Genomic DNA, 72089 nt, shown 5'->3' on the forward strand with positions numbered 1-72089 from the left:
TTTCCTTCATTTTAAAAGTTCTTTTAAAATATGTTTAGGTTCTGTAGGTAAAAATAAATCTACTATATGACCCAGCTATACCACTACAAAGCTTTCTAGCAACACATGTACACATACACCACACACACACACACACACACACACACACACACACACACACGAAGTCACTACATCATGTCGGGGCTAACAATGACCCTAATTGAATGACCGTTGCTCAATATCAAAAGTAGGTCACTTATTTTGCAGTTGTTGATCAGTTAAGTCACAAAGACCCTAAGACATAACAGGCTAATGCCATTGAACTGTATTACCACCCAGAACTTCATGGTAAGACCCTATTACTGAAGACACTATATACTTGATTACTAGAACATGGTGATATATAAAGCTGGTGTTGATAGGCAAGCTTCATCCCTACTAGCTTGTTGCTATAGTGATAGAATGTACTTCATAAGCTACCAAAATAAAAAAGAAATCATTAATCATATTAGTTGTTAATCCTGTAATCTACAATAATGACTAGTCTGCCAAGTCACACCGTCTTGTGCAGTAGTGACTTAAACCCGATGGTAATATCCAACTACCTTCTGATTAGATTTATGTCCCACTCTAAAAATGAAACATATTTCTGGAACCATTATTGGGCCAAGAACCTATGACAAGGCAGGCCATAGTCCTTAGGAAGAACTTACAACTATTACTCTGTTAATAATATTAAATCAACTCCGCATAACTTATCTTTACATTCATAGAGCAGCATGGAAGAGGGCACAAAAGAAGTTAGGAAGAGACATCATGAAATTTGTGTTCTCTCTAGCCAACCCCTAAGGAATAAATTAGAAACTAGAAGTTACACCCCTGTATGAATGTCCCAGGGTGCTACTTATTACCTGTATTTAACCCATGAAATTTTTCATACTGTTAATCTCCATGTGTAGGCTTAGCTTTCCTCCATTATTCCTTTTGTTGTTTTGTAAAGATATTTTATATAGTAACATACAAACTTACGGATTTGACGAACGTATGCAATAATAAAAGCTCCAATGCCATATAAGAAAATTGCTCTGATATAGACATAGACATGCACTTAGATCAAGACTGGCTAGGATCTTATCTCACATATAGCATACCTTTTATTGTTGGATCTATACACCTAATTGGCAATTAAAATTATGACTAGACCTACTGACTATCATAAAAGGCCTTAATCCTGTGGTTGGAGCCAAGAAATAATTTTATTTAGAAGTATAGTTATCAGACATGACTCAGGTTTGATTTAAATATGCTATCATCAGATTTACAATTTAGAATTTTCATTTAATTTACATCAAGAATTAACTAGTAAGCAAAGTACTAAGATTAATACGCATAGGTTTCCTAGTCAATATTTCCTGAGCATTGAAATCTCTATCCAAATAAGAATATGTCAGATACTCACCTAATTAGCAATTACCAGTTGTGGACACAGTGGATACTAGACATACCAGCAACATTTGCACTTTCACCAACAATATAAATATTCCATCCCCAAGGACTTCCTTTTTCCATGAAATCAATCACTTTTTTATAGCAAATACATTTTTAAAAGTTGAATAGGAATTATCTTGGCCTAGTATGACTAATTTATAATTGTGAAATCATTTTAACAAACAAACCAACATAGATATTTGCCTAAAAGACAGAAATTATAACTCTATGACAGAATATACTGTCGCAACGGAAAATAAGGACACGACCTGAGCGTTCCTCTCCAGGCGGTTTATTCAGGAATTTTTTCAGCAAGCTCTTTTTTTCTGTACCCCAGCGTCCCTCTTATAGCCTATGCCTCACCCAATCAGCAGCTCTTACATCGGTAGCTCCAATTGGTTCCCGACAAGGCGGGATGCATACGTCAGAGCAAAGCGCGGCCCACAACCCAAATAAGGACTTGTTTACCAGGAGCAGAATTGCAAGTCATTTTGCCTGGCAGGTTGCCAGGTGCCATCTTAGCGAAGGCGATAGCTTCAGCTTCCCACAATATATTTAGCATTCTGAAAAAGTTCTACCATCTACTCTCAAGATATACAAAAGTAAAATCAATTTCAAAGGAGGCCATCAGAAGGACATGTGTTTATCTGTTGACTGATATGACTGCTGATGTCAAATCAAACATAAACTTAACATTTTTACAGAAACTGTACAGAATATTGTTTCCATATTACGATCTATTTTATGTCTTGATTGATTTTTTCAGAATTATTTTATGCTGAGAATGTAATTCTGTCTGCTTGTAGAACAATATTCCCAAAATCATAAATAAAACAGGAAAGCAATTAGCAGGAAATTAGAAATAGACATTTAAACCTCACTGTAAATTTTCACTGTGTTTTATGTCAGTCTAGTTTTGCCTTGTAGCAAAATATAATATATAATTAAACTTTACAGCTGTGTAAATGTTAGCAAAATAGACTGTCCAAGTCAATCATTGGTCAAAGAAGAAGTAATCATCCAATTCCTCCCTCTAATGGACTACATGTATTAGTAGCTCAGGCACTCAGGCTGGGCAGGTAGTTTGGAGAAATCCATAGGTAACTAAGGAGTCTTCTCTGTTTGCTTTGGAAACCCTCAGAGTTTGAAAGCATGTATAAGATTAGCTGAAGGAGAAAGTGCAGCACATCACAAGATGCAGCTATGCCAGTAAAAACAGATGGAACAACGTGCTGTAGGACAGTTTGAAAGACTCACATAAGAATGTTGGCGGCCAGGCATGGGGGCACACACCTGTAATCCCAGCACTCAGGAGGCAGAGGCAGGCAGATCTCTGTGAGTCCGAGGTCAGCCTGGTCTACAAAGTGAGTCCAGGACAGCCAGGGTAATACAGAGAAACCCTGTCTCGGAAAAAAAAAAGGTTGGTGCAAACCAAGTTTGATCATCTCTCTAGGGCCCTCATCTGCCTAAATGCAAATTTGTTTTAAAAGAAACTTTTCATTCTAAGTTTAACATGTTGTTTGCTACATAAGCAGCCTTCGGTCAGCATTTGAAATCTCTTTGTCCCTCAATGTTCTTACCCCTGAAACTGAAGTAACAGTTCATACAATAATACAATATACGTTTTTATAAACTCAAAAAAGTGGCACCCAAATAAACAAATAGACATACATAATAACACATTCACAAACAAATTTCATTATAAAGCCCGTGTTTGATGATTTCTGGCAATAGAGAATCAGGGAATTTATGTTAAGTTGTTATGTCAGGTCCGTGAAGCCTTCTTTCTATTCACTTTTCAGGGTAGAGTTCCCAGTGTTCCTTTCCTATTGCGGATTCTACAGCTTTATCTAGCTTTCCAGAAAGGATTTCATCTTTGAATTGGCCAGCACCATGTCCTCTCCATTTTAGATTCTTCACCATCCGCCTTTGCTCCCTTAATACTGACTCCGCTTCTGTCCCTTTAGATGCCACCACTAAGGCTGTGGGTAAGTGAGAAGAGCCCTAGCTTTATTCCTTTTTTAAATTTATAGAGTTGACTTTAATTTTAAAAAACAAAGATATGTTTTTTTATAATATCAGATAAAAAATAATAATCAGGAACAGTGCATTCCATAGATGAGCCCTCTTATAGGCTATCCAATACAAAGTGGTCAGCCTTTAAACAATATACACACAAACAACAAACATGGACTGAACAGATTGTATTTATATATTTTTGTGGTTATACACACACACACATAATACACACATGTATTAATGTATATATGGGACAATAATAATCAAGAGGCTCTCGGTCTGTGAGTGTGTGGAAGATATATGAAGAGAATGAGGGAAGGTTTGCTGGGGGTATGGAGAAAGAGAAGGGAAGGATGAAAATAAGGTAATTCCATTTCTTCTAAAAAGGTTGTTAAACTGATATTTGAAGTGTTTAGATCTATACAGATAAAGATACATGTGTTTTCTCTGGTAGGTATAGTTTGATCTTAGAAGCTTCATTGCTCTTTAAGAAATAGACTGATGGGACAAAAGAGAAGATGAAATGGAAGAAATTTAAATTGTAAGGCCCTCAAAATCCATTTGAGATGGGTAAATAAAGCGCTCGCGCGCGCGCTCTCTCTCTCTCGCGCTCGCTCGCTTCTCTCTCTCTCTCTCTCTCTGTCTCCCTCTCTCTAGCTTAACAGTCCTTTAATTACCAAAGTAGCGACAGCAGCATGTGTCTTTGACATTTTATGGCTCTTTAAATATCTTTTAATGGTCATTGCTCCTTAGAAGCCAAGAAAGCTATGAGACTCACGGTCAATTTTACTATTTAATATTTTCATATAATCATGAATATTACATAGTAGAGGTTTTCTTGGTGTAGATATTCTCATAAAATTGGCTTATTTTATAATTCTGTAGGTTTTAACTCATAAATATAACACATTATCCTTTAATGTAAATCATTTTTCCTTTAAAACAGCATGGTACTGGCACAGCAATATGCTAGTGGATCAATGGAATTGAACTGAAGACCCAGAGATGAATCCACATACATTTGGTCACTTGGTTTTTGACAAAGAAGCCAAATCCATTCAATGGAAAAAGGACAGCATCTTCAACAAATGGTGCTGGTCTAACTGGATGTCTACATGTAGAAAAATGCAACTAGACCCCTATTTGTCACCATGCACAAAACTCAAGTCCAAGTGGATTAAAGACCTCAACCTAAAACCAGAAGCATTAATCCAGTTAGAGGAAAAAGTGGGGAAGAGTCTGGAACACATAGGCACAGGAGACAACTTCCTGAACAGAACACCAACAGCCCAGGCCTTAACGTCAACAATTAATAAATGGGACCTCATGAGGCTGAGAAGCTTCTGTAAGGCAGGTGACACTGTCAAGAGAACAAAGTGACAGCCTACAGACTTGGAAAAGATCTTCACAAACCCTTCATCTGACAGAGGTCTAATATCCAAAATATATAAAGGACTCAAGAAATTAAACACCACCAAACCAAATAACCCAATGGAGAAATGGGGCTCAGAACTAAACAGAGAATTCTCAACAGAGGATTATCAAATGGCTGAGAAACTCTTAAAGAAATGCTCAACCTCCTTAGTCATCAGAGAAATGCAAATCAAAACGACACTGAGATTCCATCTTACACCCATCAGAATGGCAAAGATCAGTAACTCAACTGACACCACATGCTGGCGAGGATGTGGAGAAAGAGGAACACTCCTTCATTGCTGGTGGGAATGCAAACTAGTACAACCACTTTGGAAATCTATCTGGCGCTTTCTCAGAAAAATGGGAATAGAGCTTCCTCAAGACCCAGCTATTCCACTCCTTGGAATATACCCAGAAGATGCACTACCACACAACAGGGACATATGCTCAACCATGTTCATAGCTGCCTTATTTATAATAGCCAGAACATGGTAACAGCCTACGTGTCCCTCAGTAGAAGAATGGATAAAGAAACTGTGTTACATTTACACTACGGAATACTACTCAGCTATTAAAAACAAGGAATTCCCAAAATTTGTGTACAAATGGATTGAACTAGAAATTATCATAATGAATGAGTTCCAGAAGCAAAAAGAGTTAAATGGTATATACTCACTTATATCAAGACACTAGTTCAAGGAGTACGTCCCCATGAAAAACGTTACCTACCAGGAAAGTGGGTCAGAGGGGAGGGCATCCTACTGAGACTTTAGGTGTGAGAAGCCTGGGAGAATGAGGAAATAGAAGGATCCAGAGGGTGCTGGAAAACTACAGGCGGGTCTGGGCCCTGGGGTCCTCTTCAAATGATGGCACCAGCCAAAGAAAATATAGGTAGTAAACTTCGAACCCCTACCCAGACTAGCCGATGAACAGGACATTCTCCACCGTTAAGTGGAGAAGAAGATCTGACTTTCACACAAACTCTGGTGCCCCATATTTGACCATGTCCCTTGGATGGGGACGCCTGGTGGCACTCAGAGGAAGGATAATAGGTCACCAAGAAGAGACTTGATACCCTATGAGCATATACAGGGGGAGAAGGTCCCCCTCAGTCACAGACATGGGGGAGGGGAATAGGGGGGAGTGGGAGGGAGGGAGGATACAAGGGATGGGCTAACAACTGAGGTATAATATGAATAAATTAATAATAAAAAAGGGAAAAAAAAAAAAAACCAAAAAACAAAACAAACAAACAAAAAAAAAAAAAAAAAAGAAAATCATTTTTCTTCTTAGAACACTGAGTTTTCCTCCAACTGGATAATGCATGTGTGGTGATAGAGTCTGAGGACAATGTTTCTGTCCAGGAATGGAGTTCCTCTTGTTAGCTGAGCATGGTGACATGCAAATGTAATCACAACAGCTGAGAAGCAGAGGCAGGGGGCAGGGTAGCCACCAAAACCAGCCAGTGCTACACAGTGAGATCCAGGATAGCCTGAGCCATAATACGTACTGAAACTCTGTCTCCAAAACAAGACAAATTAGTGATGGTCAAAGATAACAATGAAGCAAATAAATAGCAAAAAAAAAAATAAATAAATAAATAACTTCTTTAAGGCCTCAGTACTTAGTCTTAGGAAAATATTCTTTCAATGAAAGGGACTCTATGAACTAATGAACTGGTTTCTAAAGAAGCCAGGTACATAACACAAGACATGAACAAAAAGCCACAATTCACCCAAGTTAGAATTTGCTAATTGTACTTTTGTCTCTGGAGGCTATGTTCCTGAGAAATGATGCCCTGAGACATCACACTGTCTACTGCCAGGACTTGTCAGCCTGTGCTAAGGTACTGATTCCAGTCTTGAAGAAATTATTTCCTTTGTTTGATGCATATAATAATAGCCGCATACTACTACCATGGCTTTTAGAACAAATCTCTAAGAAGATTCAAAACAGACCATCCCCAAATGCTACAAAATTGCCTTAAATTATAATAATGTTTCTATGTCTAAACAGCAACAATTAGATATATTTATAAAGAATTAAGTAAACAGTTTTTAAAGCAAAATGCAAACTTGTTGTTTCTCTCTTTAGAGCGTGCTAATACGAGGTGGGTGCTATAAGCCAATCTGAACAAGAATGGTTACCCACCAGGAATATTATATCTATAGAAAGTAAAGTTCTATTCCAAATATTAATGTGACCAACATCAAGCCTGGCCCAGATTTGGGTGTTCTGGTAATAAAAAAAAAAACTAATAATCACTATTGCCCAGAACTCTTACCAGTTGAAAAACTTTAGGGAAAAATAATTTTCATAGGTGGAATAGAAATTGCCTTCCATGATGACCGGTGTCTCCTGATGCCAGGATACTCTAGCGTCAGCCCAGAAATGTTTTGCATAATTTAAGATAGATAATGTGATTGTGTTGTGGAGAGTCAGTATTTCCCAGCCAGAATCCCATCCATTATTCTCCTGATCTGGTGAGTGATTTTTAGGGCCTTAGAAATTCCTGATTGACAGGAATGTCTGCTTCAGGCCTTTGACAAAGTCTCTGATATACACTGTACCAGTTTTTAATCTCCAGGACCAAGGTAAAGGCATCCATCTGGCTTCCAGGAAGGGCTAAAAATAAGCTTAGGCATGCAGAGAGTACATGACTGAATCTCTGCAAAGTTCAGGCACAAAGGTCTCCGTGAGCTTCCCTTTGTTTGATCACGGTCCCACATCATGACTAGAAGCATGGAGATGCACATGACTCCCACCAGAAGAGGAGAGCACACCCAGAAACTGAATGTTGCTACCTCCCTCCGACTTGCACATGTCACTTCTCAGGGCTGAGTTTAATCTGTAGTAGAGAATAGGCATCTTGTTTGGGTAGGTTGCTTCTTCACTGCACAACTCCAAAATGTTATTCATCTTAGACATACCAAACCTTTCCAAGCTGGTTTCACACTCTCATGGGACTGAAAGGTACTACCCATCTTGGAAGGTAATCACTATTCCAGCCTGTGTTTATTTCTCTTAGACATTGTCGGTGAAGACAATAGGTTTTGGTGATTTCTGTGAGTTCTTTCATCAAATTACTAAACCTATAAGCGGCCATGGAAAACCCAATGTCTTGGTTGGTTCATGTGAATGGAGAGTGATCCTGGAGAGCCCAAAGTGATGCCAAGCTTGCAGCTGGGGCTTTGGAACTTTTACTTCTAGATTTCAGCATTGTTTAGTTCCAAGAAGAAGTTAGAGAATAAAAGATGAAATGTGGGTCTCCTCTTTCTTGGGGGGCTGTTGGCCACCAGCCTATGAGGGCAGGAGGAGCAGAGGATGGGGCACAGGGCTCAGAATGCCATGAGCACAATAGATATGATGTCCAGGAACCACTTCAGGGAGATAGTTCAACTTTATGCAAGAATGACAAATACTATATAGTCTTTGGGGAGTGGGAGAGGGGCTGCCAGGATGGGTTGGAGCTAGGCACTTCAAGGATGCCTGATTTGCATTTAGCTGCACATTCCTATTATATGAAAAGGAACACAGTATCTAATTATCCTATAGGTTCAGGGAGGGGAGAGCTAGCATGGAACTGTGCCAAGGGCCATTTATCAGATGTGGTCAGAGGCATCTATGTCTAAAGACACTCTCTAGATGAGGTCAGTCAGAGAGTAGGAGGGCCTGGTGGAGAGAGGGAGGGAGTCCTCCATCTATTGTCAAGCTCAGATAGGCTATCTGGACTGGGAGGACTACAACCTCAAACAGCAGGATCCTTCCAACATTGGAGTTAGGGGATTTGAACATAAGATAAAAAAATGCATCAAGAAATAAAATCATGGCTTTATAATTGATATTCATTAATAAGCCAAGGAAAATATGAACTGGGCTGACTGCAAGAAGGAACCCCGGAAATGCCAGCACACCTATATAACAAAGAGGTAGACAACAAGAAAATAATGGTGGCTGTAAGGTCATCTAAGCAGAGTGGAGAGATAAAACAGCTATCAGAGTATTAATCTTAACAAAGCTCTTGTTAAGATTTGGGGATGTACTCATTTAGTCTGAGCAATGTATGGGGTTCCTTCCTGTTTACAATGCTGCAAGGCAGAAGTACAGATAACTGTCATGGAAAAGACGGTGTCTGAATTGTGTATAGCAGTTTTCAGTATAAGCTCAGTTTTTGATACATACTACTTGACCTGTTTTTAACCCCAACTCTTTAAAAATTGACTCCACAGTAAGCCTATCTGAGAGTTTCTGATTAGCTGGAATATGCATTAACAATGCTCATCAATGACTCAAACTTAATCCTTACAGCCAAGAAAGAAGTAGGGGGCAGTAACATGTTAGGTTAGAGCATGCTCAGATTCCATCAATCTTCCGTTTGTCTCTGGTAGCTTCTGGTCAATATCATGCATCAGTAACCATCAGAAGTTGAATAATTGTTTTCATTAAACCATCAAATCTTTTTAGACATATTTTCAGCTGAGTAATTTTATAAGTGGGATTATCTGTAAGATGGTATAGAGTCCAGATTCTTCCTGGAGCTTTACTGAGCCAAACAGCTATTTTCTTTTAATATGAAACCTTGAAGTGAACACACAGTCTCCTGAATTATGATTAAGCACTGGAAAAAATTGAACACTAGTTCCCCTGACAGGCTCAGTGAGTGCACAGAGAACACAGAGCATTTTAGTGTGAAGGACGCTCACCTTTAGTATGCTTACAGATTTGAATAACTATGTTTCCCTTCCATTTCAAAAACCAAAGTGAAATATAAATAAATAAATGTATGTCACTGACAGAGTGTATTTACAGGCAAAAATTCCTGGAAGTAATTGGGAAAACATGGAGAAGTTAGTGTTTAAGACTATTCGCTTGTACACACACACACACACACACACACACACACACACACATGCACACACACACAGGGAGACTGAGGGAGACAGAGACAGAGACATATCAGGCAGAGGCTGTTCCTGCAGAAATGGTAGCAGTCCATTTCAGAGGTCATCAAAGAACAATATCTTTCCAAAGACAAGTTCTCAAGGTAAGTGAACATAACATGGCAGAAATGCCAAGTGAAGCAAAACAAAACACTCGTTCTACTCGAAGTTCCTCTCCATTTCTCTTCTATCTTTTTGAGTTGCAAAGATGTTGTTTAATTGTCTTCACACTGTGACATCTTACAGTTCCTGTTCTATGGGATTTTCACATATTTTCCTTTCTTTCTATTTAGGTAATTGTGCTTATACAATATGCATTTTCCCAGCCACAATACACACAAAGTGTTCCTGAGACTATAATCCCTACATTTATTTACAGTCCCTCTGCTTTTAATCCCTTTTACCATATATTCTCTTACATTATTGAATTTAACCAGTTATCCTAGATCACTATTGTCATTCTACGCTACTCTGTAAGGTTTTCGTTTTTTACTTATTCTACCATTACTACTAGTATTTACTGATAGCCATATAAAATGGGTTCACATTTGCCTTCTCAATAATATTTTCTACTCTTTGGTATTTCCATTAATTGACACATTGGCTAAATTTTTCAAGATACCTTTAAGCATACATTCTTTATCTTATATGACTTATGAAAAAATAAACTATTGATTTCCCCATATAACAGGAGCAGAGAAAGCCTTTGTGGCCTGCACGATTAGTGCTGGAAATCTCTGGCTCACCATGACTGGGTCCTAGGAAGATTTCCACCTCACTCATCATGTTGTACCTTAAGAAAAAGACTTTTGAAGGATTTCACACAATTGTAAGAAAAAATAACTTTTAGGGATCCACTTTAAGTAATTACCATTTGTTTGTTTGTTTGCTTATTTATTTATATGTGAGTATGCGTGTAGGCAGGCACATGCCATGGCACACCTGTAACATTCAACAGTAACCTATATTACTCAGTTCTCTTCTTCTCAACTGTTGGCTCTGGGAATTACATGTAGGTTGTTGTGCTTGGTAGTATATTGCTCTACTGGAAGAGCCATCTGGTCAACCCAACACTTTAAACAGTAAATCAACATCAACAATACAGAAAAGGCTTAAGCTACACATTTTCAAAATGACAGTTGAAAAAGTTAATTTCTCTGAGGTCAAATATCTTTAATGATTTAAACTTTCCAGACCAACCTCTGTAATTCTACTACCCTGATCGAAGTGTGAAACCTAATTTATTTGTCTTGGCTAATTAAATTCTACCTGTAATGGCAAGTGTCACTGCTGCTTGTCTCTAAATTAGAAATGTTAATTATAAGAGAATATTCAGTGTTACCATGCATGCGAAGTCGATTGCTGTAGCTGTGTTTTTTGAAGGCTTAGGCCAAAGTCACTTTGAACTGACAAGTTGTAATCATTGCTAGAATACCAACGATGACTTTCTAAACCCAGGCCATTTACCTAGCTTTTCTCTACCCCTTACTGAACATCTGTACATTTCATGCAACACACCATCACACAATGTACACTGTAAGATACATACAATGTAAGATATGAGGACATTAAAATACATGTCGATGGTGTATAGCTGATACCAGCACTAAAAGGGAAAATAAATAGCATATTTAATTCTGTCTTGTAGTTAGAGTAACAAAATATATGACATAAATAAATTAGGCTCATGGCTTCAGAGTCTCGGGTCCTGGTTCTTGGCACTGTCAAGTCTAGCTCCACTGTGACTCAGATATCTTGGTCCTAGAGGCATGTAGCAAAAACTGCTCACCTCCTGCCAGAGGGAAGGAACTGAGAACCATTGATAGCCTTCAAAGCTGAGTCTCAACTGACCTACTTCCTCAGGCTGGGCTCCACTCCTAACATTTCCAGAGGCTCCCCAGATAGCACCGCCAGCTAAGGACCACATGTTTCATTTGTGAACCTATTGGGGGGGGGGGGAGGGGATTCCTTCTTAATCCATAACAGTATGCTTTCTGTGCAAAATGATAATGAAATTCATTCATGTTTTTAATAGACACCTTTGCTTCCTGTTCAAGAGCTGTCTTACCTTATTTGATGATGCAAATCAAGAATAAGTTCTAAGAAATTGAAGCTAGTCACAGTTTGTAAAGTGAACATTTAAAAATGCATATGCTGAAGTTTAATCATAAATGTACAGGTATTTGAAGACGAGACCTTGAAGGATGTCATATGACCAGAGGAACATGAAGAAGTCTTTCTTCCTCACAAATACAACCGAAGACATTTAAAAAGAGATGCAAAAATTGTCCCTCTGTGTCTCTGTACCCTGCTAGGACAGGATTCAAGGAGCTAGGAAAGGATTCAAGGAAAAGATGGCCACCTCTAAGTCAGGTCACATGCCCTCACCAGAGACAGGCTCTGTCAGTGCCTTGATCCTGGACATTCCAGCTCTGAGCCTGTGGTAGTGCTAAAGTCTCCTGAAATGTTTGAGCCACACACCAACCCCATCCCCTATGCAGCAGTTATTATACTAGAAGTTACTCTAGTTGGGCACTGGATGGCATCCTGGCAGTAAAATCTTATAGTAAAAGATGCTGTCTTTTTCAAAGAAATAACAAGTGGTTTCTGGGCTTCTCTGGAAGAAGTTTCTTTAAAACTAACAAAAATGTGCTAACAGAGATTGGCACATTTTTATTCTTTCTTAAGCTACCGAAAGAAGATTTAGTGTGCAGCTCACTCTATATGCACAGTTCATGACATGTACTTTCTTAACTTTATAATGGTACAAAAGAGAACTTAGTGCATAGCTGTCACACAACATGTGTGAAGTCAGCCTGAGATTGGCTTGATGCTATATTTTTCAGAACTGAAACACTGAGAAGCCTATGCTAATATTGTACAGAATTCATCAAGCTCTAACCCAAACTCTCTCTTAACATTGTTTTAACTGAGATTACTGGAAATGGGGGAGAGAGAGAGAGAGACAGAGAGAGAGAGAGAGAGAGAGAGAGAGAGAGAGAGAGAGAACATCTCAGTTCTTAAGAGAAACAAATTTTCTCTAATAATTAGTGGTAAATTTTCTTGCAAAAAAAATTCAGGAGAATATTCAAAGAGGATGCAGTCAGTAAACATGGAGATGAAAAATATTCTCCAAAAAAAGCATTTTTGTGGAAACATATATTTTGCAACAACTGTATGACATATGCCACGAAGTAACTCAGTGAGTTCAAATCGCCAATGATATGCAATCTATGCAAACAGTTACATCTTCTTGCTCACCTTACTTTATTTCCATGTTAATTCTAATAGATACTGAGGAGTTTACACAGAGGAGATGCCAAAAGATAAAATATTTTGTTACTGGTGGATAATCTGTCAAGCAAAGAGAAAGAAGATGGGTAGAGAAAGAAGGAAAGGGGACAGAGAATCCAGAAGCTTGGGAAATGCTGAGGCAGACATGTCAAATAACTAACTTCTCCAGGATTCTTGATGCTGATGCATAACAGAAACTTTTTAAAAAGCAAGTAGCACAGAATTTCTTACACTCACCTCACTTGTAGACCTTCATACTGGCAGGAGTTATAGAAAAAAATGTATACTCTTACTGTATCAAAACTAAATGGAAGAATATCACACATAATTTTCTCTGTAGAGTTCACATGACAAAATTTAAACTGACTGGTATAATGAGTAGCTTCCCCAGATCTGCCCTCAAGTGCTGTCTGTCATTTTATTCACATTGGGAATGCCATGAGGTGGAAAGGTGGGAGAATGTAGAAACAGTGCTTTAGGTGAATACTCCATCCACATACCCCCATGAACCCAGAAGGCTGGTAGAAAAATCTAATCAATGTTTATTACCACAGCTTAACCCAGAGCCATCACTTCATCAATAAATGTTTGCTCCGCTTTGGTCATGGTAGCTTGGGGTTAGTAATGCACATTCCGTAGTGAGGAGCCTGCAAGGCTCCTTCTTCCTTCACTTTATTAGATTCTGGTAAGGACTCTTTACACTAGAAAATAGACACCAAGGAAATTTCTTTACAAGCTGTTATCAAGCCATTGAATGTGGAAAGTCTCTGTTATGTGCCATATATGAGGAAAAATTATAAATTTATGTTTCAATACTTCATTCAGCTCTAAAAATGAGTAAATGTTAAGCAGGCACCTCCTAGAGTGTTTGCATGAGTCTTTGTATTCTCATGAGCCCCATAGCTACCTAGTGTGATCTGATTATGAAGATGAAATTGAATCTAATTAGATAGTTGCTGTGAGGATTTTATACTTAGTATGTTTCCCTAAAGTCTTTAACCCTTGTGTAACTTTTCTTGAAATCTCTTCTCTTTTGAATACATCTAGGAACATATTAATCTCTTCATTACTCTGCCATTTCTTAGTGAACTCTAACCCTGTCCTAAGACTAGGACTGTTCTAGACATGAGTATCAACGAAGCATACACTAAGTACCAGTGACACACAAGATTCTGTTCTTTAACTTCAAGAAGCTTTGAGTCATGGAACCTTTTACCTATCTGTGCCAGAGATTGACAGATGTTTGATTTTTGTGATTGTAAGTACAGAAAGCAGAAAATTCTTGTCATCAATTATTATCTAATAGAAATTATAACAAAGACAGTTACTCTTTTCTCACTTTCTGATTATTATTTTATGTGTTTTGGGTAGACACACACATAGGCATGCCCATAAAGATCAGGAGATGGTAGTGAATTCTCTAGAATTGAAGTTATAAACACTTGTAAGCCTCCATATGGGTTCTAGGGATCTAACCCAAGTCCTTTGCAAGAAAAAGAAGGGCTTTTAATCTCTGAACCACCTCCCCAGCTCCAAGATAGGTCTCCTTACATCTGCAAGGGTCATTTATTTTAAGTCAAGGGAACAAAACCCTGAGACCATATCCATGGGAACTCTATCAAGGGTAGCATAATTAATCATTGGTACAAAGGAACTATTCCATGTAGTATTTCTAAGGCTCTGTTATGTGTATTCATTATTATAAAATTTAAAAGGCATTAAACTTGGCAAACAGACATTGACTGTAGAGTGCTTTTAGACTACATGTCCTGGAGAATGGGATAGAAGATGGTGAGAGATAATAAAGGAAGAATAAATGTGAAAATTAAGGAATAGCATCTGAGAACTAGGGAAACTTACAAAGCCACTGGAAGGAAATATCATGGTAGCAGGTTATTGTAGTTGATGATCAAGTAAAAAAGAACTAAGAAGGTAGAGGTACTAAAGAAGAATGGGGGCCAAGATTTTGTAGATGGCCTTCAACTCACAAGAGGCTACATCCTGCTAACCCCTTAGGGTGTGTTTAAGATACTCAACCTAGAAAGGACCAGAACTGAGTTGAGCCTACCTAAAATTTGCCCAGAACATTAGCCTATAGGTGAAGAAAGCCATCTAACACAATGCCTTTCTTATTATAAAATATTGAATATCATACGTGAATTAGGAACACTCTTCTGAAGCATAGACTTCTGTGTTGGGGGATGGCGGGTGTATTTTTATGCTAATTACTATTTGTTGTCTGACCCACCTTTTGCTTAATAAAAAGCCATCCCACCTGAGCAGGGCAAAGGAGATAGGTGGGGCTATGAAAGAGAGGAATTCTGGGAAGAAGAAGGACTACCAGGAGGAGAAAGTGGAGAGAACTGAAAGGAAGAGAGGAAGGCTGTCATGGGTTAGATGAAGCACATGGCCAGCATAGATGGAGAATCTGGCCCAGATAAAGAATATGAGCAAGTATATGGGTTTATAGATGAGAGGTAGCTTGATAGAAGTTATTAGAAACAGTTGGCATGGGATTGAGACAGGGATCCCATGCCTGAGGCCCTACTATGGAAAGTAGTTTAAAGGACTGATATCTGCCCTGCCCCAGGTTAACTAATGCTATTTTAAAATATAACAAGTGTCTGTGTCTTGAGTGACTGCTAGCCAGGCCTACAGATAATACATGTAATTTTTAAAAACAATACTTCTGCATCATTATAAGTCAATAAAGCCCAAGTCATGGACCATGGAGATAACATAAACAGAATTTTAGCTAAGTATTGAGACAAAGAGGCTGATTCTATTACAGGTTAAAGAAGAAAAAGATCCTATCTTCCACCTTTAAATTTTAGTCTGACACTCTTCTAAAGCCTAGCCTTGCCATTCGTTTTGGCAGACAGCATCCTTATACCGCTGACTGGGTCATGGATTTATGGTCCTTAGTACTTAGAAGGTTATCAGGAAATGAGCTACTTTCAAGAGCAATCTTTCTAGCCTATAATGGGATTTGGGGAAAATCTACCTGTCGTGAAGGTTATTTGACTCTAAATTTATGTGCATTTATAGATGCTTAGATGACAAACTCATTCTACATGGGTTAGTAAATACAATCCATATATCAAATGTTATAGCTGGAAAAGCATGCAAACCATTATATAGGCCAAATGTCTTGCATTAGAAATGAGAATTAGAAAGAGAGCAGCACAATTACTGAAAGTCACGCTGGGGTTATTGTAGAATGGGTAACAGAAAATCAGGACTGTTCTTGAGCAAATGTTCTCTTTCCATCATTCCTGCTATCCTGGATCTCCTTGGATTTGCTACTGGGGAAGAATTCTCAGTCACTATGCCACCTGGCTCCATAGGAGGAGCTTTGTTTGGGTGTCTAACTGACCCCCTATTTGTGGGAATTCTTCTTAATGTATAAAGAAAGGGCTCACATCATTCACTGGAAATTTTCCCCATAAATCCAAAATCGGTTTCCCACAGCACCCTCGTTGGCTTTTTTTTTCAACTATTTTACTGTCAAAATGAATATGCTTTATGCACAAATTAGCATCTGTCTTGTTCATGCTGAATCTGTGTAATCAGTAAACTAATGGGAGAAATGACTCATAATTTTTGCCTTGTGTTTTTTTCAATTTGATAAATTAAAAAGAAACGCCAAATTGCAGTAATGAGGATGCAGCTGAGAAGGATGTTTAATTGCTGTAGCCTCACAGTCTTTATGAAAGAGAAGCCACATCTTCATCAGCTGTAAGCTTTTTCAGAAATGATAATACTCATGGGAAAAACACCCATCCAGGAATTCTGTGTTTTATGAACCAAACCAAACAGAAAAACTAATCAACATATCCTCTCAAAGAAATGCTAGTTTCTGCAGTCTATGTTGTATTTATGGATAGGACAAATTAGCCCAATTTCAAGCTATTTAATCCATTTTCTGTTTTATTAATGTGCTTAAATATTAACAGTTCCCAAAGTTTCTACAAAGAAGTTTTGATACTATATCATCTAATTTCTATGTTTAGGGTGTATAATTATTTCTGTTATTTAATTTTGGAGAGTGGTAAAAATATTTATGGCCTAACATGTTAACATGCAGTATTAATATGTAATAGTTTGATGGCAGATGACTTGGCCTATGGTTAGTACTACAATTATTTATATAAAATTACATTGTAACTTTTATTGCTAAGCATATGTCCCAAGGCCAGTGACATCATCTTCTGCTAAGAAGTATAGAGACCAGAAATAAACATGAAGCCTGCAAAAACATTTGAAAATAAAAAATTTAACTCAGAATGCTAAAGCACTAGTATGTTTCTCTATAAATTATGCAGATATTTGTAATTTATTATTGCACAATGACCTAAAATGCCACATAAGATTTCAAGTTCTATATGCCAAATATACAGTGTGTTCTTGAATGAAAAAAAAATGTGTAAAGTAATTGTGAAAAGTATTTTACTTCAGTCATAGGCCACATTACTGAGAGTATAGTGTCCAGAGATAAAGGGGCTTTGAGTTCTACTCTCCTCATAACAAATGAGGAAAGGAAAAGTTTTGTATAGAATAGCAACCAAGGAATTTTAAGGGGAGGGATAAAAGCTGGAATGCTGCAATTGCCAGTTTCATAACAGATGTGTGGCCACTATGGATATCAGTTTGGCAGTTCTTCAGGATAATAGAAATAAAATTACCTCAATAACCAGATATATCACTCTTAGACATATGGCAAAAGGGTGTAGAGTTACTTACTCAGTAACAGAGATACTTGTTTAACCATGTTCACTGCTGCTCTATTATTAATAGCCAGAAATTTAAAACAACATGAATGTCTATCAATAGATAGATAGATAGAGATAAATAAATAAGTAAATAAATAAATAAATAAATAAATAAATGTGGTACATTCACACATGGAAAAATCCTGAGCTGCTTAGAAAAAGAAGAAACCATGAATTTGTCTAATAAGTTTACAGAGCTAAAATATGTCATTCTGAATGAGGTAACACAAATCCAGAAAAGCAAATACAGAATGTGTTTGTTTATATGTAGGTGGTACCTGTGATAAGCAGACCACAATATGTATAACAACACAGGCTAGATACAGTGTAAAGGACTAGAGGGGAGAGAATGGTCTCTCTGGGAAGAAGAAATTGAACAGAGAGTTATGAATGGATGGGAGCTAGGGCACTAACATGAGTGGTTGAAGGCTAGGGGACTATAATGAGAAGATATATATATATATATGTCCTGTATATATGACATCTAAGTTGCAATCACTAACTAACAAAACAGCATGAGAAACAAAGCCAATGTTACATATTTCTTGCCAACAAATGAAAATTCCAAAGTCAGGAATGGCTTATATGTAAATAAAATTTTGCCCCATAGAAATACTCAAACAACCACAAACTGATGGTAAAGCCCTAGTGCTGAAAACAACTCCTACACAGCTCACTGAGCACAGGGAAATTAAACTTATGCCTTATTAGAGCCTTCACCCCTACTGACTGGTATCTATGCTATAGGAAGGTACTCTTCACACTACTAGAGGTAAAAGGTAAATACCAACCCAACTTCCAAGCGTGTGATCTACAACAGAGATTTTAAAATATCTTGGTGTAATAGTGGCACAAAATGGGAGCAACCAACCACTTTTTGATTATATTTAAGGCTCGCTTCATGAGATGTAACCCATGCCCAATACTGTCCAAGTGGCTAAGAACCTCAACCTAATTAGGCTATAGACCTTGGGGGAAAACCAAATACTACTGTTCTGCTAAGGGAACATAGTTATAAAAATCACTCTTAATAATGTTCTTCTATACCATAGATCCGTGTCTTGCTTAGATATCATCAGAGAAGCTTCCTTTTGTAGTAAATGGGAAAAAATACAGAGTTCCACAACAGGACAATGTGCAGAGGGTGAGAGACACTGGAACACTCAGTCATCACTGGGATATCTCCCAGTCAGATTCTTGCTCAGGAAACTTTGTGAAAGTGGGGGAGGAAAGATTATAAAAGCCACTGAGTATGGGAGACAACAAGGAAACAGTGTCTTCCTGACACATCAGAACTGATACACATATGAACTTGCAGAGACTGTGGCAGCCTGCACAGGGCCTGTACAAGTCTAAGCCAGACAGGGTCCTAGTGCTTAGAAAGGAAGTAAGTATAAGCCTTAATTCCTATTCAGAAGCTGTCTTCAGTGATAACTGCTTGTAAAGGGAAAATTAGTTTTCCCCAATGGAATCTCACTCGGTAATAAAACTACATTTAAAGGCAGGCCCCACCCACACCCAGCAGTAAATGGTCAACACAAAGTAAACTCAGTCAATTTTGTCTTGGCATTTCTCATTAAATATTAGTCAACTTTTATTATTTTATTGTTTAATAAAAGCTGAAATGATTTTAATATGGTCTGACTTAACAATTTTAATAGCATGACTTATGGAAAATTTACAACTCTTAAGGTAATGAGATAGAGCAGTGTAGAAGAAAACACCTGACATTCTTCCATAGTCTCTGCACATGTCTACATAGGGACATGCATACATGCATATTGAGGTTTATATCACACACACACACACACACACACACACACACACACACACACACACACACACTCCCTCTCTCTCACACACACACACAGTGCCTACACGACTGGTAAAATGACTAAGCGCCTGCCACCAAGAATAACAATTTGATTTTGAACTATGGCTCTCACACAGAAAGAGAAAACTGACTCTGGTAAATTGTCTTCTGTTTCCACATGAATACCATGGGATGCATGTGCACGCACTCATAAATAAATAAATAAATAAATAAATAAATAATCCTAAAATTAAAAACAATATGTTTAAATGACTGTTAAATCCATAGTTAGTAGGACTGTACTTTTAAAGGGGCACAGAGAAAAGCAATATGAATGTAGTTCTATGAGATACTTGGAGTCATCAACTTTGCGTGGCTTCTCTAAGCACCCCATAGAGTAGCACTCCCACCATTTCACTCCTCCATACTCCTTATATAACCCCCAAATGTTGCTATGCTCCCATTTGCTAAGAGCAAACCATATTTTAAATATCCAAATGATTCTCTGTACCCAGAACTGTACCATGGAGCCAGACAAATCAGGAACAAATCTGGATCACCTGTGGTATTTTATGTTCCATCACCGAGTCATAAGAAAAGAGAAGCAGAACAAGATGTGCACTGTACAGGACCCTTATCCTATACTTGGACACAGATAGTAGAAAAACATTGATTTTTCTGTTAATTTTTTTTTTTTTTTTTTAATTTATTCTTGTTACATCTCAATGTTTATCCCATCCCTTGTATCCTCCCATTCCTCCCCCCCCCCCCCATTTTCCCATTATTCCCCTCCCCTATGACTGTTCCTGAGGGGGATTACGTCCCCCTATATATTCTCATAGGGTATCAAGTCTCTTCTTGGCTACTTGCTGTCCTTCCTCTGAGTGCCAACAGGTCTCCCCCTCCAGGGGACATGGTCAAATGTGAGGCACCAGAGTATGTGAGAATATTCTCCACAGTTGAGTGGAGAGTGTGATACGACTTTTTCTGTTAATTTTTATGAGGTAGATCCAGACCCCGGTGAGAACATTCAGTAAACCCACCAACATCGAACCAGTGAGAACTTCATTGTAAGGATTCGGACCGAAATTTTTAAAGAGAGCTGCCCAGGACATATAAAACACACAAGAAGGCATTATTCTGCTCTGACCATCACCCAAGATAGACCTGAGAAAAAGAAATGATAAAGAGAAAGAATCAGCCCAAATGGCTTTTTTAATATATATATTAATATATATTGTACATAATTGAAACAAAAATCAGTGGAATTTAATCATACATTTATATACATATATGTAAACATATATGTTGTAGTAGTCCATATATAAGGAATTATATGGACCAGGATTAACTGGTAGGAAATGCATAAAATTGAACTGTACTCTCTATACACTACGTACTGTGAAGACAATAATTACCTTTAGCATAATTGCATACAATGAAACTTCAAGCACTATAATGGACACTTTGTAATGATTTCCTAAATCCTTAGTGGTAAGTGGTTTAATTGGGCCCTGTCAATACAAACGTGGCTTCTTGCCTTCTATTTCTCAGCTTCCCACTCACCAGCAATCCAAGAGAATTATGTTGGTCACTCCTTTCTTCTCATTACCTGAAATTGCATTTGCTTTAAAATCACTCTGCACAGGTATTTTCCCACACTGTAATAAGCACTCTATCACAAGCCCACAATGATACACAGCAACACTCCTCTCTTGATACGTGTGGTGCTGACACTCTCTTTTTCTATTAGAATTTTACTGTCATCCACAAAGCTACATGGTAAGAGACTAAGCATAGACTTTACATTATTAGAATTCTGTGTATGAACTTTAAGATACAGCACACCTACTAGGGAGCATTGTGTTGTGTCACTTTTGTTCATGCTGAAATCAGGATGAGGTTAGATTCCCTCTATGCAGGCAGCAAAACACCAGATGTTGATGCGCTGGTCACTATGGAAACCAGCCTGCTTTCAAGGACTCTTCTATCTTTTAAGAGGTAAAGCCTTATTTTTTAAAAAATGAGGAATTGTAGTTCCCCCTCTGTCTGTCTGTCTGTCTGTCTCTCTCCTTCTCTCTTTCCTCTCCCTCTCTAAATCCCTCCTTTTCTCTGTCCCTCTCTCTCAACTTCTTTCTCTCCTCTCTCTTTCTACCTCCCTCTCTCACTCCTTTTCTTTTAATGTTTTAATGACTCCTATGAGGTGAATAAGCTTCCTTTATAATGTATGCCTACTAGGATATGCAGTGTTGCAGAAGCCAAAAGCAATGGGCCCAACTGCTCAGGGGATGAAACTGTGAATCAAAATGTCTTTCTTCTTTTTAACTTGACTGTCATGGGTATTTTATCAGAGTAACACAATGCTGACATAATGTGCATAAGCAGTTTCTTTACGTTATGTGCATGTGATGGTGCTAGGAAAAATATGTAATATTTTAGACCAGGATAACTACAGTTTCAGGCTGAAGATGTAGCCATTCCTGAAGAATAAACTCCACCACAGCCCACACACATTTACCAGATGTTTTCCCTGGGATGTTAGATGAAGACACAGACAGAGTTCTGTGTTCTGTTACGTGTTTGTTTGTTCTGAAAACAAGGTGAACGTCCTACCAGGAAGACTACAAAACAGCAGATGCTCTACTCTCTGTGGACACCTGAGAGGAACGACTCACCCCAGCACAGCTGAATGCAGACTCCAACTGCCCTCTCTCCCTTACAGTACTCTAATTTTTCAATGTATAGTGAGGAAATTTTCTACATGAATACTGTGTATTATATTTACATTTCCACCTCTGGCTCCTCCAGCTCCTCCTGGGTCACCTCTACTCCCTTTCAAATTCATATGACCTCTTCTACTATAATTATCATTGTTACACACACACACACACACACACACACACACACACACACACACACACGAAGGTTTTATGAAATCGCCCTCATCCACATTGCTATGTCCACTGGAACGGCCATTAGGCACATTTGGTTCAGATAACCATATTACTGAGATTTCAGGGGTTTGGCACCCGTGTCATATCTACAAGACACTATTTCACAGCCACCTCTGGCTCTTACGATCTTCCTGGCACCTCTTCTTGACATTCCCTGATGTTTAGGTATAGAAGAATCTATTAGTGTTGAGCACCCTATGGTCTGTTGTTCTCTGCATTTTAACCAATGTGGATCTCAGTAACACTCTCCATCTGCTGCAGTAAGGAGTGTCTTTCGTAAAGAATGAGAGTTACAGTTATCTGCAGATATAAGGATCAGTACTTAGCATAAAGTATGAAACTGTAATTTTAGGAAAATAATTGAAGCAAGTTCTCTTCTAGGGACTAGGACTTCTCCATCCATATGTGTTTGGCTAGGTTTATGGTGCTAGACATGGAGTGGGCCTTAAGTCAAATTAGGCAGCTATTGGTTACTGCCATGATACAGTTATTATCATCATCACGCCACTGGGGACATCTTGCCAAGCTAATGATTGCTGTGGTTTCCAGGCGTTACTGGGCAGGAGTATCGATAGCTCTCCTTCTTTGACAGCTTGTGTAGCACGTGGTGTAGTCACAGTGAGATCCAGTACTCAAGGAAGAAGCTTCCTGGTCATTTCCAGGTTGATTAGTCCAAGTCTTGAGACGAAAGGGTATGGTATCTTCAGTAATAGACTTTCCTTCAAGGATCTTTTGTACTTACATATAAATCATAGGATTTTTTTTCCCTAACTCTTTGAAGAGTGTTATGGAAATTTTAAGTGGTATATGTAAATTGCTTTGGTGGGATGATCTTTTAATAAGACTATTTAAGTCAATCCATAAGCATGGGAATTCTTTCCATCTTCTAGAGTCTTCCTCAATCTCTTTATTCATAACTGTGAAGTTTCATTGTAGGTGTACTTTCATGTACATTCACGTCTTTCTCTTGGTTTATTTCTAGATATGTGTTTTTAAAACTGTTGGGACTAGAAGTGTTTCTATGAGTCCTACCTGCTCGGTGCTTGTTGCTGGTCTATAGAAAATTCATTGGTTTTGTATCCTTTTCCAAAAGTGTTGATTATTTTTAGTTTTCTGGTTGAATCTGGAGATATCTTATGTTTAACATCATATCATCTGCAAGTGGAAATAATTTAAACTTTTCCCCCATTTGTACCCCTTTATTTTTCTTTTCTTGTCTTCTGGCTATATCTAGTTCTTCAGGCACCATATTGAAAAGGAGTGGGAATAGTAGGCAGACCTGTCCCATTCCTAACTTCAATGGCTTTCTTGTAGATGTTGTCCATTTAAGATGATGTTAACTGTCATATATAGCCTTTATTATGTTGAGATATTTTCCCTCCAGTCCTGGTCTCTCCAAGATTTTAATCAATCAGCAAATTAAGGCTTGCTGAATTTTATCAAAAGCTTTTCCACAACTACTGAGGAGATTATATATATGCTTTTTATCTTTACTTTTTGTATGATTATTATATTTATCAAATTACTACTGACCAACCTGTATATCCCCAGGAGTAACCCAAATTGATCATGGCATATTATCCAACTGACATATGCATATGTTCCCTTTACAAGTATTTTATTGAGAATTTTTTAATCTATGTTCATCAGTGATATTGGGCTATATTTCTTTTTGTTGTTGTTGTTTCTTTACTTAGGTTTGATATTAGAGTGTTTCAGGCTTCATAAAAGGTATATAAAAATGTTCCTTCTGTTTCTATTTTCTTAAATAATTTGGAAAGTATTAATTGTAGTTATCCTTTGAAACTCTGGTAGGATTCCCCCTGTGAGTCCATGTTGACCTAGGTCCACTTTTATTTGAAAAAGTTTTTCACTCTTTCAATCTCACATTTTATGATCTGTTTACATGATTGATCTCCTCTGGGTTTAACTTTTGTGGTCCAGATGAGTCTAGACACTCATTCATCTCTTTTAGGTTTTCGGATGTAATGAAGAATAGATTTTAAAGTATTTCCTGATAATATCCTGAATTTCTTTGATGTTTTCTATAATGTTTCCGTATGTGTTTAAGTTTTGTCAATTTTAGTAATCTCTTATGTTCTTTTGGTTGATATGGCTAAGAGTCTGTGGCCTTGGTTATATTTTCAAAGAACCAGCTCTTAGAATCATTTAGTCTTTATATTGCTTTTGGTGTTTGTTTGTTTGTACAAGTATTTCTATTTTACTTATTTCTGCCTTAGCATTTATTATTTCTTCCCAAATACTGGATTTTGGTTTGGTTGGTTCTTGTTTTTCCCAATGTGTATTTTATCATTGAGTTATTTATTTAGTTATAACTTATTTTGTTACAAAAATATTTTTTCTGTTCTTATTTTTAATGTAAAACTGCTTCTTATGTGTCTCAGAGGGTTTTGTGAATGGAATTTTCACTTTGATTATTTGTAATAAAGTTTTGATTTCCACTTTGACTGATTGAGCATTCAGGAGTCTGTTGTTTAGTGACCATAAATTTACATAATTTATAGAGGTTCTTTTCTGTTGCTTTCAAACCTTATTGCATTGTTTTTTCTATAATATGCCATGTAAAATTTCTTCTTTGGTCCTATTTGATTTTGTGTGTGTGTGTGTATGTGTGTGTGTATGTGTGTGTGTGTGTGTGTGTGCGTGCGTGCGCGCGCACGTGCGCGCGCCCGCTTCCTATAGCTGTATGGATATACCTCTTTTTTTTTTTTTTCAAGACAGAGTTTCTCTGTGTAGCTTTTGCTGTCCTAAACTCATTTTGTAAACAGGATGGCCTCAAAATCACAGATCCACTGGCCTCTGCCTCCCCAGTGTCTGAGATTACAGGCATGCACCACCATACCCACCATTTTCTTGGAATTTAATCGAGAATTTTTATCCTTAGTCTCTTTAAGGTCATTGGGGTGTTTGTGTCTTCTTTGAACTTCTTCAATTCTTTGATTACATTTACAATTGTTCTTTGAAATTCTTTGTCCTGGGACATAGCTAGGTGATTCTCACTGAAGAGCATTTCCATAGTAGTGTTGGTTTTGGAGGACGTAGCCTTCCCTCTTGTTGTGATTTTGCAATGTGGTTTGTGTTTGTGGACATATTTCCTTGGTTGTGTGTCCAATATCAGACTCTAACCTGCTTCTGTTGAGTTTTTGCCATTGCCCCAAATTGTTTGATTTCAGATCATGCATAAAGAACCTATAGGTCAGGTGTTTTATACTCAGTGTTGAGTTTTGTTCTGAGGAATGGCATTAATTTGAATTCTGTGGTAACCATAAAGATCATGAATGCATTTCCCAGCTGGAAGTGAACATAGCAAAGCAAAATAGGACAAGGAATCTATCAATGACAGGGTGAACGTGTTGCTCCCAGCTAAGCCTTGGCTTAGAGTGGGAACATGGGAGAGAATCAGAGCAACTCACCTGGCTGGTGTGTACGAGGGTGTGACTCATCCTTGGTCTGGATTTGTGGGGTGGTAAAGGCTACATATTGGAGGACATATTAGCTGGCTCATTCACTTCAGCATCAATTGTCCCGCCAGCCTTCAGCACAGACCCTCCATTTGAAAGTTTAGCAAGTCACTTATTCGGCTTCTCCCTTTCATATTTACTAGTTGTGATGTCTATCTGCTCAGTGTTTTCTTGAGTATATTTTTCAACTTGAGTTTCGTCACCTTTCCCTTTCAAAGACATGACACCGTCTTTGGTGACAATGACCTCTTCAACTTTTCCTAAGTTATGAGCTTGAACATCTTCAGACTTAAGATTCCACCCTTTTCTCCAAACACTGCACCACCAGTAGCAATAGCCATATCTTTAAGCTGGTTCTTCCTATTGTTTCCAAACTCTGGAGTTTTGATGGCAAAAACCTGAGGACAAATTTTTATTCTGTTCAAAACCAGTGTGCTTATACTATTTCCATCAAAGTCTCAGCAATTATGACCGCAGACTTCCAATGAGTATTGACAATTCCAAGAGGAGGTAGAGAGGACTGGATACTAGAAATTGGAGTTAACACCTTTGACCTTTTGATATGTTAATAAAGTACAGGGAAAATATAGCCATTATCAAACTTCATGTCTTCAATAATTTCTAATTCATCATTCAGGATTTTTCTCCCATTCACTATGATGGTGCCCATTCTTCCAATCATTTTCATTGCATCAGAAATTATATTGCTACTGTCTTTGTCTCCAGTCTCAAAAACTGTAGCAAGCTGAGCAATTTCTTAAGGGGTTGTCATGGGTTTACATTGTTTTTTAAGTTCATCAATCAACACCCAACATCCCACCTATCCAGATTTCCACTGGATTAGCTTTTTTGTTGATCTTTTCAAAACTCTCCTTTTCAATATAATGTTGGCATAATATTATTGTGTACTATGTAAAGATTATCCTTGTATTATTCAAATGATGATTTCTTTTCCCCTACATCTGGTTGCAATTCAGACATGGCATGATAATGCTTACTCAAAGAATTTCCTGTCTCATGTTTGTGTAAACATTGCTCTCTATTTATTCTCTGATTTTTCAATGACGCTGATCAGCCAATAGCTAGGCAGAAGAGAGACTAGGGCTGGACTTTCATTTCCAGCAAGGGGAAAGGTAAAGAGATAGTCAGTCAGAAGGAGAGGGCCAGGAGACATCCTGAAAAACAGCTGGAGCTGAGAAAGACTTAAAATGCAAGTTTCTTGGGAAATTTGGTGTGAGAGGTGAGCTTAGGGGACTAAAATACATCAATACTGCTCAGTTCTTATATTATCAAAAATGTTAAATAAAACTAAAGTCTCTGTCTTGATTAATTGGGGCTAACTGGCTTAGATTAAAAATTGCCAAAGTTAATATACATTTTTCAATAGAACATGTCAGAACAATAACAGTGATAGTACCATCCCCAGACTCTTCATTTGTGCTTTTGGCAACATCTTAATGAAGTTTAGTTCCAATTCTTTTTATCCTTATATTTAACATCAATTGAATTTGAAACAGTGACCCCATCTGTTGCTACTTTGGGATGTCCCCAACTCTGTTTAATAATCACGGTTCTTCCTTTTAGCTTCATTGTAACAGCTACATCATCAGACTATATACCTTGAAGCATTAAGGCTCTAGCATCCACACCAATTTTTTCACCCTTGGCATAGGCCCTAGTGAAGTGAGGAGTCACATGGTAAGGCAGGCCATTGGTGGTAAGTAAGGGCCTTAAAGATCATTATATTGGTTACTTTCCTCATTGTTGTTAAAATAACTGCAGAGTGATTCAAGGAAGGATGAATTTATTTTGGATCACGGTTGGGCACTATATGAAGCCATGACAGCAAGAGAGTGACATTGTGTTTTCCATCAAGAGGTAGAGGAATTTGGGCTCACTTTCTCCAACCTGTTCAGTCCTCATCCCATCAATAATAGAGCCATTCACATTCAGGTTGCATCTTCTTTATTTACTTATTTTATTTATTTATTTATTTATTTATTTTGAGATAGGGTTTCTCTGTGTAGTCCTGGCTATCCTGGACTTGCTTTGTAGACCAGGCTGGCCTTGAACTCACAGTGCTCTGCCTGCCTCTGCCTCCCGAGTGCTGCAATTAAAGGTGTGTGCCACCATGCCCAGTGTATCCTCTTTCTTAATTAAATCTTTCTGGAAGCATTCTCAAAGACACACCCAGAGGTATGCTTTATGAATATTTCTAAATCATCGAATCAAGTTGACAATGAATACGAAATGTCAGTTATAAACTCTTTTATTAATTTTCTTGACATTATATAAATACTGCATAAAACTGTGTATACTTACATTAATCATAAATTATTAAAAGAATTTTTGCATGAGTCTCTTTCTTTTTCCACATATTTCTTATATTCCTTTCTAGTGCCAGCAAAACACCTATCTAGGTTCTAAGAATTGAATTAGAAACCTAGTTGACTAAATGACAAATATGTAAAGAAAATTTTGAAGTGAGAAATTATTTCCAAATTTAATTCTGTACTCTAGGTTAGTACTATTTTCAACAATTTCCATTTTATAGCCTTGTTTTAACAAAACAGTAATAGAACTGGAAGAAAAGTAAAGGGGCCTCTGAGTCAACCCAAAGCACGCCAAGACACCAAGTTCTCAACACAAAAGAGATTTATTGTGCTGGAGAAGCAATCAGGGTGTGGGGAAGGGAGGGCTGCCTTTTGATCAGGGAAAGACAGCAGCGTGTTTATCTGCAGGAGTGATTTTCAGGAAGAAAAAAAGAGAAGTCTGTGCTAGACTGAGATAATAAATACTGATTGGACATGTTAGTCAGTACAGCCGAATAAGGAATTTTTTTTTTTAAAACGAAGACAGTAACATTTATTCACGTTAGCTCTAGAGGGGTGGTTTTCAATCTGTAGGTCATGACTCCTTTGGGGGCGGTGTCAAACAATCCTTTCACAGGGGTCACCTAAGACTATCAAAACCCCCAGATCTTTATATTATATACACTACATACAATGACATACATACATTACATACGATTCATAACAATAGCAAAATTACAGTTATAAAGTACCAATGAAAGTAAGTTGATGGTGCGGGTCACCACAACATGAGGAACTGTATTAAAGGGCCACAGTATTGGGAAGACTGAGACCCACTGGTCTAGATGATAAGATTGTAGGTAAATTTGATGCTGACCAAGAAGCAATGTTTTCCCACCTCACCAATTAGTAAGTTTGGTTTGTATAATAATTAAGTAGGAATACAATTCAAAAGTTCCTGACAGGCAGCGATTGTTTTCTCAGTACACTGAGTATCTGATTAAGAAGTAATCAGAATTATCCAAGGGGTCCTCCAGGTTTTATGAACCCCAAATATAATATTTAGACCCAGTAAGGGCTGTTTTCTCACATGCCCATCACTATTTCCCAAGCACATGCAGATCATGGGATTTACCACACATCTGTTAGTATATTGATATCTGTCCACACAACTATAACAACACATGAAATCTGGGTGGGTTTTTTTTTTTTTTTTTTTCTTTCTTCTTTTCATCCCAGAAGTTAAAAATATGTTCTGAAAAAAAGTTAAAAAAAAAAAAAAAAGCAAAGACAGAGATTCCACTATTATGAAACATTCCTATATACCACAAATAATTTATAGATTTACTTTTCTGTTGTTGTTATTTTGTTTTGTTTTTCTTTTGTTTTTCTTTTTTTTTTTTAATTTTTTTATTAATTTATTCTTGTTACATCTCAATGGTTATCCCATCCCTTGTATCCTCCCATTCTTCCCTCCCTCCCATTTTCCCATTATTCCCCTCCCCTACCACTGTTCCTGAGGAGGATTACCTCCCCCTGTATATGCTCATAGGGGTATCAAGTCTCTTCTTGGTAACCTGCTGTCCTTCCTCTGAGTGCCACCAGGTCTCCCCCTCCAGGGGACATGGTCAAATGTGAGGCACCAGAGTACGTGAGAAAGTCATATCCCACTCTCCACTCAACTGTGGAGAATGTTCTGACCATTGGCTAGATCTGGGTAGGGGTTTAAAGTTTACCGCCTGTATTATCCTTGGCTGGTGCCTTAGTTTGAGCAGGACCCCTGGGCCCAAATCTGCCTACCATATTGTTCTACTTGTAGGTTTCTAGGACCCTCTGGATCCTTCTACTTTGCTATTCTCCCTCACTTCTCTCATTTAAAGTCCCAATAGGATGTCCTCCCCTCTGTCCCAGTTTCCTGGTAAGTGAAGGCTTTTGTGGGACATGCCCCTTGGGCTAGTATGCAGATATAAGTGAGTATATACCATTTGATTCTTTCCGCTTCTGGGTTAACTCACTCATTATGATCATTTCTAGCTCAGTCCATTTATCCACAAATTTTGGGAATTCCTTGTTTTTAATAGCTGAGTAGTATTCCATAGTGTATATATACCATAGTTTCTTTATCCATTCTTCTACTGATGGACACTTAGGCTGTTTCCGTGTTCTGGCTATTATGAATAAGGCTGCTATGAACATGGTTGAGCAAATTTTCTTGTTGTGTGCTGGAGCATCTTCTGGGTATATTCCAAGGAGTGGAATAGCTGGGTCTTGAGGAAGCCCTATTCCCATTGTTCTGAGATAGCACCAGATAGATTTCCAAAGTGGCTGTACTAGTTTGCATTCCCACCAGCAATGAAAGAGTGTTCCTCTCTCCCCACATCCTCGCCAGCATGTGGTGTCGCTTGAATTTTTGATGCCTGGACCTTGGTAGTTAGTTTTAGGAATGTGGAAGTGCCTAATCAGGAAACCTAACGGTTTAACAAGAGGAAAGGGGGAGGGCGAGACCTGCTGGCCTGTCAGAGAGAACCTCCAAAAAGAACAGTCAGTTATGATCAAGAGATCGTCTGAGAATTTTCAGAGTAATGTAGTTCTTTAGCCTGAATGTCTGAGGTGGTGTTTGAAATTGGCCTGAAGATATATCATATATATATCCTTTCTCAGAATGAGTAGAAACCTGAGTCTTTCTCTGTCCTTAACCTAGAATTTGTACAGGAAGCTGTGAGCTTCACTCTGATCTTCTAGTTTTCCATGAAATGATAATAAGCAGATGGTAAACACTACCGCTGGATAAGGATGGGAATAGGTAAATATTTGTAGGGAGGACTTCATCTGGGTGAAATTTTCTGGCACATGTTTTTATTTGACCCATAATCTCATTTTGTAAGTGAAAATTTCAGGTTCATAATGCTTTAGAGATTTGGCAATGTTTTTATTGGCAATTATAAAATCCTACCAGGCAGACTCCATGTCCATCTTTAAAATTGTTCTCCAAACTCCTCATTATTAAGCAATGGATAAAATAGGGAAAAATTTGCAACCATCTGGAGTACTTTAGGCTACTAGGCAAAAATATGAATTAAAATTTTGATTCTAGCACCTGTCATGACAACATATTTCTGAATCATAATCACAGCACTTGGGACATAGAGGCAAGAGGATGGAGACTTTGAAACCTGTCTTGGCTACACTGGAAGTTTGCCACTGGCCTAAGATAATTGGTTTCTACTCATTACTCTTTGTATAACATTGGACTTAGTCACTGCTTTTTCAAGATGAATGAAATATCACTGGTATTTTCAGCCTTATGAGTTTATTAGAGGTGTCCATTTTGACATGCTCAGCCAGGCACTTATAGCACAGGAGCCTTCAATAACCAGTACCAAATGGTTCAAAGTCATAAATTCTTTTTCACTATGTCTCAAATCTACATGAAATATTCATATGAAGGTCTATTTTTTTCTTTTCCAAGAAGGAAACAGAGGCACAGAAAGGTTAATATCCTTCCTCAGGTCCTGAAGTGACAGATGAGTGACTCAAGTGCAGGCATCTGCCTGTAGAGTTGATTGTTTAGTCACTACCCAGAAATCTTTTCATTCTGAGAACTCTAAGTAAGGAATCGTTTTCAGCAGGATGCTGCCTGTGTCAGCCCCCAGGGATGAACTCCCCAGCCATCATTACATGCATATATTCAAAAGACCACATTCAGCCTCACAGAGGAGTTTTGCAACCCACATCAGCTGACAGGGGTTTCTACCAGGGACATAGAACATTATGAAACATGTCTAACTCTTGGCTGCAGGGGAAGACTCATTCAGTTATATATAGTAGAAGTAATCCTCAAGATTACTGGTTCTCACAGTCTACAAAGGTGCATAGCCTAATAAAAGCAAGAATGGATCACATCCTTAACAACTCAAATAGTTCCTCACAGCTTACACAAGAACAAAAGACCATTGTTCCAAAGGCTGTATGTAGCTCAGAGGAATGACTACTTTGTTCACTTCTTTAGTTCTTTAAACTTTAAATTTTGTTTATTTTTTCTCATTTTTTAAAGATCTTACAAAATTAATACAAATGTTAAAAGGTTAGAATGACAATTCCTTAAGATGACTTAAGAAATTATTTTGTGTTGGGCCTCAAGACCTTGAGCAAGCAGAGTTCAGTGATTTTAAATAGAAAAACAAACAAGGAAACCTTGATAACATGCTTATCCCTAGAGACCAGAACGAAACTAAGTCGGGGCCGCCATTTGTGCTACAGGAGCACTGGCCTCAGCTCTAGCTGCATAGTAAACAAACTGAGGGACTTAGGGAACCTCATGCAAGTCAAGATCTAGTGAGTTGGTGAGAACACAATATTCTTAACCTTCTTGTGACCCCCAACATCTGTCCCATAATGCACCAGTCAGGTCCTTGAGGCAGTTCCTACAGTGCTCATATGTCAATTATCAGAAAGTTTTTGTAAGACAGCACGAGAATAAAAAAATGGAAAAAGGATGAGAAAATCATAAAAAGGAATGAATATAATCATGGTAATTAATGTACACATAGGAAAATCCCAAATAACCAGATAAGAGTGACATTCTCTGAGTTTTTATTTTACCAGAACAAAACATACATGATATTTAGAGAAAACAATACATATAACATTTGGAGAGATATTGCTCAAAAAAGCATTTAAAGATAAATGAAATTTTGTTTCCATGGCAGTCTTTCTGCAAAATTAGGATAAATTCTTTGTTGTTACTATGTGTCCTTAAGTTTGAGCCAACAGAAAGGGACTGAATGCTTCATAAGAGAAACTGGGGACTATAAAAATGTGTTATCTTATTACTTAATTATTTTAGAAACTCATCTTCAAGAACCTAAACTTCTCCAGATTCAAGCCTACTTCCTTAAGAGTGCTCTCTTGGTAAAATGATCCATAAGGCATCAACACGCCATTTTCTAAATGATAATTTTTGGTTCTACCATTTCAATGACTCCAAAGGTTAATGACAGGCTTGTCATTTCTGTCCAAATCTCATTAGTCACATATTGTCAGAAACGTATTTACCATCAGTGAATGTTTTCTAAATCAATAGTGGTAATGAGGAGCTAATTTCCCTCATAAGTAAAGTAAAATACGATTTTAATTTTGTCACATACCTTGAATCAGTAAGCTAGGTCTTCCTGAACTAACCAGTTATGTCACTGGTCACCGTCAGGCAGGCAGAGAATTTGGTAAATAAGAACAAACTACACAGATTACTTTAATAGACAAAAATGTAAGACTTTCAGCCCATTTCTAGAAAACAGACAATGACAATGATACCTAGACAAAGTAGATAAAGCCAATGACAAAGGAACCCTGGAGTTCTTCATGGTCTCTGCTCTGGGTTTTTGGCTTCAGTTCCTACCATTACTTCCCTCAGTGATAGACTGTTACCTGGAAGTGTAAGAGGAAATAAGACCTTTACTTCCTAAATTGAATTTGCTCACAATGTTTATGACAGTACTATAAAAGCAAATTACACACACACACACACACACACACACACACACACACACACACACACACACACACACACACACCTTGGGATTCACTAAGAACTTTAGTATTACATCAAGAGCAAGCGCACATCCACAATCCTATTACATGTTTTTCGCTTCATAGTAAAATGTCCAATAGGTATTAAAAATGAAGAGCCTGTAATAAAATATTTATCAATTAGTTCCAAAGGAGCAGATTTATTCCATGTCCAGGAGCTGCTGTGTAAAATTCACTAAGCTGCTTTTAGTGACCTCTATATCATTCTTAGAAGGACCCTGAAGCACTAAGAGAAAAAGTGGTCTTTTCAAGACTGTATTAGGTAGAAACAGTTCTTTCCAGTGCAGGACCTACTACCAAGTTCAAGTTGGCTTCAGGCTCTCAATCTTTCTGCCTTATATTCCTCAGTGTTTAGATAACAGATGTGTGCCACTATGCTGGGCTTTGCACTTAACTTTTGCACTAATCCATTTTTTCTTTGTTGTTTTACTTACTCCTTGATGGATTCACTTCTGAATTCAGTTGTTCAAGATCTATTGTTATGGAATAAACGAAATTGTTCTGTTCCTGGCTTTAATTCAAGTATGGATCTGCAATTCACAATGTGTTCATCTTTGGAGATGGGACCTTCGGGTCAAAAAATGATATTTAGATAAGGTCATAAAGGTAGAGAGCTGTTTGTGTGTGTGTTTGTTTGTTTTTTTGTTTTCTGAGACAGGGTCTCTCTGTGTTGCCTTGGCTGTCCTAGACTCACTTTGTAGACCAGGCTGGCCTTGAACTCACAGTGGTCTGCCTTGCCTCCACCTCACGAGTGCTGGGACTAAAGGCATGCACCACCACGCCTGGCAAGTAGAGAGCTCCTGATGAGACTAATGCCATACAGAGAAGAGATACCAAGACACCAGAGCTTGCTTGCATGACCCTCTCTCTTCCCTTCTCCACCTCTTTCCTTTCTCTGTCTCTCTGCCATACAAGGACACTGGAAGAACTTGACCAAACTCACACCCTGATCTCAGACCTGCAGGCTTCAGAGCTATCAGAAACTACAATAAATATTTGTTGTTTAAGCACTTAGCTTACTGTGTTTAGTTATAACATCCCTAGATAAGGCATTATTTTCTATGACACTTTGAATTTTGCCATATTCGACCATAGTATTGCAGAAACCATCTTTACTTGTTTAAAACAAAGAGAAAAGAGAAAACTCGATCCTGTTTCAAACATCCTGGTACCTGGGATTGTTCTGTGCAAGGATCTTGCTCTGATCATGAACTGGTAGGAGATATCTTTCAAATTTTACTCTACTTACATGTTTTTTCATGAATAGGGAAAATAGTTTATTTTCAATGGTATAATTTTATAGTAGTTTTATATACAGGCCAATTCAATCTAGTAATGTATTAGAAATATTAATTACTGCATTTAAAACATGGTTATGAAAAATTAACCAATGATTCTGTTTTAAGGCATATGTAAATACCGTGACTTATTTTCAAGGCTATGTCAGCAAATGCATGCTGTAACTTGAGCCTTGGCTTTGATGGAAACAATTCTATCTGTGCTTTCAATTAGACTGAAGGAATGACAGAGTTTATCTGGCTCATGACGAGCACAAAAGGGTTAAGAAGAATGTGTTTATTGCTGTTGCTGTTTTCAGTCCTTAGATTCCTGACACCGTGTTCAAGCCCTTTATAGTACTAGACCTAAAAGAAAGGTATTTTTTATGCTTCTCTGATATATTTCATCCTGGCTACAGTTTCCTCTCCCTCCCTTCCCCCAGCCTCTATTCCCCTGCCTCCCCTCTCCCAAATATCTCTCCCCCACCTCCCCTCAGAAAAGAGAAGCCTTCCTAGAAACATCAATCAAACACAGCATAATAAGCTACAATAAGACCAGGCACGGACATCATATCAGGGCTGGACAAGGCAAACAAGTAGGGAGGGAAGGGTCCCACAAGTAAGTAAAAGAGTCAAGGGAAGGCCCCAAGTCTTCTGTTAAGATCTCCACAAGAACACTACGCTACTTAGCCATATGTAGAGGGTCTAGGTCAGACCCTAACATAAGTGACAGTTCGTGCTGGATACTGTATAGAACAAAGGGAACACTCCTCCATTGCTGGTGGGAGTGCGAACTTGTACAGCCACTTTGGAAGTCAATAGGGCAGTTTCTCAGAAAACTGGAAATTGATCTATTTCTAGACCCATCTATACTACTCCTGGCCATATGCCCAAAGGACGCTCGATCCTAGCATAAGAAATCATGCTCAACTATGTTCATAGCAGCCTTATTCATAATAGCCCAAAACTGGAAACAACCTACATGCCCCTTAACTGAAAATGTGGTAATTTACTCAGTAAAGTATTATTCCAAAGCAAACTCAAAGTTATTTTGTAGACTTTTTAATCTAATATTGCTTTAAACAATATCTAGCTTTAAACAATGTTTAGCTTTAAACATTTGTAAAAAGTTACTGGTTTGTTGCTTGTGTATTATAGTTTCTGATTTTACAATTTTATGGATTTTGTTTCTGTGTGTTTGTGTGTTTCTTGTAAATTTTTTTCTTTTTTTAAAATTTTATTAATTTATTCATATTACATCTCAATGGTTATCCCCTCCCTTGTATCATTCCATTCCTCCCTCCCTCCCATTTTCCCCTTACTCCCCTCCCCTATGACTGTGACTGAGGGGGATTTCCTCCCCCTGTATATGTTCATAGGGTATCAAGTCTCTTCTTGGTAACCTGCTATCCTTCCTCTGAGTGCCACCAGGCCTCCAAGGACAATACAGGCGGTAAACTTCAAACCCCTACCCAGATCTAGCCAATGGACAGGACATTCTCCACAGTTGAGTGGAGAGTGGGGTCTGACTTTCACACGTACTCTGGTGCCTCAAAATTGACCAATTTTTTTCCTTTTATTATTCTGGTTTGTTGAGTTTCTGTTGTTACTATTGTTGCTTTACTGTTTTCTAAAGAGAGGAAGGAAGGATGTGGACTTGGGTGGATGGGGAGGTAGGGAGGAGCTGGAAGAGGAAAAACGCTACCTATTGGTAATAGGCAAATGTTAATTATTGATATAGTTATTCATTTATTTTAGACTTTTCAATTTGGTGAAGTACAGGTTTTTTAAAATATGTCCTTGTGATTTTCTCAGTGTCTGTTGTTCTCCCCCTCCCCCCACCGTTTTCTTTCCTGATTTTTTTTTTATTCTGAATATTCTCTCTCCCTCCTGCTTTTAGTTAGTTTGGATAACGGTTTAGTCTATCTTGTTGATTTTCTTAAGGAACCAATTCTCTGTTTCACTGATTCTTTACATCATTCTCTTTGTTTCTATTTAATTTATTTCACCTCTTGGTTTGATTATTTTTTTGTCATTTACTCCTCTTGGGTGTGCTTGGTTCTTGTTCTATAGCTTTCAGCTGTGCTGTTAAGTTGCTAATATGAGATCTCTCCCATTGTGTGTTTGTTTGTGTGTGTGTGTGTGTGTGTGTGTGTGTGTGTGTGTGTGTGTGTGTGTTTCTATTCTTTTGGTTTTTCTGCTGTGAGATTATTAATGTCTTGTGTTTTTATTGGTGCACGTAACTTCCTTAGGTTGAAGTTTTTCTTCTGGCACTTGGATAGGAATGGATTTGTAGACATATATGGTTTAAATTTGATTTTATCATGAAATGTCTAATTTTTTTTCATCAATAGTGATTGAAGTTTTTCCTGGGTCTATTAGTCTGAGCTGGTGTCTGTGGTGTGGAGAAATTCTACGTGCACCTTATCTGGTGTTTTGGCAAGTATGGCCTGTGGTTGAGCAGAGAATTAGGGGCTGAAACAAGCCATGGGTGGGGAAGATAGGCCAGGAGGGCCTGGTCTATGAGCACAGAGAGTCTGGATGGGAGGCCACAGTTGTTCTGTTGCGCACTAGGGATGAGCCTAGAGGACTGGTCTGATAAGGGGATAGAAAGAGTAGAGAATCTCTGATGGCAGCCTCATATTTAGATTTTTTTAAATGGGGATAAATGAAACCAACTTTTAAATTTATGAGTTACAGGTTCTTCAACCTATAGAAACTCCCCCGAGCAACCGATGCATTAGTCACGCCCAAGAGTAATGATAGAGAATATGAACGCAAGCTAATGATGGCATACGATTATAGCCTCTTCCAATTTACAACACATTTTCATAAGTTTTATCACATTAGAGGGTGAGTCATGACTCTATAAAGTGCTCTGAGCTTTCTAGTAGGAGGCAGTAAAACTTAAAGCAATTTATTTCCTACTTGATACCCATGGAAGCTCTTTCTATCGTGCATGTTTTGCGTTACTTATTTATCCCAACTCCCTTCACATATAAGACCTCGTGAAACAGCAAAGCCAAAACAAATTAAAAACCTCAGATAACAAAATCATAAATTCTTTTCTAATAAACTTTTATAAAAAAATAGTTTTAGATTCTTGGAAAAATTCTAAATATGAGTTCCTTACACCTCACACCAAGTCACCCCAGTTGTCTTATATTAGTGTTGTACTTTTGTCACAACTAGTAAGGCAATGTTGATACTTCATTTTTCCACCCATATTATTATGTTTCTTCTTGTTACGGGACTCAGTCAGGGTATATATATACTATGTAGGCATCGTGGCTACTTTTCCTCTGTTCTTTGAAATCTTCTTAGGCTCCTCCTTCTTGGCTTCTGTCATGCTTTCTTTCTTAAGCTGGAGTTACTGGTCAGGAGGAGGAATCCCATAGAGCTGAAGCGATGTGTTTCTCATTTCACAGCAAGATGTATAAGTCTTCATGGTCTATCTCTGGTGCAGCTACAAGTGGTTCCCTGAATGAGGCTGTGTTTGTCAGAGAGCTTTGTTATAAGGCTACACTCCAACCCTTCCCAGGGCCTCACATGGAGACAGCTTGCTAACTGGTGCATACACCTTAGGGTAGGGACCTGAGATGGACCTTCTCAAAGGGAGAGCAACCCCATAAATTATTTGGACTTCTCTGTACAGATTTGACACTGCTTCATTTCTTAAATACTTAATCATTGTATTTGTAGAAATACAGATTGTGAATATTATTTTAAACATTGTGTAATAAACTCAATAAATAATACATTTTATATTTTGTTATTCAAATTTTTGGAATTTTTGCTTTTGCTACCAGAACCTTGGAGTTTGGTTGCTGCATCTTTGACAATACCTTGTAGTTTCAGGTTTTTTGGTTTTGGTGTTTGTTTTTACCCTGTGTGTTTGTTTGTTTTCTTTCCAGGACTGTTAAATAATAGCAAGAGTGTCTAACCTGTCACCCACAGAGCACGGGAAATATAGAATAGCTATGAATATGCCCCAAACATGTTTGCAAACCACAATATCATACCACAATTCCGAAAGGCTAGACACCCTTGTGATGAGACTTTTGTTTTTACATGTTCCTTATTTCAACCCTTGAAGTAGAAATTTCTCCAAAGAATGCTTCCTCTTTCTTATGTTATAAAAGCCCTTAAGTTTTCTGAACCAAATATTACACATATATTACTATGGCATTTGGATATTTGCACTGGGATAAGTAAGACAGCTATCTTACCAAGGCCTTGGCCTTTAACAAAAACTGAGACGAGTAGTGGATTCAGAAACATAAGCATTAATTTCATCGTATTTTCTACTATGTAATCCAATAATTATCTTGATTTTTTAAAAGCCTTTGAGTAATTTACAATCAAATCAAAGTTGAATAACACATACACTTTCAGTAACTCAGTTAATATGCTCTAATTTTCAGTTTAGGCTTCTCAGCTTAACTTTTCATCCTATACTTTATAGCATGGGGCAATGTCTCTTCATTTTACTGCTTGCATTTCTGACTCTGATAGCTGAAATTTGCTTCAGTAACAGAATTAAAAGATAAAAATAGAGAGATTTTAGAAGTCTGATGCAATCTTTTGTTTGTTTGTTTCTTTGTTTGTTTGTTTGTTTGTTTGTTTTATGATATGGAGAAGTTTATTTGTAGAAGCATGGTAGAACAGGAAATGGGGTGGGGCACCCTAAGGTGCAGTATATTTGATCTCAGTGTGATCCATGAGAATGTGAACTGTAAAAACCCATCGTTGAAACCATTGTGATCCCAGAGATTGAATTGTAAATCCCTGTTTCTTGTGGCTGACCCTAACACATCTTTAATCCAAGAACTTTCTCTTTATTGTAAACAGGTGATTAAGGCGTGGTTCAGCCGGCCTTACACGTTTTAATCCAAGAGCTATCTATACACAGGATTTAATAGAATTAATAGAGTCAAGAACCAGAGCAAAAAAACAGCTGATGGGTATTAAAGAGTAGGAGGGACTTGAGTTGAGGGGTGTTTAAGACTGTGTAGAAGTAGAGAGATCTTTGACACTTTTAGCTCTTGGCCTTTACTCTTGGGATTTTTAGCTTTAACTCTTTAACTTTTAGTTCTCTAGCTCCTCAACTCCTTGGCCTTTGGCTTTTTTGCCTTGAGCTAGCATGCCTTTGGCTTTGGGTTTTTTATGTTTGTTTGTTTGTTTGTTTGTTTGTTTTGGCCTTTTCCATCTGGACTGTCAGTTGAGCTAGTGAGACTTTGGGGCCTTTTTCCTTCTGGGACATCAGCTACATAAGAAGGTCAACTGGGCGCTTTCTCTGCCTCTCTGAGATGACAGGTTTTTCACCACAATATCTGGCTCCTGAGTCTTTGTTGGTAAAATAGAACAATCTAGGATTTGCTTTCTTCTTCTCCTCCTTTTTCTTCTTCCTCTTTTTAAAGATGTATTTATTTATTATGCATACAATGTTCTGCCTGCATCTGTACCTGTCACCAGGAGAGGGCACCAGATTTCATTATAGAAATCTGATGGTTATGAGCCACCATGTGGTTGCTGGGAGTTGAATAAGGACCTCCAAAAGAACAGCCAGTGCTCTTAACCTCTGACCTATCTCTATAGTCCCTGGGATTTTCAATTAAAACAGCAGGAGAGAGACAGACAGACAGACAGAATAAGAGAGGGAGAGAAAGGGAGAGAAAGCAATAGATCAGAAGAGGAAGAGCCCAATACAGTCTTGGTATGACTTAGCTTCAACTGCTTTAAATATGTATGTCACTCAAAATTGTAGACATATCTTCATACAATCTCAAATACCTCCCTAGCAAATAACAAAGGAACAATAAAAATTTATGAACATATACAGTGAGAATGATATTGTGAAATATCTAGGTATAGTTTATTATTATAAATTTTTATTAGGGACCTGAAGAAATGTTTCAGCAGTAAAAGCTGCATACTTCTGTTCTAAGAGAGTAAGAGTTCAGTACCCAATACATACATCGAGGACGCCTACAACTGCCTATACCTATAGCTCCAATGTATCTGATAACCCCTTCTAGCCTGTGCAGGTACCTGTATACACACACACACACACACACACACACACACACACACACACACACAATTAAAGCAATAAAAATATAAAGCATTTTGATCATTTTCACCTCCCATCCACTCACTAACTTCTTGCAGATTCACTCCTTCTCTCCTACCTCTTTTTCAACTTCTGGTCCTCCATTTTTTAAAATAACGCACAAAGTCTAATTTGTATGTACTCATGTGGGTGTGGGCAAATATGATCAAAATACATTGTATGGGATTCACAAAGAATTAATACAAATATTTAAAATAATTATATATATATATATTAGTTTTTAAACTTTTTATGCTAAAAAAGATAATCCTAACACTAAATTAAAGTAAGCGAAAGTGAAAACTGGGGTTACCTTGAAGATAGATAGCCATAGCTTCAAAAGGAACATGGAAAAGTAATGACATATTTAATGAATAAAAAAATGACAGTTCTTTTTGAATGCTTTGGCTCATTGTCAATGGGGTACCTTGGGCCCATATCTGCTGGAGTTAAAAGGACCTTCTAATTACATAGGCCAAGTTTATGGAAAGGGAAATCACTCAATAAAGCATTTAAATGGTGTTGCTCATAACTGGTGAGTAGAAGATTTTTGGAATGTCTGGAAAATTTATATAAATATTTAATTCAGTTGACATTAAAATACCATTTAAAGATCATTTTATTTTTCTCTAAAGTGTACATTATCATGGTAGGGGACTCAAATTCAAAACTAAGTATTCTGTTCATGAGAAATCCATTGTTAATAGATTCCTTGGTCTGTTTATCTGTTGCATACTAAATTTCACAGCTAAGAGTCATTGATGTTGAGATGAGCTCTTTATTTCTGCTAATATATGACACAAATACTTATAACATACTGGCACTTGTACTTTCGAGTCACTCCTATCAAGTCTCTAATGCCTTCACGCAAACCAATTCTGCTCCAGCTCTTTGTCTAAGAGGGTGAAGGTACAGACACACTCAGATCCCTGCCAGCTTTACTAGTCCATGAGCCTGCCCACTGTTACTCCCTCTTTTATAAAATCACTTTGTGGTATATGCTTAGGACTATATGCATTTCTATGAAAATTTGCCATCCCCCTTCATAGTTTTTTGCTCAACTTTTATATATATATATTTTTTTTAAATAGAAGCATTTAAAGAAAGACCTCCTCCCGTATAAAGAATGTAAAGTCTAAAGCACATGAGTTTGTTACTGTGTGCTCTTTGCTAGTTCCCACACTCACATGCACATTCCACAGCTGGTGTGCACCCACTAGTATTCCTGGATCGAGGGCAGGAATTTAGGACATTAAGAAAACGTGCAATGGATTGTATGTCTAGTGCTATCAAGTATGTTCAATCTTGAGATAACTGCTATTTTCTCCATTTAGTGTTGCCTTCTCACCATATGGTCTCTATCTGGCATTTAGTGATAGCAGGCAGCCCGATTCTTTTTCACCATTTTCTGAACAGCAGGATGTAAATATCATGACCTAAACCAATTGGGCATGAAGGTGTTAACCCCCTCAGTCCTAACAAATGCACACCATATGCATATGTGTAATTTGCCTTCTGGGTTTTTGGGGTTTTTTGTTTGTTTGTTTGTTTGTTTGTTTGCATTTTGACCTTGAAATTTTTTTCTCTTTTTTAAAAAGATGATATAATTTAGTCTTGTAGTCTTGTAAAGCTAACATTTTTTTCCAATTCAAAACTCATTAGTTACTTGTTTTTCAATAACCACCTTCTTCTCTGAGGTCATCACTAGGAGAGAAAACAATTGTTTCATATTATCTTGAGTAACGTTTGGAGGAGCCATCAGTCACCAGCTGAAATTAACCTTAACATGTCTCCACTGAGATGCAGAGCATTTAAGCATGCCAGCTGGAAGGCATTTACTGATTCATTTTTCCAGCTTCATGGAAAATCTTACCAGTCCACATCTGTGAAGGTTTCCTAATGACTCGGGTGATGTGAGTTTTGTACGGCACTGGGGCATCAGGGCCACTTAAAGCACCCTGAAGTATAAGAAACGTGACCCAAATTAAATTCAAGAACCATTTTCATTCACACACTGCAACGCTACCCTCTAGTTTATTATTGATTTAAAAGCTACTTCTAATTTACTAAAAAGCAGCTCAGAGCACCCACAACCTCTTTAGTGTGGTGTCTCTTCTTAATGATTCCTCCATTATGATAGCAATTTACCTTAAAATTGAAAGAGCCATGTTTGTCATTGCTCCAACCCTACAATTTTATAACCAAGCGAAAGGTCTGCCGAAGAGGAAAGGGAATACTCAGACCTGAGCACCTGCCTTGCAGCCGTGTGAGGATGAAGCCCAGGAGGCTCTCTTGCTAATGCCAGGCTATTCCTGCAATGCCGTATCGTACCCTTACTCTGTCAAAGCCACAAGTACACATAAAACATTCACACGCTCTATTCGTATATCAAGACTGTCATAAACCATGGTTACAACCCAAAGGTTCTGCTTTGTTCTGTCTTCTTTTGGTGACAGAATCTCAGGCTCTCCCTGAACGGACTATCTTCCTCCTACCTCAGCCTCCACTGTTGGAACTGCTGGCCTAGACTGTCATGTTCATCTTGGTATAAACATAAATTTCAAAACAAAAGAAAATATTCCTGGTCACTGTAAAAAAAACCTGCATCCCCCCCCCCCACACACACACACACAGTGGACAGGGATTATTGTGTGGTATATTGTAGTATACTGGGAAGGTTATCATGAAAACTGATTGTTGGTATTTTTTGCAGGAAATAAAAGGTATTTAAAACTTTAACCATGTCAATATTTCATATTAGGTTTAAGTAGGTGTCTGTTTAAGAAAAAGAAAAAAATTATTATCGCCTGTTAAGTTCAGGTTCCAAAGAGTCTCAGAAGCTCAAGTCCTGCAAGCATCTTTCTCCTGTAACTCGGAGGTCCCTGTGCAAACCAATCCCAAGGCATGAGAACTATAGAGTGCTCGAAGGTTCCAAAGAGTAACCTGGAACACTTATTTCACCTTGGGCATTTACCAGTCATGCAAAGTGTGAGAGATGTGTCTGCATTCTAGCTTGACAAAAATAAGAAAATAAACCAGGCACATTGGCACATGCCTGTAATCCCAGCACTTTGGGAGGCAGAGGCAGGTGGATCACTCTGAGTTCAAGGCCAACCTGATCTACAAAGTGAATCCAGAACAGCCAAGGCTGCACAGAGAAACCCTGTCTCGAAAACCCAGTAACAACAAAAGCAAAATAAGAAAATCACATTTCTAGAACTGTATAATTATATTGTAATTATGATTATATTTCAAGCCTGGCTCATAAAAAGATATTTTAAAAGTGGCAATTCCATTCCCACTGACTGAGAAATGCTTTCGGAATCCAGCCATGTGATGGTAAAGATGTCAGCATCAATGCCTTAGAAAAGCAAAAGAAATATTGCATGGGGTGCTATCCTCATAACTACAAAACAAAGTATACAAAGGTGCATCAAACAATCAATGTAGGAAGCATAAATAAAGTTGCAAATGAGCAGATCAGGTGGGAAGTCAGGAAGTTCTACAGAAGCAGAGCAGCAGCTGTGGAAACTCTTTGATAGCAATGCATTTGAGCATGGAAATGGGAGAAAATAAAATAAACAGCATCTTCGCAGGAGGAGAAAGAAAAAGACTGGTCTTGGACGGGGGGAGAATAGATACACTGAGTTATCTATGGGGTTTAAGGGGCTGTTATTCTCAACCTAACTAGCAAGGGCATTCATAAAATAAAACTAGGCCTCCAGACTGAGAATGGCCCTAAAGTGTTGCTAGACATATGTCCTGATGATTAGTACTGTCGGGTTTTTTTCCAAGTATTCCCTCTTTTTGTATATTAACTGGAAGATTTAGAATTTCCTGGTTCCATCTTATTTTCAAATGTAGCCATATGCATGTTGGGTTAAAATCTGTGCATCAGTAATAGTGAGTATCTAGAATAGAAAAAGAACTCTCAAGATTTATGGTAGCCAGAAGTTAAGAAATTTACTTAACAATTAAATATAAAGACTTTGGGACTCAAAAGCCTAAAGATCCCACATCAGCAAGATAAAGCCTAACTAGTGTCTGCTTCCACTAAGTGAAGAAAACCTATCAAAATGCACAACCTACCCTGAATTACATCCACAGACTTTCCTCCTGAATAGTATAGGTAGGGTGACAACATGACTGAAACCAATTTCTCACCTTTGCTTTAATCCTCGTTCACCCATAATAAATATTCTCTCCTGCAAACTCCTGTTGGAGCCACAGACTATAAACCTCTCTGTAGGCTGCTGAAGATATAAATCACAATATTCTGGAGATCCTGAAAATGTTCATCAGTTGAATTTCTGTGAGAGAGAGCATATATTCATATGTAATCATACAAATCTATATGTCTAAGTGCACATCTTTGTGCATACAGTGAAGACCAAAAGGCACCCTCAGTCTTTCACATGCCTAGACTCACCTGTTTGTCCAGTGAGACATGGAGATCCACCCACATGTCTCTGTCTCTCTAGCACTGGAATTACAAGCACACAGCACTATGTGTCACTTCTATAGGAGGAGTCTGGGGCTTGAGCTGAATCTTCACACTTACGAGGAAAGAACCCTCATTTCTAACAGAATATTCTCATATAAAGAGTTCTACTGTGAAGACAAAGACTTTCAAAGCATATAGGAGAAATGCATGATGTGAGGGCCCTTCATAATGTGTGTGTGTGTGTGTGTGTGTGTGTGTGTGTGTGTGTGTGTGAAGAAAACAGATGAAGCATTAGTTTACCAGTGTTTGAGGTTGTCCTATAGGTTGCATTAAGGTAGGAACATCTTGGGAGAAAATAAAAAAACCACATGCCAGAAATATGGCCTGATACATTTGGAAAGCCACTAGCTTTAGCAACTCCAGGACAATTAGCTACCCTATTCAGTATATAAGGAAGATTTATGCATATGCTAATCTGATCACCATAGATATGATAAATCAATATGGGGATTATTAAGTCTAATGATTTAACAGGGTTATGGACTGTTGCTGAAAGTACAGGTGGACCTTCTCCTATGAGACTGGAATCAAGGCTTCCAATCCCTAGGGCTACAGTTTCATCAGTAAAGTGGTGGTCACTTAGTACATCTTTGTTGACCAGTCCTACAGGGTTCTGTACTGTGAATTACTAAGGAAAAATGAAACAACTGTATTTCCCTTCTGCAATTGAAGACAATCTTTGTTGCTACTCCAGAACATAGAGGCATTGGCTGCAAAGTCAGCACTCCACTTTATTAAGAAGCCACATTTTTGTCTGCTTATCAATATAGTACTTTGCATTAGGAAAACAAATGGAAGGTACAGGAAGGAGATGACTAGAGCCATGTGGAAGTGCCTAAGTTTCAAACTCCATTTTTCTCTTCTTTAAAAAAAAAAAAATTTTATTTGTTTGTTTAGCTTTTAAGATGACTTTTATCCAGAAGACTTCAAATTACAAGTATTGGTGAGGATGTGGGGAGAAAGGAGGCCCTGTGCACTTTTTGTTTCATCTTAGCCATTGCAGAAGATGTCATGCAGATCCTTCATAAGATCCAAGCATGAGGGACAGCACAGAGCAGCACTTCTATTCTCTGGTGTTCTCTGCTCTACTGAAAGGATTCCTGTTTCTTAGCTAAATACAACCCAGGCCCTTGCTCCAGCCAGTTTTCCTTCTTGATCCTCACTGGGCATTTATGTCATGAATTTCAGCTATGTGGCCTTTTTGCTTTTTGGTTCAGCCAAGGTGTCTCCTTCGATAGGCCTTTCTTGACTACTTTACCTCAAATATGATTCTTGCTTAATTTTTAAATTTTTTCTTTTATTTTTGAAATGTGATATAATTACATCATTTCTTTATTTATTCTTTCTTTCCATCCAAACTCTCACATACCCCTTTCTCTTCTTTTTCAAATTTAAGACCTCTTTTCCATTAATAGTTATGACATGAATGTATGTACATATATATACATATGTTACTAAATATAACCCTATACAAAGAACTACAGACAACTAAGAAGGAATGCTGAGAGTGGGAGAAACAATCTCTTTCAGGAAGAAACAGCAATCGGTTATCCAGTACAAATGGTCAGCCCTGAAAACATTCACATGAATAGCATGCAGACTGAACATTCGTCCACTTTTAGTAGTTATTAGGAACAGCTCTCAAAGGAGGCTACTTGGGGTCACAGTTCAGCTCTACCACGAGAAAGGTAAGACTGTGAGTGAGTGTTCATTAATTTTCTCCCCTGAAAAATTCAAGTATCCATTTCACTTCATCATGAAAATTAAATAATATATGTAAACCACTTTAGGAATATGTTTGACATATGTATTAGTTGTTTTTTATTATTATTATTATTATTATTATTATTATTATTATTATTATTATTATTATTATTATTACTATCCTACCTACATAGGTTATATTAGAGGCACCATGCAACTGAAGGCAGTTTAGGGCTTGTTTTGTGGCAAAGTGCCTAAGCAAAAATCAAATAGCTAAGTTGTGATTTATAATTGATGCTAAGCCATGGACACATATTTTTATATGATGCTAAACCAAGAACCAGAACAAAGAGTAAGTGGAACTATATTCACTTAGGTGTCTATAATAGGACTGATATGAATAAATTTAGGTGGATGCACTTAGGAAATGACACACATATTAAAATCAAGCAGTAAGCTTCTCTTTAACAAATAGAATAGATATATCTTTGAACACTTGATAATAACAGCTTCAACAGTGTCCAAGGAACTTCAAAGCACTTCATTTTAATATTCAATCTCTGTGTGTGTGTGTGTGTGTGTGTGTGTGTGTGCGCGCGCGCGGGCGCGCACGCCCCCATGTACACACCAAGAAACTAGAGGATGGCATCAGATAACATGATTAGCTTTTTTACATGGGCTTTGGGAGTTTGAACTCAGGTCTTTGTGCTCACTAAGTCATCTCCTCAGTGCCCAACTAAGGTGCTTTCTTCTTTTTCTTTCCTTTTTTTATTAATTTATTCAGATTACAACTCAATTGTTATCCCATCACTGGTATCCTCCCATTCTTCCCTCCCTCCCACTTTCACCCTACTCCCCTCCCCTAGGTCTATGACCGAGAGGCATCTTCTCCCCCAATTTATTGTCATAGGCTGTCACGTCTCATTTTGGTAGCCTGCTTATTCTTTCTTTGAGTGTCACCTGGGCTCCCCACCAAAGGGAGGTCATCAAATATGGGGCACCAGAGTTCATGTCAGAGCAAATGGGTACTTTTTAAAGAGTATAAGAAGAAAGAAAAGCAACAGTTTTGAAGGGAAAACAAAGCAAATTCATCATTTAGCTCTTTTATTTTTGAAGTTTCTATTTGTGACATTGAATTCAATTAATCTTTAGATGCATCATCTCACTGAGCTCATCACAGAGCAAGGAGGCTATTGTCATTAAGTCTCACTAAACCTTAATGTACTTCTTGTTTCCAATGCATTACCAATCAGAAAATTAAGTTTCATATCTGAGGAAGAAAGCTGCCCCTCACTGTAGCAAGATTTGTATACCATTGTCTACTATATTTTTAAGGACTAGACAGGATGACTTTAATACATAAATTATGTTAATTTTACCTCTCTTGAAAGTTATGTTCCCATACTTTATCCCATTCACTATTAAGGTTTTGGGGCAGAACTTTTAGTGATTAATGTTATCTATTTCTGCATATAACTCATATAACTCCCATTAACAGAACAGTGTAAGTCATAACCAGGACTTTATAATGTGCCTCATGAGATCTTCTACTAAAGTGATTTCACTCACAGAGAAGATCAAAAAGTCTTATACACTATGATCAATGCCTGAGGCTTTTCAGTTGTGTGAGCTACTTTAACTTTTTACTGGTTAGCTTCTTACCCTGCCATCTTCTACACTTTTCAATCATGCAAGTTTTCCTTTAGGCAACTATTAACATTTTATAGAACTCAGATACTGCATGGAGCACATCTTGGGAAGTAACACTGGCAAGCATAAAACAGCACTTCAGACACCTAAAATTCACCTATAAAGAATAAAGCATAAACTGAGAAGCACAAGCAGGTGTCTAGGGTAGAGAGAGGAAATCATGCAGGCAATGACAAGAGTATAATAAAATGAGATCATTTACAATGGGAGAAAGGGCGCTGCTCGAGTCAAAAGACTGGGGTGTATCATACAAAAAGACAAAGAGATTCATATCAATGATAATAATGGTGATGCCAGTTATTGGAGAGGATGTCCTGTTGGCTGTATCACTTCCAAGTGGAAATGACAGTGTTAAGAATGCTTCAGAAACTTTCTTCTGAAAAACAGATTTAAAACTTTTGCTATTTAAGAAAATGTATATACCATTTGATTCTTTCTGCTTCTGGGTTAACTCACTCATTATGATCATTTCTAGCTCAATCCATTTATCCACAAATTTCAGGAATTCCTTGTTTTTAATAGCTGAGTAGTATTCCATAGTGTATATGTACCACAGTTTCTTTATCCACTCTTCTACTGAGGGACACTTAGGCTGTTTCCATGTTCTGGCTATTATGAATAAGGCTGCTATGAACATGGTTGAGCAAATTTTCTTGTTGTGTGCTGGAGCATCTTCTGGGTATATTCCAAGGAGTGGAATAGCTGGGTCTTGAGGAAGCCCTATTCCCATTTTTCTGAGATAGCACCAGATAGATTTCCAAAGTGGCTGTACTAGTTTGCATTCCCACCAGCAATGAAGGAGTGTTCCTCTCTCTCATGTACTCTGGTGCCTCACATTTGACCATGTCCCCTGGAGGGGGAGACCTGGTGGCACTCAAAGGAAGGACAGCAAGTAGCCAAGAAGAGACTTGATACCCTATGAGAATATACAGGGGGAGGTAATCCCCCCAGGAACAGTCATAGGGGAGGGGAATAATGGGAAAATGGGAGGGAGGGAAGAATGGGAGGATACAAGGGATGGGATAAACATTGCGATGTAACAAGAATAAAGTAATAAAAAATAAAAATAAAATAAAATAAAAAAAAGAAAATGTATTGCTATATAGTGATGTAATAAGAATGATAGAAGAAATGTTTCTTAAAATGTTATAAGGCTCAGCAGTTAAGAGCACTGGCTATTCCTCCAGAGGATCCCAGTTCAATTCCCAGCACCCACATGGTAGCTCACAGCTGTCTGGAATTCCAAGATCTGACACCTTCACACAGACATACATGCAGGCAAAACACCAATGCACATAAAATTTTAAAATATTATAATGGTTCTTTTATCCTGAAGAAGTAACTTCAAGAGTCATGCTCAGCATATTTAGAAGTAAATCATGAGTAAAACTGGTTTAAAGCACACTGCTGTATAGAATTAAGTTAGAAAAAAACTGTGCACTCATCCATGGGTGCTGTGCCAAAATGCACTTGTTTCCAGGCTTTCGGTCTTGTATTCTTGAACAAGAGGATAAACCCAGGAAGAAGCCAACTCATGCCTATTTCTTCTTCTGTGAACTACCTCAAGAGCTACAATATCTCTATTTGGCAAACAAAATACATGATGATCATTTATTTCCTTCAAGATCCTCTGAGAGCTGAATCATAGCAAACATATTTTCACATCAGTCCCGCTATTAATATACCATAAATATTTTAACTGCATAGAAGTGTATCTCCAAGCTCATAGACACAACCTTGGAGAAGATAAACAAATTTTGACTCTTTGACATGGAAGTAAAAAAAAAAGCACTACAAATATACTGCTATTGGTTATTAGCCAATACTCATAAAAATGTTTTTGGTGAGACCATAAATCTAAATGTAATTGTTATGTCCTTGGCAGTCTTTGCCAGGGACCTGAAGATAACTCAGCTATAATTTCAGAATTGTGAGCATGCTGTCTGAGTCTACACTGATATCTGTGACATTAAGCATTTTCTACCAAATCCTTGTCCATTAGTGGGTTAATGTAATTATGGAGTGACCTCCTTTTTATTTTTTTTAAAAATCATGAGATTAATCTTGTTCTTCTATCTGCACCCTCCTCACTCTCTCTCCCTATCCCCCTTGTCTCTCTCATGAAATGACCCAGTAGGACAGCTTTGCAGCAAATGTTAGCTCTTTTATGTTGGATGCCCCAGTCTTCAGAACTATGAACAATTCATTTTTTATGTATAAATTATTCAGACCCATGTAGATATAATTTGCTGGGGGTGGTCTCCAGGTCATGAATCTCTATCCTGTGGCCCACTATGGAGAAAGGGCACCATTTTCTTCCTCCTTGCAATAAATGCACCTCTGCTTTGACTGCATATGGAATTGCTCAGTTTATCTACTCAGGCATGCTAGAGTTACTAGAGACAGGTAGAAACGTTTATGATTTTGAGAAGAAACTATGACATAAGCTAAGAAATCAGAGCCAAAAGTCTGGAATTGGAAGAAGCAACCAAAATGGATCCCAAAGAGAGATTGAGCATAAATGTTAATATCTGATACTTGGCCCTTTGGTAGAAACTGTTCTTATACCACTCATGTCTCTACATATCTTCTGGAAACACAGTACAGTCATTTGACTTAGCTACTAAAATCATCAAGATTATCTAAAGTGGGTTTATCATACAACTGTGCTTATCTGCACTGGGTCTTCAGTAAATGTCACTCATTCCCACTATAAGATTTTTACCCTGACTCACTCCACTCAGCATGGACTGTTTACAAGAAGGAAGACAAGCTGTCCAATGCCACAAAGTCACCTGCCGTATCAGCAGCATTGGAGAATTTCTCGCTCTCACGAATTGAAGCCTCTGATGCCTTCAGAAGCATTTACTCAGACAATGGTCTAGATTCTCAAACATTTTTAAAACCTCAGACGTGTCTGATTCAGTGTTGTAACTAACCAGTGCCTGGGTCATTGTGTCATGCAAAATTAATCTTTAACCAAGAAATATTCCAAGAATTGAATGCCAAGGAAGGGTCAGAATTATGTTGTAGGTTTGAATTGCTGTTGGATACAGGCTTCCGGAAAAGATTTGTATGTGTCAAAGGTCACCATATTTAGTTGACATCCATTAAGGTTGAATAAATAGCATGACCTCTATTCATTTTATGATCTTGAAAAGCCTTTCATTAAACATTGCCTGACAGTATTTAAAACTAATTAGGAGTCATAAATAAGTTAATGGAGATTCCATGATCCTCTTTTCCTTCCATATTCTCATTATCCGATAGACATAATTCCAAATCGAGACCTAATCATTGAAGCACCTCATTGATATAGAATGTCAAGCCTTTACTCACGCTATTTCCAGCACTCTATTATTCACTTAGATTGGCAGTTCTCTTAATTAACACATTTTCTCTATTTACTGAGAAAGTTCAAAGTTGATGCTAATGCCAAGAACATGTGTAGTGCCTTCGAAGTGAATTTTCCATGTTGAAAATAAATAGTTTTGTCTAAGACATTGGAGCAACAATGTCTTAAAAATTCAAGAGAATTATATTTTCTGATTATTATCAGCTGAATTACTGATTTTCAACCTGATAATAAGGAAGATGAGCGTATTATTTCATTTTAAACTTTATAAAGTAATTTGGGGTATCCATGCATGCTGCAGTGTGTGTAGAGGACAACTTGCAGGAAGGAGTCTACTCAATCTTCCATGTGGGGTCCAGAGTTTGGTCTTCTACTGTTGGATTTATTGGTAAGTGCTCCTTTTGGCTGAGCTATGCTGCCAGCTTAAGTTTATTTTTCTTGTTTATATAAACACAAAGGCCAACAGATTAATATGAACTCTTCATTGTTAAAATAGGATGCATCAGAGATAAGAAAGGTACCAGTATTATTTATATTAATTATTATAAGCTACCTAAAAATACATAAAACAGATAATTCATATTTAGTATATACTTCCATTTTAAAAAATCAAGTTAAGTAACTGTGGTGCCTGCAGTATATTACCTAGAATGCTTCTCTTGAGCCACTGATAGAATAAATTCTGAGCCACACGTGCATAGAAGAAGGAGCAACTAGCAGTAGCCTATGCACAAACAACTGGAAATGCATTTTCCCCTTTGCTGTTGGTTTCCTTCCATAGGCTATTCACACCTCAGTGCTGCCCCCTGAACTCTACCATAGTCAAACATGCCAATTTCCCCTCAAGCAGAAAGGTATTAATGGGTTTGTGATAGCGGTAATTGGTATGACTGATGACAGAAAGCAGAGCAATGTCAGGAGTCTGACAAGGTTATTTCGCACACTGACATTTTATTGTCTTGTTTATCACTTATTTATTACTGACAACTACCATAATAGAATATTCTACTTCAATAAAACATATTTAACCAAGTATTCTCTTCTTTAATATACCTAATTTTCTTCTCTTCCTTTTTAGTTGAAAATTAATACAATAAGTTCTGATCACAATTTCCCTTCCCCCACCTCCTGCCAAATCCTCCCCACCTCTCCACCAATCCAAATCTATGCCTTCTTTCAAATTAAAAGGCAAAACAACTAGTAATAAAGGGAAAAAAGCAAAAGAAACACACACACATACATACATACATACATACATACATACATACATACATTATATATATATATATATACATATATATATATATATATATAATAAACACACAAAAGCAGAAACTTATAAAATACAAGTAAAGGACTAGGAAATTTTGAAAGTGACTAAGCAAAGCAATATAACAAAAAAAAATCTACAGAAGCACTATAGAGTTCATTTTCTGTTAGTCATCTTCTGCTGCACATGGGGCCTACCCTTATGTGTAATTTATATGCCCTTTCTCCATTGGATAAAAGGGATTTTTTCCTTTGCAAGTGGTTGCCAATTGTAGATAGCTTTTGGTTAGGGATGAGCTTAGTTATGGTCAGTGCAGGGACGATGTGTGGCTTGAAGCTATGAAGGACTTGTGAATGATGCCAGTCTTTTTGGTTCATATGTGCATTAGTCCTGGTGTGTCTGGAAGATACTTTGTCCTTAGTGTCACCCATACCCTGTGGCTCTTACAATCTTTCTGCCTTTTTTGTATAGCTCTCTGAGCCCTGAGGGGAGGAGTTCCAAAATCTCTCATGCACTTCACATTTTCCTTTTGTGAGTCTCTGCATTAGTTCCTATCTACTGCAAGAGGAAGGCATGTGTGATGATGGCAGAGTGAGACACTGATCTATGGGACAGCAGAATGTCCTTAGGAACAATTGTATTGCTAGAGTCCTTTAAGGATGGTAGTATGTGGTTTTCCCTTTGGTTCATGGTCCATGTAGTCTCTGGTTCCTAGTCACCAGTGTAGTGTCAGACACAGATTCCTTCTCACTGAGTGAGTGGAACTTAAGTGCAACCAGAGAGTGGTTGTATTACTCCTGAAATGTTTCTAATACTATAGAACAAGTGTATCATGCAGTATACCATAAATTTCTTTAGTATTTCTCACTCACCCATTTGAGTGTCATCCTTTGAGAACTTTCTGTTTAATTCTGTACTTCGTTTAAACTATTTGTTTTGTTGAAATTTTTCATTTGTTTGTTCGTATCATTTTAGTTCTTTATATTTTTTAGATATTAACTTTCTACCAGACATAATTAGTAAAGATCTTTTTTGTGAAGATCTTTTTTATTCATGCTTTACTCTGCTGTTTTGCTCAAATAATGATATCCTTTGCCCTACCGAGGTTCTAAGTTTCATGAGGTCCTTTTTATCGATTGTTCGTAATGCTGTCTGTGCTACCAGTGTCCTGTTCAGAAAATCTCTTCCTGTATCAATGTGGTCAAAACTGTTCCCCATTATCTCTTCCATCAGATTCAGAGCATCTAATCTTATGTTGAGGTGCTCGTCGAAGAGTTGGTGTCCATAAATGTGTGAGCTTATGTCTGGTTCTTCAGTTCATTTCAGTTCTATTGATTAACATGTGTGCTTATATGCCAATACCATGCTGTATTTACTACTATAGCTGTGTAGTGCATTTTCATTTGGGGATGGTGATACCTACAGAAATTTGTTTATTATTCAGGATTGTTTTAGCTATTTGGAGTTTTTGTTCTTCTAAAAGAAGCTGAAATTTTTCTTTTCAGTAAATGGGAAGAATTATGTTGGAATTTTGGTGAGGATTGCACTAAATGTGTGCAATAAATTCTGCTATACCATAGATCTCACTCAGCCATCATCAGGCATGCCTTCCTCTTGGAGTAGATAGGAGCTAATGCAGAGACTAACAGAAAGACAATGTGCAATGCGTGAGAGATTTTGGAACTCCTCCCCTCAGGGCTCAAAGAGTTATGCAAAAAATGGCAGAAAGATTGTAAGAGCCACAGGGTATGGATGACACCAAGGAAACAGTATGATAGCCATTTTTACTATATTAATTTTACTGATCCATGAACAAGGGAGATTTTTACAACCTATAGTTTCATATTCACCTTGTTTCTTTGATGTCTTAAAGTTTTTGTTATATAAGACTTTCACATGCTTGGGTAGAGTTATCCCAAGATCTATTTTTAGGCCCTTTTGGCTTTAGTCTCCACTATAAAGGCAGTCGTTATTCTAATGGGTCTGCCTTTATATGTACCTTAGTATTTTTCCCTTGCAGATTTTAATGTTCTTTCTTTTGTATATTTAGCATTTTAGTTATTTTGTGCAATGGGGAACTTCTTTTTCATTCAGCCTATTTGGAGTTCTTTATGTTTCTTGTAACTTAGTAGTCACTTTTTTCTTGAGATTAAGACAAATTTATTTTATAATTTTGTCCAAAATATTTTCTGTGCCTTTGACTTGGGTTTCTTCTCCTTCCTCATATCCAATTATTCATAGATTTAATCTTTTTCTAGTGTTCCATATTTCCTACATGTTTGAGTATGGATATATTTAACATTTGCTTTAACTGAGGTGTCCATTTCTTCTACCTAGTATTCAATGCCTGAGGTTCTCACTTCCCAGTTTGTACTCTACTGGTGAGGCTTACCTACATTCAAAATATAGTTCAGGAATGGAGTCATGTGAGGAGAATTCTGAGTGCTTGTTAAAACACTCCAAGAAAACAAGACAAGAGTCTTGTGACCTCAATTTCTTCAAAAATAGGACATTGTTCCTAGACTACGTTTTTTGCTCCTCCCTGATATAGCAGATAGGTGTGGATTTACTTAAAATAACTCATTATTACTTGCTGTTATGCAATCCATAAACATGTTATTCAAGTGTTTAAACTATCCCGTATATTCATCTATGAAGAAAATATGTTTTACCACAAGTAGCTTATCCTTGCGATTGTATGGAGAACTTTACTCAGTTGGTCTTTCTTAGCCCTCAGAGTGTAAATTGTCCGAAGCTCTGAGTAAAGTTGTCTATTGCATGAGAATTTACTCCACCTTGTTTACAGGCTCCTTTCTCCTCGGTCTCACCACCTCTAGAGTGGTGAAACCCTCTGAGGTTTTTACTTGGCTTCCTAAATTTTCATATACAGATTAGACTCAATTTAGGTTTCCTTTAGTGATTTTATTACTACTTTCTTGTCTTGAATTGTTTTCATTATCTCATCCCATTCTATTTTGTGTGTCTGTTTTCACAGCCTTCATTAAAGGATTTATTCATATCTTCTTTAAAGTCTTGAAACATACTCATAATTGCCATTGTGAGGTCCTTGTCCTGTGCTTTGACTATACTACATTTCTTTGGGCCTACTGTAGTATGGTTACTGGATTCTATTAGAGCTATATTATCTTGGCTATTAGTGTTTGTGGTTTTGCACTGGTGCCTAGCCATCTGGAGTTGGGATGATTGAAGTGGTGCTAACTGCTGATATTTGGTCTTGTTTTAGCTGGGTGGGTGTTCCATTCCTTGTTTTCTTTTGCTATCTCTGGATCTTAGGAAATTATGGTGGCTGCGGTTGCCTGGTTGAGAGTGCTTCCGCTTCAGCCGTAGAGATGAATAGAGATGGGCCAGGAGAAAAAGCTGAATGACCTGAAGGAAAGAGCTAGGGGAATTCTGTCCACTCCATAAATCAGGATTCCTAAGGAATTAGAGGTGTAGCGAGAGGAGGGACTCTGGGAAATAACATGCAGTAAAGCAAAGAATAATCTAGAGAGAAGGGGATTAAAGAGGCAGTGGGGCTCTCAGTCTGTACCAATAGTTGGAGTGTCCAGTGAATGGAGTCGGGGTGGAAGGAATGGCACCTCCAAGTAGGTGGCTACAAGGCTCAGATGAAGAGTCCAGAAATGACAACTCAGGACAGGAAGGAGAGGGAAAACCACTTGCCTGGGTCCAGATATGGTGTGGCCACCGAAGTGCCAGACAGAGAGTGTTTCTATGTATCTGCAGCTGATGCAAAAGATGCAAAGAAATGATAATGATGTAGAAAGGAGGGCGGAGTGGTCCACAGGAAGGAGGAAAGATGGGTTGGCACCTAGGGTCAGCATAGTCTCCAGATAATCTCCTCTCTCCTTTTGTGTTTGTCTTATTTTAATGTGTGTGTGTGTGTGTGTGTGTGTGTGTGTGTGTGTGTGTGTGTGTGTAGTCTTGCATATATGTCTCCGCAAGACCTGCATATAGTGCCCGTAGTTGTCAGGGCCTCTGGGATTGGAGCTACAGATGGTTGTGATCTGTCATGTGGGTGCTAGTGATAATCAAACCCAGGTCCCCTGGACGATCAGCTAGTGTTCCAGTTGTATTAGTTTTTAATTTACTCTTAAAACTATTTAAGCTCAAACACTGAAAGTATAGTGCTTATGAAAAGATCTTATGCTATAGATAAAATATGTTTGTAATTTGAAAGAGAGAACTTGCTTTCATTTTTTTCTTGCCCATGAAGCCAGAGTAAAACATTGTCATTCTCCAACGTTGAGTGGAAAGTGGGGACTGACTTTCACACAAACTCTGGTGCCCCATGTTTGACCACATCCCCTGGATGGGGAGGCCTAGTGGCACTCAGAGGAAGGATAGCAGCCTACCAAGAAGAGACTTGATACCCCATGAGCATATACAGGGGGAGGAGGAGAGGAGTAAGGGGAAAATGAGAGGGAGGGAGGAATGGGAGGATACAAGGATACTTGTCCTAATCAAAATAACTTTTTCTTGTAGAAATTCAGAACAGGCTATATTTACAAACACTGAAACACTAGCTTTAGGGGTCACCCTCCTACCTTTCTCAGAATCAAGAAGGGTTTTCTGTGATTAATATTTTACTGATTCACTATTTTACCAAATCAAAATTGTTTTTTACCATGTAATTACTGGAGATCATTGGCAAGAATCCTGCTTAAATGCCTGAAACAATATGATGGTTGGAAAATGAGAATGTGTTATTTTTCATAAATTACTTATTTGATTTTTATATGATGACTCACATTTCTGACTCATTGCGTACTACTGAATACACAGGCACACAACTGCTTGATCATATATTAAAATATATGCCCACAACTGGCAAGAAAAAGGTTGAAATGATAAATCCAACAGTTTTATAGCCACTAGCCCCATAAGCCAGGTCTTGATCACTAACTGTCAGCTTCCATCATTTTCCCTTGACCTCTGTAGTTTGGATCTTCCGTGGCTTCCAAAGTTCAGAGGTCAAAGGCATGTTGCAGGGTACTTTTTTTTGGGAATTGTTACAACTTTTGGGAGATGGACCTTACAAGGAAGTCTTTATATCTCTGAGGGGTTAAAGGAGATTATGGGATCTTCATACCTTTCCTCTCCTTTCTTCTGCTTTTTAGACACAAAGTAAATAGTTTCTTACTTCACATATAGTAACAGGAAACTGATTAACACAACTTCTAAATGATAGTTATGGAGGAAGCAAGATTCATTCCTCTAATAATCATAGACTATCCATGTTTAATAAAGCAGCCTCCAGCTTCCTCTGCTAAGAATACCAAGTCAAAAAAAAAAAAAAAAAAAAAAAAAAAAAAAAAAAAAAAAAAAGAATACCAAGTCAGGAAATACCCAAAACTTTCCCTCCTGGCTTCAGGCTTTACCACAGCTCAGTCTGCATTTAGTTTTCCGCCAAACACAAATGATAGTAGGTGATGCCATTGATAAGGAGTATCTAAGGCCTTCTGTCCTCCGGCCCCCTCTCTCCCCAGGTCTGATCTCCACCCTTATATTTCTCTGCATTCCCCCTCAGACCTTGTTCCCTCTCTTCAACCACCCTTCTGAGTGAGCTGAAAGCATCCTCCCTTGGATCCTCCTTGTTATTTATCTTCTTTGGGTTTGTGAATGAATGAATTGTTGCATGGTTACCCTGTACTATATGGCTAAAATCCATTTATAGGTGAGTATATACCATGTCTGTCTTTCTGGGTATGAGTTACCTCATTCAGGATGATCTTTTCTAGTTTCATCCATTTGCCTGCCAATTTCTTTTTTTTTTTAATTTTATTAATTTATTCATATTACATCTCGATTGTTAGCCTTTCCCCTGTTTCCTCCCATTCTTCCCTCCCTCACACTTCCCCCCTTCTCCCCTCCCCTATGTCTGTGATTGAGGGAGACCTCCTCCCCCTATATATGCTTTTAGAATATCGAGTCTCTTCTTGGTAACTTGCTATCCTTCCTCTGAGTGCTGCCAGGCCTCCCCGTCCAGGGGATCGCCTGCCAATTTCATGACCTCTTTGTTCTTAGGAGCTGAGTACTATTCCATTGTTTAAATGTACCACAGTTTCTTTGTGCATTCTTCAGTTGGTGGACATCTAGGTTATTTGCAGCATCTAGCTATTACAAATAAAGGTTCAATGAACATAGCTGAGCAAGTAAGTGTCCTTGTGGTATGATGAAATATCTTTTGGGTATATATCAAGGAATGGTATAGCTGGTTCTTGAGGTAGAGCTATTCCCAATTTTCTGAGAAAGTGCCAAATTGACTTCCAAAGTAGTTGTACAAATTTGCACTCCCACCAGCAATGGAGGAGTGTTCCCCCTTTCTCCACATCCTTGGCAACATATGCTGTCACTTGAGGTTTTTTTTTTTTTCTTCTTTTGATTTATTATAATTTATTCATATTACATCCTAATTGAGTTTTTATCTTAGCCATTCTCACAGGTGTAAGATGGAATCTCAGAGTCATTTTTATTTGCATTTCCCTGATGACTAAGGACACTGAGCATTTATTTAAATGCTTTTTGGACGTTCAAGATATTTCTGTTAGCCCAAGCAGTAGTGGTGCACTCCTTTAATCTCAGCACTCGGGAAACAGAGGCAGGTGGATTGCTGTGAGTTCAAGGCCAGCCTGGTCTACAAAGCAAGTCCAGGACAGCCAGGGCAACACAGAGAAAACCTGTCTCAAAAAAAGATTTCTCTGTTTAGCTCTGTGTCCCATTTTTTGTTGTTGTTGAGTTATTTTGTTTGTAGGTGTTAAATGTTTTGAGTTCTTTATATATTTTGGATATTGGCCTTTTGTCAGATGTAGAACTGTGAAAATCTTTTCTCAACCTGTACAAGTCATTTCATTCTATTGGCAGTGTTCTTTGCCTTACAGAAGCTTCCCCATTTCAAGAAATTCCATTTATTAATTGTTGATCTTAGAAGCTAAGCTGTTGGTATCTATCTGTTCAGGAAGTTGTCTCCTGTGTGGGTGGGATATGTCTGTGACAAGCTGAAGACCAGGGTAGGCTTCTGAGAGGGACTCTAGCAGAGACTCCTGGTAGCAGGAGCCATAGAGACTAAATAGGACACTCTATAACTAGTCAAGTCTCCTAGTAGAGGGAGGAGAACACCAACCCACCCACAAAATCTTCAACCCAAAATTTACCCTGCCTACGAGATGTACAGGATAAAGATGGATCAGATAAAGTAGAAATTGAGGGAGTCCCCAACCAATGCCTGGCCCATCCCAAGACCCATGGGAGAGAGTCAACCCTTGATACTATTAACAATACTCTGCTATGCTTCCAGAAAGGAGCCAAACAGAGTTGTCCTCTGAGAGGTTTCACCCAGCAGCATTTAGAAACAGATGCTGAGACTCACAGCCAAACATTAGATAATGTGTAGAGAGTCTTGTGGAAAAGTGAGGGGAAAGAGGTGACAAATGCTCCATAAGGAGACCAACAGAGCCAAATAACCAGTGCCCAGAGGGCCTTGCTGAGACTGAATCACCAACCAAAGACCATGCACGGACTGGACCTGTGCCCCCTACACGGTTGTAGCATATGGGCAGCTCAGGCTTCATGCGCGTTCTGTAGTAATGGGAGAAGGGGCTGTCTCTGCCATGGACTCTGTTCTCCGCTTTTTGATCACTTCTCCCTGGCAACACTGCCTTGCCAGGTCACAAAGGAAGAGGATATGCTCAAACTTGATGCAACTTGATGAGCTGGGATGGTTGGGAAGCGGGGTTCCTCTTTTCTGAATGGTAGGAGGGGAAGGATCAGAGAGAGGGAGGGAGGATAGGACTGGTAGGTGAGGAGGGATGTGGCTACAACCAGGATGTAACATAAATTTTTTAAAACTTATCCAAAAGAGGGAGAAGAAGAAGAAGAAGAAGAAGAAGAAGAAGAAGAAGAAGAAGAAGAAGAAGAAGAAGAAGAAGAAGAACAAGAACAAGAACAAGAACAAGAACAAGAACAAGAACAAGAAGAACAAGAAGAACAAGAACAAGAACAAGAACAAGAACAAGAAGAACAAGAAGAAGAACAAGAACAAGAACAAGAACAAGAACAAGAACAAGAAGAAGAACAAGAACAAGAACAAGAACAAGAAGAACAAGAAGAAGAACAAGAAGAAGAAGTTGTTGTTTTGAAGGAATCAGCCTTTGTTTACTTCCTTATTTTGCCATTTTCAGAACTGTGCTTTGAGAGGTCTTTATCTACTTCTTGTGAGTAGTTTACACTCTCTAAGTAATATTAAAACAGAGGGCTATTTTATCTGTATTTTATATGACTATTGGCTTATACAAGTCAATTATATCTCTCCCCAAGTAAGATCCACTCATATAATTTGCTGACTATGGGAGGGATTTTTTTTTTCACCAAAGAAGGATTTAGAAAGAGGTATGGTGATGCCCGACTGTAATCCCAGCTCTTGAAAGGCAGAGGCTCTACAAAGTTTGTCCCAGGCAGACAAGGATATGAGTGAAAGCATCTCAGAAAACAAAACAAAAAGAAAGAAAGAAAAGAAAAGGAGATTTTTAAAAATTGTACTATGTCGGTAGGGTATTCTAGTTACCTGTCCCAGATCTGACTCTTTTGGTTCCATGATCTCACTCAAAATAAACAAAATAAAGTCTTATCTTAAACTCCTCTTGGATTATTATAGTTTCAGTGAAATGTTGGCAGGAAAGCAAACTGACCAACACTGTGTTCTTAGGTCACAGTGAATGCTCAAAAAAAAAAAAAAAAAAAAAGCCTATGTGTTAACATGTCAGATATATCCTCTTATCTAAAAGCTTCTGGAAATTTTTTTCCCACCAGAGTGAGTGAAATAGCCAAGGAAAACAAAGGAATGTTGTACAAGAGGCAAAAGATTCAATAAAAGACAAGAGGCAAAGAGATCCCCAGGATGAAAGAGAAGGACAGCCAACACAGGCATCATGACAGAGAAACCGCGGAGCTCTGAGGCCCAGCAGGAAAATTCTGGCAGATGCTGATTGACGGTCTAAGCAACTGAACACCTCTGAGGGGCAGCTCCTGTCTACAGAAGTCAAACTCCATCCTGAGGCTTCCTCCAGAACAGCAGAGCAGAGGCCACATGCTCTGAAGGATTAAAAGCTTAACAGATTTGTGGGTTTTATTTTTCCAAGAAAAACTTGCCAAAAACATTAAGTTGGAATAGAAATAAGCACATTATTGCATGAAACCAGCATGTAAAAGACAGCAAAGATGGACAAATGACTACAGTGAACAGAATTGATTTGAGGAAAAGGAAAAAAAAATAATATTGTGCCACATGACTCAGCAATGACTCTCTTATAAATGCATAAACAACAGTGTAAAGGTGTGCACTTAGGGTTGGGGAAGATGATACAGCTTTAGAAGAAAAAAAGAGCTTAATATGTGGCTTACAACAGATAGTGACCAAGAAAAGAAAAGTCAGGGAGCAACAACTAAAAACATACTTCACAAAATAATTGTCATTCGAAGGAGATCACAATGGTCACCTCTGAACAGAGAAAACACACACACACAACATACAAACACACACAGCAACTTCAGCACCATGTTTACACAGTTCTTAATCACAAATAATATTCATATATAATTTTGAAAAATAAAATTGAAGCTAAACTAAATGATGTTAGGTTTGGCATATTATTAAAAGTCTTCATAAAATACCTACTGTCAGCTGGGATATTTTCCAGCCCCTGACAATGGGCTGTCTATGTGCTTCTAATTCTCAAACAAATGTTGATTAGAAAATTATCCAATATGACTGACTCACATGATCTCTGTCTCCTAATCAGAAGCAATTGTTATTGTTATTTAATAAAGTCAAGTCGTACCATATCTGTGAGACTGAAATATAATAGATATTCTGGGAATTATTTCTCTAGAATTCACAGGTATGTGTTTATGTTGATACTACATTGATTTTGATTTAACTACTCTACCTATAAAATAAACAAAAAGAAAAAGAAGAGAAAAGAAAAACATGTGTCTCTTGCTTATTATCAAGGGAAAGGATAAATAAAAAATTTTGTATGGGAAAATATAAGGATCCAGAGGGTCCTGGAAAACTACAGACGGGTCTGGGCCCTGGCGTCCTCCTCAAACAGTGGCACCAGCCAAGGAAAATATAGGCAGTAAACTTCGAACCCCTACCCAGACTAGCCGATGAACAGGACATTCTCCACCATTAAGTGGAGAAGGAGATCTGACTTTCACACAAACTCTGGTGCCCCATATTTGACCATGTCCCTTGGATGGGGACGCCTGGTGGCATTCAGAGGAAGGGTAATAGGTCACCAAGAAGAGACTCGATACCCTATTAGCATATACAGGGGGAGGAGGTCCCCCTCAGTCACAGACATAGGGGAGGGGAATGGGGGGTAAGCAGGAGGGAGGGAGGAATGGGAGGATACAAGGGATGGGCTAACAACTGAGATGTAATATGAATAAATTAATAATAAAAAAGGGAAAAAAATTTAAAAAATAAATATTTTGGAACATTAAAAAAAAACACCATATAAAAAGTAATGTGTTGTAAACCAGGAAAAGTCTTAGTCTATTTCTACACTGGACAGATTCACAGTGCTCTGCAAAACTACACTGAATGCCACGTTACAATCAAAGAGTTCTTGTTTCTCAAAATTACTTTGCAATATAGAATACTTTTTCTAATAATTGCTGCAGCTATTTGTATTATATCTAATGCTTTTGATTTTTACTTTGGTAAGCAAATAAAGTACATTCTATTAAGACTGCCTTCTAGGAAAAGAAAAGCCTGACTATGTGTAGTGAGAGCCATGGTATAAAACTGAACTTCTTTTGTTGATGAGTGCATAATTCAAAATTCAAAAGACTATCACACATCTTGCCCTGATTCTCCCAGCAATGATCAGTCCTTTTCATACCACATCTAAGACTTGATTCATTAAGTATGAGCTCATTTCTCTTTGGGGCCTGGAATCTTAGAATGTACGCGTGATGGAATACAATGAGTCTTGTGTTGAAATTCTTTTTACAAGCACCATGGAATGCACATAATATAAAAGAAGAGATGAGTTCATGCATAAAATGTATTAGTGTGAACTGAGGTATGGAAAATTGGTATGCCTTGATGTCACATGGAGATCTTTATATCGCTTGACTCTTTGAACAGTGAGGACTACAAGATTGAATGATCTTTTTAAAGCCATCTAAAATCTGAGTTTTCTAAACTTTAATACTTTTGTCTGAAGGGACTACTATAATCAAAAGAAAACATAGACAAACCAACGCTCTTTAAATATTTATTTACCTTTATTTTCAGTGGGCTTGAAAACCATATCTATAAAATATCAAAGCAAAAAAATAATAATTGAATTCAAATAAACCAAAATTGTTGATTACAGCATATAAAAATACAGATGCAAGCTAACAAAATGCTAACATCCACTGAAGATTTTGTATTTCAGTTTTTTCATGTAACTAGGACTCTCAAGGCAACATCTTCCTTTTATTATTTATTCGTAGTACATCTTGATTTTTACCCCCTTGATTGTACCCTCCTGTACCTGTACACTCCCTCTTCTGCCCTATTTCCCTCCCCTAGTCTTCTGATGGGGTGGGTGGTGGCTGAGGGGGGATCCCTTCTCCCTGATTATCTGACCACAGTTAAGGACATTTCCTTAAGACTTTGGAACTTTACATTTTCTGAGTGAAAAATTATATGTCCTCTTTTGCAGTGGGGCAAGATTCTTGCTCTGACCTTGTCTCTTATTTTAAGCCTACATTTTACCTCCCTGGACTGATCTCGTTAATTTTGATCATTAGCTTTAAACTGAAAAAGAAACCCACTTGAAAGCAGCATACTTCTCTCCAGTGCAAAGGTCTTTAAGACTCATCACATTAGTCACTAACACTTTCATCACTTCAAACAAATAATATTAAGACTCAAATACCCTTCTCCCTGGACAGTTTTATCTTTATTTGTTTGTTGCCTCCCTCTTGGGTCCTTTTCTTGTCTTTAACTCATTGTTTTACCAGATTGTTTTGTACTCCAAGCACGTGTGTGGTTCTTGGTTCCTCACTATTCTCTAAGAATTGTCAGTCATTAACTTGATTATTGTTCAAGCAAAAACATTTTGCTAGGAACAGTGAAGAGTTCTTAAGGATGCAGAGGGTCCTAGAAACCTACGAGAAGAACATCAAGGCTGGCGGGTCTGAACCCAGGGGACTCTGCTCAAACTAGTGTACCAGCCAAGGACAATGCATGCAGTAAACATTGACACCCCTACTCAGATCTAGCCAATGGACAATACATTCTCCAAGGTTGTGTAGAGAGCAAGGAATGACTCAGACATGAACTCTGGTGCCCCCCATTTGACCACCAAGGGGAGGTCTGGTGACACTCAGAGTAAGGGTCAGCAGGCTACCAGGATGAGACCTGATAGGCTGTGACCATATGGTGGAAGAGGAGGTCCTCTTCTGTCACAGACATAGGGGAGGGGAATAGGATGAAAGAGGGAGGCAGGGGGAGCGAGAAGACACAAGGGAGAGGATAACAATTTAGATGTTATATGAATAAATTACTTTTTAAAAAGAATAAAACATAAAAAAATTAAAAAGAAAGAAAAAATCAAACATTGTTTTCAGCTAGAATCCTGTGACATAATAAAGACAAAATATGTGCACATGAGAGTAAATCACACCATAACATAATGCACTGAACGTGAGCTCTGAGATAAGAGGGAAAGATTGCGTGGGGATAGGTGTGATGCATGGAATGAAGAAAGTTTTCATGAAAAAGTAGATTATAGTATTTGAGAAACTGAGATATGATCAGAGATAGTGGTTCAAATAGGGGCTGACAAAGTAGATTCCCAAGCAGAGAAAGCAGTGTAAGTTCTATCCAGTGTAGAAACCCAAAGTCAAAACCCAAATGATTGACCAGACTCAACATGAACAAAATGAAGAGTCATGAAAACAAATTTTCATTTCACCCTTCATTGCCTTGTTTAAAAAAAATGTTAATAAGATATTGAGCTATATGGAAATCAGTGACTTCTGTCAAATGACATAAAAATTACAAAAAATAAATATTTGGTGGGTTTTTGAGGGGTTTCTTTTGTTTGTTTGATTTGTTTTTATTTTTTGTTTTTTGTGGGGTTTTTTTTGTTTGGTGGTTTGGTTTGGTTTTTGGTTTTTTGTTTTGTTTTTTGAGACAGGGTTTCTCTGTGTAGCCTTGGCTGTTCTTGACTCACTTTGTAGACCAGGCTGGCTTCAAACTCACAGAGATTCACCTGTCTCTGCCTTCCAAGTGCTGGGATTAAAGGCATGCACCACCACCATCACCACCACCACCACCACCACCACCACCACCACCCCGGCTTAAGGTGTGTTTTAAGCCACATGATATAAATAAAGATTATTAAATGGCCTTTTCTAGAGCTACCAGAGATGCTCAGTTGTATGACACAAACATCAGTATAGGAGAGATAAACATGTTTTTGTGTTGATCTCAAGTGTGGGATGGGGAACAGACTAGTGAGCGAGCTGGATGTTTATCCCCTTAGAAGTTGAACCACTTTGTGGGGGAGCTTGGATGTTGCCAGCTGAAAACATCCTAGTAGAGACTGTGAGAGGATATGTATATATATATCCTCAACAAGAGGTTTGAGAGAGAGGACTTGGGATTGTTTTGGCTATTCATCCCTGCACTTCGAGAGATGATCTAGAGAGGACTGCTCCAGGGAAGGCTTCAAGGCTTCAAGGCTTTGGGCTCCAGCTGAGGGTCTGGGCCTCAGCTGCTCTTGCAGGTTCCAGCAGCAACCTTGGTTGAATTGTGGATTTGTTGAGATCCTGCTGAATGCGACAGGGGAATCGTTCCTCAGAACTGATATCCTTGAGTTTTCATTATTGTGTTCTTTAGTCTCCTTTTCTTATTGTTTGGGCTACTCAGGTTGTAAGTGAGGTACACACTGTTAGTGAGTTCATAATAAAGTATAATTGTTAAGAAAATTGAGCCTACACATCAGACAGAGGTGGTCCTTAAAAGTGAGCAATTATTTTCAGTCAGCTACAACTAGGAAGAGATTATTCATGCTTTAATGCCTTCTAAGACTCTTCCATTAATTTCCTCAATGAGAACAGTTCCATAAAATACTGATATATAACTAACAACTCTAAGTAAGAGATGTGTGTGAAAATGTTCCAAGGATAAGAAAGAACATGTGCAAAGGCTCCGTGGTAAAAAGGAGAATGGCATTTTCAATGAATTGAAAGTTAGTAACTAGCATGGGCATTCTATAGCAAGGCAAAACAGGACATCACCAATGGCTTGGGTAAGTTATGTCTTTTAAACAGCATTCAGGGAGCCTTAAGAAGTCATAGCAGAGTTTCAAGTATGAAACTCTGTTTTATGAGTTTTCATGAAAAATAATTCTTTAACTTTACATCATAGTCTATAAAACAAGAACTCCCCTAGATTTCACCAAAAAACTCAAGACCATGATAGGCACACATAGGAAAAATAATTACCAGGCATTTTAAAATGCTTGCAAGAGTCTCAGTTGACGAGAATGCCCAGGAACCACAAAGCATATCTTGATTGCAAATAAGAAAATGAAATATAGTAATTAGTAAGTATTGTTCCATCGCACATATGGCTTACAGTGGGTTCATAACTATTGGTCCGTTATGTGAATATATGATCAGTATCTATACTCTGAGTAGTTGGCAGTAACTCTGCATTGATAAAGTGACCACTTGTGGAAAATTCTAGAGTTACCAAACCATGAGGCAGCTTTCAGAATTGACTCACATCCCCAACCAACATCATAATCAAAGAAACACTAGCACAGTGACTATTGACAGAGAGGAGTACCACCACCAAGAACTGAAGAGCCCAGAGTGGCAGCCATCATCCATCACAATTATTTTGTAAAGTATTTCTCACCTCCAAGCCACCTACTTACCCTTGCTTCGCTTTACCTACAAAATTGTAAGGAGACTGCAAGACTGTTTCCTGTGAACTATTTTTTTAATCATCAGTTAACATCTGGGGATGATGTAGTAACAAACCAGGTAGACAGATTGCTACAGCTAACTGGTGTCAACCAGCTTCTGTCACTAGCCTCTCTGTTCTGCTCACGGCTCATGGATGAAGTACCCCGGGATCAGGGAAAGAGATGCTACAGGGATATAGCAGGATGATATTCAGTTCGCCAATAATAACCTAGATCATCCTACTGTGAAATATTCAATGAGATAACAGCATAAATCAACACTGAGCCCTCAATACATCATCACTCCTAAAGCTATTCGATTGCAAGTTAGCACAGACTGTTTCTGAAAGAAAATTAAATTTTCTTGTCTAGACTTAGCACACATGTTGGGCATGAATTTGCTTTTTTGCCCACAAGACATTAGCCTATATTTTTATCTGGAGTTTTATAATACATATCATATATCATCACCACCAAGGACCCACTTTATAGAAATATATGTTATTGACCATTAATGTCACAAACTCTGAATCTTCCTGTAACTGCCATTAGGTTTAAGCCTTGTAAAAAGAAAAAACCTGAAGATCATTGGGAAATCTTTCCAAAGCACAGCTAAGGCATCAAAGATGAAACTCTGAGAAGGACGGGACACCATCTACGAAGATAGATTGTTGATCTTACCGCAATGAACATGATATGGTAGGGAGAATATCAGTGGAACTAGTAGCTTAAGAATGAAAGTTAAGAACGCCATTATTTACTATCCCTCCCCATAATTCAGCTGTGAAAGAGCATTTTAGACTCTAACTTTAAAAGAAAAATTTTGTTAATTAATTTATTCAGATTACATCTTAATTGTTATCCCCTCACTTGTATCTTCCCATTCCTCCCTCCCTCTCTCTTTCACCTTCTTCCCCTCCCCTAGATCTGTGACAGAAGGGGACCTCCTCCCCCACAATATGGTCACAGCCTGGCAAATCTCATCCTGGTAGCCTGCTTATCCTTTCTCTGAGTGCCACCAGACCTCCCCACCAAGGAGAAGTGGTCAAGTATGGGGCACCAGAGTTCATCTCAGAGTCAGTCCCCACTCTCCTCACAACTGTGGAAGATGTCCTGCCCATTGGCTAGATTTGAGTGGGGGTTCAAAGTTTACTGCACATATTGCCCTTGGTTGGCACCATAGTTTGAGCATACCCCCCAGGGTCCAGATCCGCCCATCATGATGTTCTTCCTGTAAGTTTCTAGTACCCTCTGGGTCCTTCTATTTCCCTATTCTCCCATACTTCTCTCACCTACAGTCCCAGTAGGAAGTCCCACATCTACCCCAATCTCCTGCTAAGTGAAGACTTTCATGGGACATCCCTCTTGAGCTAGTGTCCAATTATAAGTGAGTATATACTATGTGAGTCTTTCTGGGTCTGTATTAACTCACTCAGGATGATCATTTCTAGTTCCATCCATTTGCTTGCAAATTTCAGGATTTCCTTATTTTTAATAGCTGAATATTATTCTATAGTGTAAATGTACCACAGTTTCTTTATCCATTCTTCAACTCAGGGACAGTTAGGTTGTTTCCAGGTTCTGGCTATTATAAAAAAAAAATTCTTTATGAGACAACTTAGTAAAATTTCCACTCAACTGCAAGTTGAGCAATAACTGCAGGAGAAATGCCTCAGTGTTCTTGGTTACAAAAAGGAGATTAGTTAGAGTTATAATCTTTATCTCACAGGTGTCTGTGCTTGTGCTTGGATTGGGAAAATATTATCATTGTACTTGACAGAGCGTGCTTTTATTTATTATCATTTTATCTGTCGGGGGCTGAGATGCAGAAAAATATGAATTTCTGGGAGCTTGAAATGGCAGGATCTATTGAGCATAGATGCTCAAGACCATCCTGAACAAAATAATAAGACTCCTTCTCAGAAAGGAGAACAGAGAAAAAAGGAGGGGAGAGATAAGGAGGGAAGGAAGAAGGGGAGAGGTGAAGAGAAAGGAAAGTAAAGGAGGGGAAGAGGAGAGAAGGGGAAAAAAGAGAAGGGAGGGGAGGAGAGGAGAGGGGGCAAAGAGAAGGGAGGGGAGAGGAGCTCCTCATCATCCCCTGCTTTGTGAGGCTTGTTCACAATTCCCTCTTGGGGAATAACCTAGAAGTATTGGCACCACTAGAATCAGCCAATACTTCAAATCAGGATTGGTTTTTTTTTTCTCTTTTGAGAAAATGTGTTAAATATTGACCAGGACAGTTTTGGCTTGGTCTTAAAAGAACCATCTCAACTATAGTTTTAAAAAAATGAGGGAAGATTTACCAAAAATAAGTTGAGTCATTCACAGGAAATCAAAATAATTTCTATTTCCTGTCTGTAAAAGGTGACAGTATCATTTACTAAATGTCAGGGAACAACACGGCCAAGGTACCACTAAATTATAGCTTCTTATCAACTTCTTGGTAGTCCACAGTCTGGCCAACATCATCAGACACTGCATAATTCTCCTTATACAGTGTGAGTTTAACTGTTCTTACCAAATCCTTCTTTATAAACCCAGTATTGGATCACTCCTTCAACAACTAATATAGATAAAATCCTTAACTAGATGGATCCTGTTTGGCTGATTATTACATTTAAGGTTTACATGCCTCAGATGTCAAGTAAGATCAGGGCTCTCCTTTAGACACCCCATAAAGAATTGTTTAAAATATCCTGCAACTTGACTATATTGTTCATCTTGGTGACTCTGAGGGGTGTGTGTGTGTGTGTGTGTGTGTGTGTGTGTGTGTGTGTGTGAGAGAGAGAGAGACAGAGAGAGAGAGAGAGAGAGAGAGAGAGAGAGAGAGAGAGAGAGAGAGAGAGAGAGAGAGAAGGGAGGGGGAGGAAGGGAAAATGGGAGGGAGGGACAGACACAGACACAGTGAGACAAGGAAACCAAGACTGAGAGCAAAAAGACAGTTGAAATCTTTTGCCCTACAGGTGTTTCATTTTAATAATCAACAGCAAAACCCTTCAGCCACAAAAATCACAAAACTATGAATCTCTGGCAAGCATTTTCAGAAGAAAGAGAAGTCCCAGGAACAAACTAGAAAAGAACAAAGTCTCATCTTGGATCT

General features: G+C 38.1%; 1 pseudogene; it reads right to left on the minus strand.

Moving 5' to 3' along the window:
- Positions 1 to 26169: 26169 nt before the first annotated feature.
- LOC127199011 (60 kDa heat shock protein, mitochondrial-like) lies at positions 26170 to 55208 on the minus strand (annotated as a pseudogene).
- Positions 55209 to 72089: the final 16881 nt, after the last annotated feature.

This window comes from Acomys russatus, chromosome 15 (assembly GCF_903995435.1).
Source record: "Acomys russatus chromosome 15, mAcoRus1.1, whole genome shotgun sequence".
NCBI classification, from domain to species: Eukaryota; Metazoa; Chordata; class Mammalia; order Rodentia; family Muridae; genus Acomys; species Acomys russatus.